This window comes from Ruditapes philippinarum, unplaced genomic scaffold (assembly GCF_026571515.1).
Source record: "Ruditapes philippinarum isolate M1 unplaced genomic scaffold, ASM2657151v2 ctg3624_1_1_1_1, whole genome shotgun sequence".
NCBI lineage: Eukaryota > Metazoa > Mollusca > Bivalvia > Venerida > Veneridae > Ruditapes > Ruditapes philippinarum.
Window position 1 is genome coordinate 88,505 of NW_026859691.1, and position 72,089 is coordinate 160,593.

At 31.8% G+C, this 72,089-nt stretch overlaps 3 protein-coding genes across 3 annotated transcripts; 2 read left to right on the plus strand and 1 right to left on the minus strand.

The window, feature by feature from the left end:
* Positions 1-22,728: 22,728 nt before the first annotated feature.
* Positions 22,729-24,910, minus strand: LOC132757533 (uncharacterized). Its single transcript, XM_060748843.1, has 2 exons — positions 24,761-24,910; positions 22,729-24,477 (listed from the first exon to the last, which is right to left on the minus strand). The coding sequence occupies exon 2, from the start codon at positions 24,457-24,459 to the stop codon at positions 23,740-23,742; it is 720 nt and encodes a 239-aa protein (XP_060604826.1). The 5' UTR covers positions 24,460-24,477; positions 24,761-24,910; the 3' UTR covers positions 22,729-23,739.
* A 12,555-nt stretch (positions 24,911-37,465) lies between these two features.
* On the plus strand, positions 37,466-40,121 carry LOC132757534 (uncharacterized). Its single transcript, XM_060748844.1, has 4 exons — positions 37,466-37,616; positions 37,938-38,186; positions 38,747-38,853; positions 39,413-40,121. The coding sequence occupies exons 2-4, from the start codon at positions 37,991-37,993 to the stop codon at positions 39,848-39,850; spliced, it is 741 nt and encodes a 246-aa protein (XP_060604827.1). The 5' UTR covers positions 37,466-37,616; positions 37,938-37,990; the 3' UTR covers positions 39,851-40,121.
* Positions 40,122-46,213: 6,092 nt separating this feature from the next.
* Positions 46,214-48,261, plus strand: LOC132757535 (uncharacterized). The gene is made up of 2 exons (XM_060748845.1): positions 46,214-46,638; positions 47,622-48,261. The coding sequence occupies exons 1-2, from the start codon at positions 46,272-46,274 to the stop codon at positions 48,161-48,163; spliced, it is 909 nt and encodes a 302-aa protein (XP_060604828.1). The 5' UTR covers positions 46,214-46,271; the 3' UTR covers positions 48,164-48,261.
* The last annotated feature ends 23,828 nt before the right edge of the window (positions 48,262-72,089 follow it).

A 72,089-nucleotide genomic window follows, 5' to 3' on the forward strand; every position in this document is an offset into this window, starting at 1 on the left:
AAAAAAAACATGTAAAATTCGGACAACCAATGTGATTCAAATATATCTATTTATAGTAACGAAAGTTAAATTTAGCAGAAAATAATTTCGTTTAGATATAGATTATCCAATACTGTCTACTATTGCATATTGTTTTCCGTGATTTATTTTGACTTGTTGTCTCTGTTTCTTATCAGCTCAAGTCAAGAAGTACAAAATTAATTTGGTTAAAAAATTTTATTTACTCTGAAACTTTTCCATAGATTTATATATCATAACAACAAATATTTTAAAGTTAAAAGAACAGGTAATGTTCTACACAATACAACTCTCTTAAACCCGAAATCATGATGAAGATAAGATTTTATTTCAGTTAATTTACTCCCAGATCTTCTATCAAAGAGAAAATGATATGTACCATAAAAAATTATTATGAATCTCTAACACTTTCGGCTAAACAACATTATTTGTAAAGGAATATTGTAACATGTAAAACTGTTTTTAAGAACAAATTTTAGTGATGAAATTAAAAATACTAATAATAAGAAATATGATCAAAACAGAAACTTGCATGATTTTGTTATTGTACCTGAATGCTTTAATTGGCATTGAATGTTCATTTCAATAATTTCAGTACATTGACATGTAGATATAATCTAAAATCCCTAAACTTTGCCTTAGTTATATTAATACAAAATAGATATAATTTGAATATGTAAATTCTGTCCCAGTTATAATAATAAGACAATAGTCCATAAGTATATATAGAATGCTTTCAGCGTATCACGCTTTCTATTCAAATGTTGTTTGAAATGTTGATTGTTCTATCACATGGTTAGTAAACATTTTGTATTAATTGTCCTTTAAACAGAACAAAAAAATTTGCATACTGAACTACAGTATTCACTATTCACAGTTATTCTGGTAGATCAAAAGTATTTTTAAGTAAAATTGTACAATATTGTTTTTAAATTTTCCAGACTGAGTATCAAATATTGAAAAACGACTAAAATATAAAGATAAAGGTTATATGATAAAAGAGGGAATGTCTTCTTGGAGGAGAAAGGCTTAACATTTCTTGGTCTGTCCGAAGGCACTCCAGCTTGAGCCTCTTTTATGTTGAAAAGTTGCTGGAACGGTCAATGCCCGGAACTGTGAGAGTACTTTTTACGTTTTTGACTAAATTTGCAAACATATCATCTCTAGGAACCCGCACACTTGGGGCTGGAGACGGTGGTATGGCTTGCTGTTTATACACGTCGAATCAGATTCTTTACAATTATCAAGATTTTGAGTCGGTTCTGGAACCACGTTTATTGCGATCGTGATACGTTTTGCTTGGTTGTTGAGAGTTGCATATTGTGAAAGAAAAACGCTATACAAAGGAATAAACAAATGCCCAAGGCAGCTGCTGGTCCAGCTATTATATTGTTAACGGAAGTTCTTTCTTCCGATAATGCGTCAATGTCAGAAATTTGGGAAATCATCATTATTTAATATTGTGATTATTGTGGCTGTTATCATGATGATTATTATCTTCTATCGGTCTCCTTGATATGAATTATATTGTACTGATATGTTTGAGCGTTCTTTTATCATTGTCGTCATTCACACTAGAGTTGACTTCAATAAAATCCATAGAACGGAATTTTGCTTACGAGAGTCAATATCTTTAGCATCAATATCTCAGGACAACAATATCTGTTTTATTATCCGTCATATATCTATCTGAATTAGGCACTTGTCAAAGAATAAAAATGCACTTTAACGATTAAAGCCATTGTTTTTAAAAATATCACAAATACATTTCATTATTTTTTATCACTTAATATGTTACATAAACAATGAAACTTACAGATTTCTGAATTTTTAAACGTTTATTCTTTTATTCCGCTTCCATTTTTTTAATTTATGTATCTAAAATTCATCAAATTTGTACTGACAAATAATTTATAACTTTTATCACATGAAAATATTTTCAAATGATATTAAATCCTTTCAACAATTAGCCATAAAGATTTATAATCCAAGTTTGTTTATTCCTTTCCTACGACTATTATATCTTGTTTACATACTATAAGAAACGCTTGTGGTCTTTATCTCTCTGAATAAAGAACGAAAGGATGTTTATATTTAACTTTAGTATGTTTCTAAAATCATTATATCGTACCTCTAGCTTCTAAGTAAAATGTGAATTAAACTCGTTCTATGCACCAGCTTTTATAATATATTTATTTCACTGTAATGTTTTTTAAACTGTACGTGCAGTGTATCAGGAATCGAAAGGGCGTAGAATATACAGCTTTGAAATAAGTTTGCTGCTGTATTTGCAAGAAGATTAAGTAGGACTACAAAAAGTTATTCCGACTATATCTAAGCTTGTAGTGTTTAGGGTTATTATTTTTAAACACCCCAATTTATTTTGTGATTAACAAGTAAAAAGAATATGATTTTGTTGTTGTCTAAGGGATATTGATTGACCAGTCAGCAATTTACTTTAATTATCGGGATAAATACTGATGTGTCTTGTAAAACAAAAAGTAAACGGTTATTTTGTATTGTGATATTTTCTATTGTAGCAGACGCAGTAAAACATATTTTACACATTGAGATTATGTCTTACGAATAGATCAAAAAACCAAGGTTAAAGCAAATAACATATGCTGGTATAAATTTTTACTTCATCAAAACCAAATACAATACTTTTTTATCACGTGTATGTTAACCATTTTCTTTCATTTGTACCTCTAATTGCAAGATCAGATGATGATTTATGCACGTTTTTTAACATTGTAACTTCGATAATTCAACACAATATTAGCCAAATATGATACTAACCTGTGAATAATAAATTGGACAAGTTAAGGCCATTAACAAACATAAAACAAAATCAACTTTGTATGTACCCCTGGATAAGCTGGTAAAAAACACATTTGCCGAGTTCGAGAGTATCATAATCTCTATGTAAAAAAGTAATCAATTTACTAATTAAAATAAGGCAGACTACGTTCCCAAAACAATAATTCTAAATGCAAAGATTGAACTGAATAACTTTGAACTTGGTATATTTATGTATAGCCGAAAGGTATTTGTAAAAGCAGCAACTTACTTCTGATATAGATTATCCAAAACTTTCTATCGTTGAACTTTATTCATTTTTTTACTTGTTGTTTCTGTTTCTTATCAGATCATGTCAGGGAGGTGCAAATTTAAGGAAATTAAAAATTACTAAATATACTCGGAAACGGAAACTCTTCCGACAGATTCTGATTCAGGAAAAAAATAATTTTGAAAAGGGTCAAACTACAAATAGTTACAGGGTTTAACAACCTTTGGGTAGTTTTTAAAAACCCTTTCCCAGTTAAAAAAAAGAAGAAAAAATCCCTTATACTTTTTGTTTCGTTTAAACTTGTGTTGAAAATTTATTTTAAACTTATAATATGTAAAAAATTTAAAAATTTCAACCAAAAAAAAACTTACAAAGGTTTGCAACGGTGAAAAAATTTTCAATTCTGGTCTTTTAGAACATTTTTTTGTGAGATTTTCCCCGCCGAAAATTAAATGGGCACGTGTTGAAACGATTTTTCATTTTTTGGGGGTTTAAATTTTTCCAATAAAAATGACAATTTTTTTTTAAAAAATTTTTGAACAGAGGGGGGATCTTTTAAAATTTCCCCACATGTTTATTAATACCCCCGGGGGCCCCACAAACAAATGATACACCCAATTTTTTAAAAAATTTAAGGGCATGTCAGGTCGGAATACCTCAGTGGAGTCCCTTTAAAGATCCCGAAGGACCAGATTTAAAAAAAACAAAAACATTGAGATACTGAAGGAGGCAATTGTTTAGGGCTGACCACACCACTTAATCACTTAACACATGTTGTTGCAAGCATAAACATCGTTAAATGTGAAGACACTTTGACAACAATAGAAATACAATAAAAGACAACGAAATGAGCATTTCAAATTCGTTTTTATTGAGAGATAATCAAAATTGAAATATCTTCATTTAACAATTTGATAACATTGTAATTAATCCTCAACAGAATGATTGCAATTACGTATTAATATTAAGCTATTTGTAAGTATATTTCCTATTTATTTGGATTGTTATTACCATGGTGCAGACAAGATGTTAAATACTGAGGTACGCTTCCTGAACTAATTGTTTTCTAATGGGATAAGTGAGTTTTTTGTCTTACAAACAGTAAATGTCAAACATAAGTATCATAATTAAAGGAAATGTTATCTCATAATTAGGGATGGGGGTGTTAAAGTATGCTAACAGTTCTATTTACAAGACAGTGAATTGTGTTTTGAAGATTCTTCGGTGAATTTCACACATTCTGCTCTGTGCTTTATGCAATAACGTATGTTTTCATTAAACATGTTAAACGCATTTTAAGCTATTATTGGAATAGATTTAACAACATATACGATGAAAATCTTATATTTTATACAATAAACACAATGGTTTACATTTTATACAATAAACACTTGTATCGTATATTTTATAAAATATACACAAGGATTATACATTTTATACAATAAACACTAGTATTATACATTTTATACAATAAACACAAGGACTATACATTTCATACAATAAACACAAGGGTTGTACATTTCATACAATATACACAAGGATTATACATTTATACAATAAATACTTGTATTGTACATTTTATAAAATACACACAAGGATTATACATTTTATACAATAAACACAAGAACTATACAATTTTATATAATAAATACAAAGATTATTCATTTTATACAATAAACTCAAGGATAAAACATTTTATACAATTAACAAAATGATTACACAATAAACAAAGAGACTTATACGTTCTATACAATAAACACAAGAATAATACATTTTATACAATAATCAAAAAGATTTTACATTTAATATTACATGTACATGTATAAGCACAAGGAATCAATGTTTTACAATGAACAAACGGATTATAAACATTTAAATCAATAAACATAAGGATTTTACATATAAACAATAAACACAAGGATAATACGTTTTATACCATAGATACAAGGTTCAACCAAATATAATTTTTAAAAATTATCACGTTCCTTTTATGTTAATAACAAAGATTAAAAGTCGTAGAGTGTCCCTGAATATAATATGAACATTAATTTTTACTATTTTCTATTTCATCCAATTACCAGAAGTGTCGAAAATTAGTTCCAGAGTTAGGAAAAATCAAAGACTTCCTACGTATTTATATTCCATCAGGTTAACCCTATTCCTGGACAACTTTTGATATGAAACATTTTCATCATGTGTTAGATGTTACTCAAGTGTCTGGTAATTTGCTGATGGTTTGTTTAGACAAAGGGATTACATTTTATTTTGATATGAATGAACATTGGCCATGCTTTCACATATTGCAAATAGAATGTGTCCTGGATAAGTCAAATGGGCTGTTTGCATAAAACAATGTAAGCAAATTTAGCCAATTTGAAAAGAAATGTTTAATTTTTTTTTGTATTCATGTCTTAGATTATAGCAATGCTCTTTATATTTACTGCTAAGTACTTTATAAGTTTGTTACTTCTATACAATAGAAAATTTCCTAATTATTTGAGCTTATTCGCAAGATTGTTATAACTGAATGAATTATTATTGTTGTTATACTTAAAAAAACAAGAATAAAGATCAACAAGACAAAGGCAACGTTTACGGGACGCAGCCCATGACGAACCCAAGCAGGGAACCCAGAAGGCACCAAACCAAAACCGGGAGTTAACACATCATAAAATCAACCTTGACAAACATTTTCTATGTATTAGTTTTGACGTATAAAGAAATATATGTCCAAGTATGAGTAAGATAAATTTACTCTTTCTTTTTCAAATACCATATCGCACCAATTTTAGTCGTTTCAGATGAAGTTTTCACATACTGTACAAGCAAATAAAGAGCAATCTGTTCAAGTTTTTTCGGCGATAAATCGGATGTGTTTGCGATAATATTTACGGAACTTGTATGCATTCGTCTTGACTGATCCTATTTATACGGTTAAGTTCAATGCAGCCTGAATTAGAAGTTGTAAGAAAAACAAGTTAGAACTAACATTTTGTTTGCATCAATGCAATTTTTGTGGTGTTTTACATTTGAAAAATTACGTTCCTAATCTCTTTTAATCGAAATATGTTTCATTTTGATATGACAGCTTATCTTTATGATATTTATGCTTATCAGTTTTGACTTATTACTGGTTATGTGGGCGATTTAAGTCAGCGCTAGTTTTACAAGAACTACTTTCCAGCCATGAAAAAGTTATCTATATATCTTGGTTTAGTAGTCTTTAATTGAATCAATTATTGCTAAAATTTAATTCGCACTGGGTTCAACTTAAGCATAATGAAACAAAAATGGGAAAATGAGCTATTAAGAGCATATATCAATGATAAACGTAAAATATACATGCAGCCGGCATGTCTGCATTTGGATTATTGCTCCTAGATACATTCTTATTTATATCTGTTTAACAATTTAATCAATATGAAAGCAAATCAATTAACTTTTTGCTTTGAAGATGCTGATCATTTGATTGCAAGCTTACATTCATGGTATCTGTTTTGATTGTCTGCACTTCTTACAACCAATTTTTTTTAAACATTTGATCCTTTTGATCCTTAAAAGCAAAAAAAAAATCGATCGATTCTGTTTGTGTTAATTATCAAAGGGCAAAATAAATTGTTCAAGCCAACTTATGTTACCCATTTTATATGTTCTTAAACGAGCTCCACTAAGATCCAAAAGTCAAACAACAACAAAAAATGAAAATCTAATATAGATCAACTGGAGCAAAGAATAAAAAGAATTAAATCAAAAACTGATATTTAGATACCGGGGTATTTTCATTTTTAGGTCATTGTGTACAATCGAAAATAATGTTCTGGCTAAAAAAGCGAAATGAGTGTGTGATGTGAAATTTGCAAATATTAAGTAATTGGTAAATACACACTTAAAATGGTCTAAATAAAATCTAGTAAAACATTTCCAACCATTTTCTGTACAAAAAAACTGTAAGAAAAGTCCTGTTTAATACTGAACTATAAAAAAAACTTATTGAAATAAAACATCGCATCAAGTATATTATATTTAGGCAGATGGACCAAAGAATTTGAAAAAAAAGAACCTGCATTAAAAAACTATATGTCTGTCGGTATGTCTAACGAAAATAAATGTAAGGAGGCAATGTAATACAATGTTTGAAACAAGATTCTTTGTCATTTATCAAAAATACATTTTTGAAGCCTAAACCAGTCTAAACCATTAGACTTTCAACATCCATACAAAATGCTTTAAAAGCAATATTTCAGAAACGAAATTGAAGTTACGTGTAAAAGTTTGAAAAAAAAGATTCATAAACTTGTGTGACAACGAAAATCACTTATTGTTCGTAATCTAGATAAATCATATTAAATTTCTTTAATTCTAGCAAATCCATCAGTAATCTTCCGTTTCAAACAAAAAAGTTCGTAATCTGTTTTGAAAAGTGACTAAACATCGTCTGCAATATTCAACAGGATATGATTAATATATCAGAAAGTAATATTACTCTGGCAATTATCTTATCAGTTTCCTAAAATATCCTGTATTAATAGTAACAGCATGAAAATCTTTTACGTCAGTTCTGATTCATTCAGATCAGTTAAGCTAAAGAAAGTGGTTTCTTTATTTTTCTTCTTTTTCGAAATCTACTAGTATGCCAATTCTATTTTTATAAAGATGGCCTATTTCTCAAAGAACTTTCTAAGTCTTTACTTAACCTATAATGGGAACAAAAAAATTTAATGACATTCTATGAAAATATTTATTACGATCAAATAAAAGATGGAAAAAACGTACCTCTGTAAAAAATAAATGGTTTGGTTTTCAAAAGCAGATACATGTAACTATAAAAAACGAGCTCGTAATCCTTAATGTTTCCTTAAATTGTTATGTTATCAAATTCTTAGGTTTTGCAAAGTAAAAAAAAATCATAAAGCTTTATAATTATATATTGAAATATTTTATTACAAAAAATTCTTAAACAATAAAATTACCCATATGTAGTTAACTTTATCTTATGGTCGACTCTTTAAAGAAATGATCAATAGAATGTTTTTGCTATTAAATATTATAACTTGTTCTCGAAACAAATATTTCCAAGACAAAAAATTGTGATTATATTTTGAATAGCGTGCACGTGCCATTCCGTTTTAAGGACATATGGTAACAGATTTCTTTCATGAGTAATTATTTTTAAAAATTAAACAGTGTTTTATAATCCACAGACAGCAGATGTATAGCTATAATTATACATATTAACATTAATAGTTGTACTTTTTCTGTGAGATTTCAGTTTAATAATTCTCGTATTTATATCTAAACATTCTTGACTTCAAACTCATTTAGCAAATAAAAAGATGAAATTTCCTGCATAATTCATACATGAAACAGACATACCGGATATAAATAGAAACATCGCTTATTTATTTACACTTAGCAAATCCAAACGTTAATTTTTTTGTAAAAAGTTGGGTAAGTTGAATAAGTAGATTTGATTTTATCATTATAGGTTAACTTCCCCTAGATAGTATGTATACTATAATAATTCATTTTATCAAAACTAAGATACTTGTTACCTTGTTTTTCTGCCCTTTATTAATTTCCTCTAGTACTATTTTTTACAATCATATACTAGTAACTGTAGCCTGGCAACAAAGATCATGTTCGTGTATTACTTTAGACAGACAGGTTGACAAAAGATTTTTTCTCTTAAGTATCTAATGCTAACATTTGTTAAGAAAATGATATGTAAATGAACATATTTACTAATATCATTTTATGTTCTTTTAGGAAACAGTGATTTGAATGAAATTACACTAGAAGCATCATTTGTTTTATTAGATGTGGCATTAGTTTATTATTAAAATTAAACATTTTAAAATTTTTAAAACTTTACTAGTGTATTTTGATAATGAATAAATTTTATAAACATTTTAAAGTGTTTTTTTAACTATACTAGTGTATATGTTTTTAAATGTGGCATAAATTCTATGAACAATTTTAAGTGTTTAAAACTTTTTTTAAACATCTCTGATATTATGAATTTTATTTCTTCGCTGCATGGTTCGTTAATCTAGAAATTTATCAATTATCACTACTATATATTTGACAGCTGAAATTGCAAACTTTAATATGAGGGGGGAGGTAGATAAATTAGATTAATATAAAATTCTGTAGAATTCGTCACGTAAAGTCATATCTGACCATAGACACCTGTAAATGGACGTATCCATGTATCAGAGTAAAAAAGATTTTTTTATTTTGAGTTGTTAATTTTTTGCTGTTTTTTTTTCAGGATTGCCATTTTGTGGTTGAGTGGTTGCTTTTACGGGTTGAGGCATTACAATTGAAGCCACCGTGCGTGAGTAAGAAGCGACTAAATGGGTTTGCATCACTGAAATATATGCGTCTGTTTGCTCCAGAAGGTAAGGTGGTTTTTACCCCTTGTGCTGCAGTAAGTTCGTTACACCCGAGGTAAGCCAATATCGTCTTTTCTGTTTCGGCGCTATATGACATCAATTGTGTTGTTGTAAAACAAAACAAGCTTTCAAAATCATTAAGTCCAGCACATTACTGTTAAAGATTGAATACCTATAAATCCGGTGCCGGGGGGTGGGCTTTCGATATAGACATGTATTCGTTTTATTATCTCTCATAAAAAGACTCAATCAAACCGAGCCTGCAATTTTCATATAATTTTGTTGTTCCACTGCTTCCGAGGGAAAATCCCTTTTACAGATATTTTATAGCTAGATATACTATACGTTAGTATAGTAGGCCTTTTGTATGAATTGACGATAACGGTTTGGACTCATCTGGGTTAGAAAAGCATCGATTCCAGCAGAAATGTGTTACTATTTATTACGATGCAAGATTGTTCTCTATTCCCCAAGTCATGAAAAAAATATGGATTCAGCGAGATGTAAAGTTGTATTTTATCATGTATTCAAAATCCTATATCACAATAATTGTATTTACAGGTCAATTGTGCCTCAGAAATGATCTTATTGTTATTTCTCACAAGTTTTTTTAATTTGATGTACTTTCATAGGTATCCAAAACGTTACTCGGTGGCCAATTACCTGAACCATCTTGTTCAAGGGTTGCTTTTTGGCAGTAAGTACAGTTATAGTGAATAAATATTTTGTATGGAAGTCAAATTACTTCTTTGTTTACATTTTATGACAAATTATTTCACATTCATTGCTACTTAATTCAGATAACAAGCCTGGAACGCCTGGACTGTCTTATGTGTAGAATGACTGATATACATGGTTAAATGTCATTCTATTGTCTCCGAGATACAATATGCTGGGTCAAAATCCCAATATACTGGGTGGAAATCTAAATGCGCTCAGTTATTGAAGTGCTATGTTGTGTGCTGATACATTTTATTCAGTCAAGTCAATGTATTGTCTGGTGCATTAGTCGTTCTGTTCAGTTCTTAAAACAAACAGGCATGTGGTAACACAATTATGTTGAGTTAAAAAGATATGTTGTAGGGTGTGACAGTTATTATGTTCGGTTTAAATAGCTCTTTTCATCATGTTCAACCGTTGAGTGGTACTATCATTTCGTTTGGCTGCGGCAGTGTATTATTGGGTGATACTTTTATTATTTTCAGTTGCAATGACATGCTGCTGGGTGCTTAATTCCTTCTGTTCAGTCGTGAAATAGAACTGTTGAATAGTACTATCATTATGTTCAGTTCAGATGATATACTGTTCGGTGCAGAGGTCATTCTGTTCAGTTCAGATGATGAACTGTTCGGTGCAGAGGTCATTATGTTCAGTAGAGAACACAAAATATTGTGTGATACCGTTATTATGTTCAGTTCAGATGATATCCTGTTTGGTGCAGATGTCATTATGTTCAGTAGTGAACACAAACTGTTGTGTGATACCATCATTATGTTCAGTTCAGGTGATATACTGTTCGGTGCAGAAGTCATTATGTTCAGTAGTGAACACAAACTGTTGTGTGATACCGTCATTATGTTCAGTTCAGATGATATCCTGTTTGGTGCAGAGGTCATTATGTTCAGTAGAGAACACAAAATATTGTGTGATACCGTTATTATGTTCAGTTCAGGTGATATACTGCAGAGCTCCAGATAATTTTCTTGGCCAAGGGGTTTTTACCCCTCAAAATTTAGAGTGAGGGGTAAAATGCAAATTCTGAAAAACTTAAGGGGTAAAATCTGTCAAAAAAGCATTTTGCATTTTTTATAAACAAATTAAACTTATTGTTGTGTTTGTTTGTTTATTTTCTTTTTTTAGAAAAACCTTTACAAATTAAATACTGATTCAATGTGAAACAATACAAAACATACCCTGTAAAGTAAGACTTTCAGAGTATACAGGAACTCAAGTTTAGGATACACAGCAAGATTATCAGGACTTCCATTTTCAAAATTTGGAAGTCAAAGACTTCAAAATCTCTGATATTGGAGGTCACATTATATGGGTAAAGAAGGAAAGTATTGATTTTTGGAAGTCACAGGCCAATTGAAGGAGTATAAGACTCCCAAACTTCCACTAGTGGAAGCCTCAAGTTATTCTATTTTCTAGGAGTCAATATTTTTCTTTCTTTATTTTTGTTGGCAAGTACCTTATCATGTACTCCAGTTTGAACAATTATAGTTGAAATTAGAATTAAAGAAACATAAACAAGATTTTTTATCTTTCCTTAAAAAAATTATTGGTCTGAGAGAAAATTGTCCGCAACTGTAGACTGGGTACGAAAATATTGAGTACAAAAACTGCAGGTGAATAACATGTTATTTGTTCCAAACAACTAAAGTTAAATAAATTAAAATATATTTTTGTTTATATTGAGGCATAAGTATGTCAATAGATGCCTAAACAAACTTAATACTGTGTTAACTCCTACGATGATTATCTGGCACATTTCATCAATAATTTCACAGGTTGGTAGATCTACGGGAGTTACCTCCCTTCTGTGTTTCCTGCTACTTTCGTTTTTAACATGCGTTGTTGACAACAGAATTTTTAGTTTTCAATGCAATTAAATGGAAATATATTGTATTTTATGCTCAAAACATTTTCTTTCTACATATCAAATGTTTACACTTCTATTCTTTTACGCATAAATTTTGATATACGAGCGTATTTTCATTTTGTTGTGCGTAACTGTGACGCACGAATTTTGAAAGTGATGCGTATTTTAGATTTTCTATGCGTATTTTACGCTTATACGCACGCTATCTGGAGCTCTGTATAATACTGTTTGGTGCAGAAGTGATTATGTTCAGTTCAGATGATGTACTGTTCGGTGCAGAAGTCATAATGTTCAGTTCAGATGATGTACTGTTCGGTGCAGATGTCATTATGTTCAGTAGTGAACACAAACTGTTGTGTGATACCGTCATTATGTTCAGTTCAGATGATATACTGTTCGGTGCAGAAGCCATTCTGTTCAGTAGTGAACACAAACTGTGGTGTGATACCGTCATTATGTTCAGTTCAGATGATATACTGTTCGGTGCAGAAGTCATTATGTTCAGTAGTGAACACAAACTGTGGTGTGATACCGTCATTATGTTCAGTTCAGATGATATACTGTTCGGTGCAGAAGTCATTATTTTCAGTAGTGAACACAAACTGTGGTGTGATACCGTCATTATGTTCAGTTCAGATGATATACTGTTCGGTGCACAAGTCATTTGACAATGCGCTGAGTGGTCATACAATTATGTTGGGTTCATTCGGATATCTTCGCGTCAAACAAGATGGCGGGCGGGAGCAACTAATTTCCAGAGGTCACGTCGAGGCTCATGACCACTAAATTGCCAAAACAATTTTCTTCCCCGTAAATACCATCGGGAGCTTAAGAACGTTATTTCAATAAATTGGACAGATCGTATGGCATATTTAAAACCCAATGGGTATTTTATCAAGTTAATTTATGACTATACTATACTGTTACAGTCATAATGGGCACAGTATATAAAACTTAAAATATTGGTAAGGGTAGCCTGTTCAAGTCACACATGACCACCGTAAATAAAACTTAAAATATGTGTGTTGGTAACTTTTGAGACTCACACGAAATTTCAAATATGAAACATAATATACAAGTAAGGCAAACCTATTTGAGTCACACATGGCCACAGTTTATGGAACGTTAAATATAAGTATGGAAACCCCATTTGTGACACACATGACCACAGTAAATGGAACATTATATATAAGAAAGGGTAGCCTAATAAAGTCAAATAAGGCCAAAGTATAAAGAAAATTCTATATAAGTAAGTGAAACCTAATTGAGTCACACATGGCCACAAGATATTAGACATAATGTTTAACTCAGGGAAATGTATTTGAGTCTAATTTTATTAGGCTACCCTTACTTATCTTACTTATATATAATGTTCCATATACTTAAGTCATGTGTGACTCAAATAGATTTCCCTTACTTAAACATAATGTTCCATATATTTTGGCCTAGTGTGACTCAATTAGGTTTCCCTTACTTATATAGAATGTTCTTCATAATGGGGGTATGTGTGACTTTATTGCGCTACCCTTACTTATATTTAATGTTCCATATACTGTGGCCATGTGTGACTCAAATAGGTTTCCCTTACTTAAATATTATGTTCCATTTATTGTGGTTATGTGTGACTTTTAAATGGGTTACCAACACATATATTTTAAGTTGCATATGCTGTGGCCATATGTGACTTTAATAGGCTACCCTTACTTATATGCTCCATATACTGTGGCCATGTGTGACTCAAATAGGGTTCCCTTACTTATATATGATGTTTTATATTTTAAATTTCGTTCGCTGTGTCCATTTGTGACTCTTATAGGTTACCAAACAGATACATTTTAAGTTTTATTTACGGTGGTCATGTGTGACTTTAACAGGCTACCCTTACCCATATCTTAAGTTTTATATACTGTACCCATTATGACTGTAACAGTATAGTATAGTCATGAATTAAATAAATAAAATACCCATTGGGTATTCAAAAGTCCAATTTATGAAAATAACGTTCTTAAGCCCCCGATGATATTTACAGGGAAGAAAATTGTTTTGGCAATTTAGTGGTCATTAGCCTCGACGTGACCTATGGAAATTAGTCGCTCCCACCTTGTTGCCCGAAAATATCCGAATGAACCCAACATAATTGTGGTATCACACAACAGTTTGTGTTCACTATTGAACATAATGACCTCTGCACCGAACAGTATATCATCTGAACTGAACATAATGATAGTACCAAAAAACAACTGAACATAACGACCTTTGCACCGAACAATACATTGACTTGACTGAAGAAGATGATATCAGCACACAAGATAATGATAGTACCATTTAAGATAATGATTGTATCATTTAACAATTCTATTTCACGACTGAACAGAAGGAATAAAGCACCCAACAGCATGTCATTGCAACTGAAAATAATAAAAGTATCACCCAATAATACACTGCCTAAGCCAAACAAAATGATAGTACCACTCAACTGTTTATTTTCATGGTTGAACATGATGAGAAGAGCACCAAACAGCATATTATTATAACCGAACATAATAACTGCAACACCCTACAACATATCTTTTTAACTCAACATAATTGTGTTACTACATGCCTGTTTGTTTTAAGAACTGAACATAACGACTTATGCACCCGACAATACATTGACTTGACTGAATAAAATACAGTCAGCACACAACATAGCACTTCAATATCTGAGCACATTAGGATTTCCACCCAGCATTTTGTATCTCGGACTCAACAGAAAGATATTTAACCAGGTATATCATTCATTCTTAACATAAGACAGTCCAGGCGTTCCATATCTAATATTCTATTAAACCATTATTTAAACATTATAAAATTTATTATTGCAATTTCTTAAGAAGTAATTATTTATTCATTTTCGAGGCAAAATGTGCCTTTAATTCCAAAATCAAAAAGAAGCATTAGACGGTTAGATTATATAGTTATATATATGGCCAATGATTGAAAATTTGGAAACTGTAATAGGAGACCAACAAAAAATAGGTGGTTTAAGAATTTTTTATTTATTTATTTATTTTTTTTATTATTATTTTTTTTTTTGGGGGGGGGGGGGGGTAATTTGGCTTATAAGACAAGCATGCTTGATGATCGATCGAAAAATGATTTCGCTTTGCGTAGAAACTTTGACTCATTTTCGGACACCTTTTCATAGAAATAGAAAATTTATAAATAGGTTTATTTTAACAAGAATACTTTCATCTGTTCAAGTGTTCAATCAGAGCTACGAATCTGGTAGCAATCATTCGTTTATTAGTATGTTTCTGGCATGTTCTTCCCGGGAAAAGTCGGATGTAGCATATTAAAATTTTTGGAAACTATGGATTTTCACTGATTTAAGTGTGCCATAAATTGACAAGTGCTGATTTTAGAATTTATTTCTAAAATTCATTTTTAATTATTATGAATTTTGTTAAATCTATTATATTAGAGCAAAAACATGTGAAAAAAAGTGTTGATAAGGATCTTTTTTTTGTTTCAAATAAAGATGACAAAGATTGCATCAGCAGCGCAGTTAAAGAAAGTGCTTTTTTGAGAAATTATGTTCAAGTTACTCTTCAAATAGTTTTCGATTGAGAGGAGGGCATGACTTAAGTATTTATCAATCGGTATTGTAATTAAATGTCAGTTTTATTTAAGATGATCTTTATTCTCTTTATTTCAACTGAAAATTGGAATATTAAAACTTAATCAAACAAGATTGTAAAATATTTACAAATATAAATATTTATTGACGTCAGCATTTCAAAGTGTACGTCATGGTTCAAGGATGAGATGTAATACATGCCATTTTTATGCAGTTATATTTTGTATTACAATGATTTGCTTCTGTAAAGCTACTGAATCATTACAAAATGAAATGGATATACAACCAGACTTGGTTTCTTCTCATAAACACAGCTTGGAGAACATAACCATCAACGACAACAAAACACGGGTTGAGTCCTTGGCTACTTTTCTACGTATTCCAAATGTGCATAATGATGATGATAATGATGATAAATCAATCAGTAATCATTCAGTGCATTATTTTCGTAGTAACTTTCAACACAAACTTTCGGAGCAAAATACTTCCGGTGCACAGGTGACACCGCCCGCATATGAGAAACCAAAAAGGAAACTGCCCATTGCAATGATCATTGCAGGACCGACAGCGGCTGTAAGTGTATTCGTTTTCCTGTGTGTGGCTTATTATTTTCACAATGCTCAACTTAACAGAAAAGCTAAACGTCTGTCAGTGACGTTAACTGTGCATCAAGATGTGATTTCCATAAATTCTAACTGTAGTTCAACAGGCATGATTCCGCCATCTCAAAGATATGTACATACAGCACGATTTTCTCGGGATAGTGACATACTTGGCCCCCGAAGAAAAAGTATGGTTTCAATACATACATTGTCGATTCCACCTAGTGCCATTGGGAAGAGAAGCTCAAACTGGAGTGCAGTAGCGGATCAAGAGCTCTTGAGCATATCTATGCCTAGAAGACATTCCACATTTATTCTTTACATTTTATTTTCAGATTTTATATTTTATATATAACAAGAATCCTAAAAAAGAAGTGTTTCTCTCTTCACATGCCAGTCTGAAATTAGATTGATAATCAGTTCCTTTGTACAATTTAGTTGTTTAAACCAAATACCATTTTTACGTTATTTACAAACGGTCTATGTGCAAGAATAGTTCGTTTGTTACCTTAATTCATACATGCATTGAACGATTAATAAAATATCGCCATGTTATGACATTTCAAAATTTAGATTAATGGATCAAATTTATATTTTTACTTAGAATGCACGACAATCTGATACATCCTTTAAATATTTTGTGCGAATTTGAACACTTATCCAATTTACGACACGTTTGATTTCAATCTTCCAAATCTTTGTGGAAGTATTCGATTCTGTATTCTATTGATGTGTTAAAAATATTTTAACAATATGCGATTTGATCTTGCTACTTGATTCGATGCCACGACCACACCTCATGTGACCAAAACTTGGGGCCATGAAAATACTAAAATCATTCTGGAAACAATTAATTTATAATAATCTACTTTACAAAGTTTTCAGCCTCCAAACGAGGTTGAAAGCCTTGTGGAGTATATATCTAAATATTGTCGCTTTTTTTCTTATTTTTATTTTTTTTAGCTGTTAGAATTTTGTTTCGTACATTATGCACACTGATTATGAAAAACATCTTCTTAAGTGTTAAAAATCAAATTGGAAGGTTGGAAGGGAAAAATAAACTCGGTTTTGTGACGGCCAAATTTTGCTTGTGGTTACTAATCAGGGGAAGTTAACGTTACTGTTGCAGGGAGTTTGTTTTTCTAACATTATACTTTACATCAAGTTTATCAGGTTTGCAAAATATTCTCTTTGTTTTTCAAATAATTAACCGTTTTATTTGATTAAATGATTCATTTTTTTAATGGGACATATCACATTGTGTGCTGCGTTTAATATGTGAACTGACAAAACTTCTTTCTTAGTTTTTAAAGAAAAGGAAAATGAAAGGATTGTCTGTGATTGAAGATTTCGTACGCAATTTAATGTTTCAGGACACATAATGACTTATTAAATAGATGTGAATGACCGCCAATCATTTTGGTTCATTGATATTTTGTTATCTGTATTTGTTGATATATGAATGTAATATCAAATTGTGATTATTTCACAATTTTGACTATCATTAAAATTGTGAAATCGGTAAATGTCCGTCCGTTTAGATCATTGGGCGAGCTGAAATTGAGCTCGGACACTGAGTGTAATATTTTATTTGAAAATTGATCCTGATCAGGATCCATGCTGTTCACTATCAGTTTCTCTACTTGTAATAGAGTTGGTAAGCGAACAGCATGGATCCTGATCGGACTGCGCGGATGCGCAGGCTGGTCTGGATCCATGCTGGTCGCAAACGCACTATGTTGGTTTTGTCGTGACGCGGCTCAATATTAATTTCTCCGCAAGAGACCGACTACTAAACCCACAAGATTTCTGAATCAGAGCTGAAAGACAAATTAAAATATTACATTTATATATCCCATTTAAAAAAAATGAATCATTTAATCAAATAAAACGGTTAATTATATGAAAACAAAGAGAATATTTTGCAAACTGGTCTGGATCCATGCTGGTCGCAAACCCATTATGTTGGTTTTGTCATGACGCGGCTCATATGATAATTTCTGGATAGTTAACCAGGAAAGTTGGTTGTGTGGATCGACCAAAAGGATGTTAAAATCGGCGAAAAAAGCAATAGAAAAAGAAACAAGCAAGTACAATAATGAGACGTAAAGTAATAACATAGTATGTTTTACTGGTAATCTAAAGTACATGCTGATATAACATAAAACAAGGAAGATAAATCTGCATTGCATATACACTACCTGTAGCATACGCTGTGGAGTTATCTCTCTTATCAACAAAGAAAACGGCTCTTGTAATTTGTTTAAGATAGCAATAAATCTATATTTTTGTGTCTTTTTACCTCTGTGTATGAATGAGACTTAAAACTAAAGTATATAAAAGCTTAGGGATATAATTAACTGTAAGATGTATTTCCAAATCTAGTAATAAAACATAAAAACCAATTTCAGTGATATATTCGCTACTACTCCTAATTGACTAAGGCGAAGCAATAATAAAACAGTTTTACTTGATAAGTAGAATTCCTCATAAAACTCTCAATGTTCTACAAAAGAGTCACGGCTGGTACTGCAATCTTATATCATCAGTTTTCAAGGTATGGAAACCTACTAATAAACTAAATACCCTAGTTTAGTTTAGAGCAGAAAGTTTCTAGATTCAGGCTAATTTTCCTGAAATTTTTGAAAATTTATTAAAAAAGTATAATATTTTGAAATAACCAAAAGAAAGCAATTTACACATTATCAATGACAATTGCAGCCCACGTAAATTACCAAAAAGAAGTAAAAATATGCAAACATAGCCTTAACGCAGTAGAAATGTATTTATTAATACTGAAAAATCAGTCATAAATCGTACATAACATGTAAATTATTACTTAAATCTTGATTTTGTTTACTTTACCTAAAATGTTATAAAATGCATATTTCTCAAGTTTGATTTTATTGAAATACTTTGGTTCATCTGGAGGTATGCTGCCTTAAACATATTCATTTTTACTCGATTGTAATAAAATAGCTTAGAGCTTTTTAAAACCATTCACGAGTGTGTCTCCTGGAGCTTACCAGTACTGGTGTCATATTAGGAAAATCGGATTGTGAACCAACTCAAGCTCGAACCCACAATCCGTGGTTTAGAGGCAGACACTTTAATATTATGTCACCGCTCTCATTGAAAACATGCTAGTCGACCGGGATCAAAAGTTAAGTACGTTCATCATTAGGGCCTGCAGTACTTTGATTTAGCAGTCAATGTCTTAAATACGAAAGACCGGTGGCAGCATTTCAACTTCTTGAATTATCGGGATCATCTTCACGAATTCACAATTTCAATTTAATGAATTCACTATTTCAACATAAGGGATAACAGAACTCACGATTTCAACTTCATGAATTCCCGATTTCAACTTCACGAATTCCACTTAGCGAATTCACGTCTAGAATCTCACGGTTTCAGCTTCGAGAATTCACGATTTTAAAATCACGAATTCATGAAATTGAAATCGTGATGTTCCAAACGTAAATTCATGAAGTCATTGAATTCGTGAAGTTGAAATCGTGAATTCCGTTTGTTAAAAACTTGAGTTAGCTGTTCGTCTTCAGATGAGTTGACATTTTTTTCCAACATTTTTTAGCAAAATCAAATTGAGAAAAAATACTTAGACTTTTAGAAAAGGAGATAAAAGTAATAAGTTCCATGTTATGTGCGATCTATTGCCGATTTAACAGTATTATTCACCTTAATTCCTACTGCATTACTAACGCAGTAAGGGCTATTTTTGTGTATTTTGACCTTTTTGATAATGTCAATGGGTTGTAAGCGCTGTTTGCAATGGGAATGTTAATATCTACTTTTAAATACATTTTCGAAATTTTCAAACATGAATCTGGAGTAGTGCTTTAAGTTAAAGTTATTTAAACATCTTTTGACTCCGCTGATGGTCATGACCCGGGAGAGGCACAAACTCTAGGTAAAGGGGCAGACTGTTACAACCGGACAACCCATCATGATTCAGCATTCAATTTATACAGGGGCGTTGAAGGCAAAAGGGATGAACCATACGCTGTCAACTTTCTCAGTATCTCATTGTGAGGTTGCGCAACTGTTGTCAGAATTTGAAATTTTAATGGCGCGAAACCGCCATTTAAATGGTAAATATGACCTCTCGAAATGACATAGATCAGTAATTAATATAATGAAAATAACTGAGTAATCATATAACTCATACTAGAGGCGGAAGAAGGCTATATACGTTTTAATGAGAAATTCAAAATGATTTACTGCTTAAATTGTGGTTAGATATTTTTTATTCTGAATTTTATTATGCTCCTATCGGCACAGAAAACTCATTTTCATGTAGCTTCCGACATATGCAGAATATGCTAAATATTGCAGCAAATTCAAGTTTTTTTGGTCAGAAATGCATCAATTTATTGTAATTAATTTAACTAAACTAAAGTAAAAGTTAAATTTTTAAAAACGAACTGTTTATTATGTTGTCTGCTATGTGCCATGTTGTATTTTCGTGGGACACGAAAATTCGACAAAGTGGTTATTGTTTAAGTACCGTCGTGTTTTTGCCTTATGCCCTGCGCAGCTTCATTCGCCAATAACATGCATCGATTTCAAAAGTGATGACTGACATTTATGAATAAATTTCCCCATCATGAAGTCGGTGTATAAAAAAACAACGTCGTCAGCAAGAAAAATTATCATCATCATCTTTAACACCATCAAAACCATAACAATCATTACCTCCATCGTATATAACATCAAAATCGTTAAACTCTTGATCACGTCTATAAACATCAAAATCATTAGTAGCTTCATCAAAATCATTAGCAACATCATCAAAATCATTAGCAGCATCATCAAAATCATTAGCAGCATCATCAAAATCATTAGCAGCATCATCAAAATCATTAGCAGCATCATCAAAATACTGATTATGATGTTGACGATGTACTGATGATTATAACCATGATGATGATGATGATGATGATGATGATGATGATGATGATTGATATGATGTAAATGATGTAATGATGATGTTGATGATGAAGATAATGATGTGCCGCTGCTGCTGCTGCTATTGCTGCTAGTGTTGTTGTTGTTGTTCTTTTTGTTGATCATCATCATCGTCATCATCATGATATAAATAATGTTGCTTTTTTGTTTTTGTCTTTTTTTCCCTTTTTTTAACACAGCGTATGTGAATTATATGGGGAAAAACGTGTGCAATGAATACCAATTGCACGCATATACAATTTACTTTGTAAAAATGGTGAATCTTGTCATATACAGCACCTTTCTGTTGACAGCTTTATTCGTTTCAATTGTGGACAAGTGTCGATAGAAAAAGCTCTCCGGCAAGGCCTTTTCGTTGAGAGCTTTATTCGGCGTTAAAGTGGGCGGCAGAAACCAGAATCAAAATAAATAATGATGTATTCATGGACGTATGAACTGACTTCCGGGATAGCTTGCTTGGATATCGACCTCGAATTCCTTAATCATTAGTTAGTTAACAAGGCAGCTTCTGAAATGCCTTTGGATCTTTTTGACCCCGCACATGTTTGAATTAATGCACGAAAAAACTTATGGGTCTCGCAACACAAGTACAAAATGGAAAGTCGGCATTAACAGTGTCGATTGCACTTTAAAAACGTTTTAGAAATTATTCGAAACGTAAAATGATTTGTAAAACTCGGCTTTGGAAATGGAACAGCATTAAATGCTATGGTAACTAATGTCATTTGTTGATATTCTATAAGTCCTAGATATACATTAATCTTCAAGGTCTTGTTCATTTTTATTTAGATAAAATCGGAATGGGGTATACCATGTACTACATGCCATTACCAATATAAAAAAACGTCTTTGACCATGTATTTAAATTACTGTGTGCTAGTGGCAAGTGCGCTGCTAGTAAACGCTTAAACATTTTCCCCAAATCTTTACGGTTATTATGGTCCATGAACACATTTTACGTAATAGATTATTTGAATATTTCAAATAATTCAAGAGAGGTATGTTAATCATCTTTATCCACATTTAATAAAAGATGGAACATGTGTTTTCTTTCTGTGGAAAAGTCCAATGTGTTGTATAATGTTGTATAAATAGCTCTTGAACATGTAAGATGCTAATCGCTTCAAGAAATAGCGCAGAACGAGAAATAATTTGTATAATAGAAATTAAAGTGTAAAAATTGTTTATTTTGACCTCCAAACAAGATATTAAATCACTATAACTGTATTACTTGCTATAGCGCAAAATAATAGAATAAGACTGAGATGTATACACAATAAACAACTTTTTGAAGTTTATTAGGTCGCCAAAAATAAAAAGCTTTTGGAGGGTCAATATTATAATAACATTTTGAGGCTTAATGGGCCTTTAAAATGTTATCTCGGTATTCTACTTCAAAACATATAGATGAATAAACAAACCAACAAATAAGATTTGCTTAGATCATTTATTTGCAATAGAGTGAAAATAGAATAAGGCAATACAATCAATGCTTTTGGTCGCCTATGGGAAAGATTATATAAGCCTACTATTAAGTAATTAGAATAATATACTACTAAGTACGACAGCAAAAGATATAAAAAAAAAGAATGAATCACAGCACTACCACACCTATTATATATTCTATCATTCTTATATTATTCCAAACATTCCTGTACTTTTCGGCCGTATACAATTTGTCTTCATCTTGATTTCCGGTAAATTACTGGGCTATTTGTCATCTTTACCCAATACGGAAACGTTTCCACGACCGATAATCTCTTGTAAAGATACTTCTTGTTTAGAATAAGCAGCATAACGACAATTTATTGAATTTTTATCTATTTAATTGTACCTTAAAGGTAATTTCACCTTTCCATGTATTTCAGATGTTTAAATTCTAAATTTGTTTCCACATAACAGTTACATTTTTCATCTGAATTGAGTAATTATTTGTTTGTTAGATACATGTCATGGTCACTTTACACTACAATACCATTTGGTTTGGGTGAAAGAGAAAGGAATGCACTTTTTTTAGATACAATTTTCCATGTGAAAATGATATGTGTTTATTGTTTGGTTACGGGAAATACTTTAGTATCAAAGTATGCGCTTATTTCGGTATTTTCTTGTATTCAAAACATATTTTCAAGATTCTACAATATTTTTTTTAATTAAGTCACACAGGAAGAAACGAAAAGAATTTGTTATTGTAAGGATAAATATATATAGGGCTTCCATTCACATTTGTTCTGGGGTGTTCTTGCATTTCTCCCACATTGTGTATTTCTTGTAACCCGTATAGCATCCGCTGACACTCCTTTTCGGCTTACATGGGTCCCAGGGCTCGCAGCATCTACCCCAGTTTTTATTGTGATCTACGTAACACCAATAGTAACTTGCCTTTCCAATCTCCTGGTGCATCCCACAGGGTACTGATTCCACGCACTTCCTACCTTTCGTATCTATAGATCCAGCGTCGCCACAATATTGCCATTTTGAACCAGACTTACACCACATGTAGTTGTAACCATGGAAATCGCATGTATCTGTACAGCAATAGTCCCAGTGGTCCTGGGCGTCGGTGTAGCACCATTTGTATGAGTAACCATGATAACCGCATGTAGTATCTTGTCGGCATCGCGTATTACCTGCAGTAAAGCTGTTGAACTCCAAACTGTGCATAGAATACCTTCAGTGCGGATATCCATGCAAAACTCATTGAAATCTGGTTCATTGTAGTCTAAAAGCTCTGATAAATCAGAGAATTGCCCTGGAAAGTCCAATGGTTGATGAGGATTCAGTGGTTGAGACATGGGCTTTCCTTTACACCTAGCGGTACATTGATTGATCTGTCTCTTCACGTTGTCCTTCATCGTACAGTTACTTGCACCGCCCCGTTCGACGTTCATCCATGAAGTGATCCATTGTTCCGTGCAGTCAGAATCGTCTGCTTCTGGGCATGTCTTAATAAAGTCGTTGATCATCGCAGCATTCATTGAAAGTTTCGCAGATTCCTTGCAAGAGCAGCATAAGTCTTTATCTATACAACGAAGCATGCAGCCTTGGAACGTTTGCCCAGGATTATTTTCGACACGTAAAACATCGTCGTCTTGCTCTTTGCGGTAACCATGGGTAACCGTACAAAGAACAACTACCACAAAGATGTGTGCAAATCGTGGCATGTTGAACTGAAACCAAGCCTGCAAAAAATGAAACATTTCTGATAGTATACACATGAATATTGATAAAGATTTACTGTTCAAATTACAAAACTTAATCAATTCATTTATTATTTATTAATTTATTTATTAATTTATTTACGATAATCAAACAAATAATCAAATCTTGAGCTGAACAGTTTCTTTCTAATCAGACGTGTTTTGCATATTCAAATTATAAATAACATGCACTTTTTAAGAATTAAATTAATGAAAAAAATTCCAACTTAATGTAAAATGCTTAACTGTCAAATGAAATACATACCACCGTTACCAAAGCAATGTAACTGTGACTTTTTCTTTGCCGTATCAATATAATATATACGCTGACTACTGTATCCGCCTAGATTGGCCGTGTGCCCGAACTTCTTGATGAAAAGAGATAAACTGTTATCTCTTAGCTAGAATTTTAAAATCTCAAGTTGTCATGAAGGCTACTAATATTTTATTGTTTTAACGGCACAATTTGTCTTAGAAATGAATATGTTTTCTTCCTCAGATGGGGAAAGCAAGTGTTTTATAATTTTAATTATGCTTTTCAAAATTATTTAAAGCATCTGAGATGCTTATCATTGGTAGAAAGTAGCTCAGAATGTGAACTTAATTTGTAATAACGGTAGCAAATGTAAACAAAGTCCTACTTTTACCAAAGAGCAGAAGAACAAAAATATTATATTTTTCAGTTTGAGTAGTTGCTAAGGGTTTTGATGTGTTTTGTTGGTGGTGGTGTTGTTGTTGTTGTTTTGTTGTTGTTGTTTTTAACCGTAACCGGCCAACCTGAAAACAAGGAACTTTAGAGATGGTTTTTAAGTGGTTTCCAACTTTCTTATTAGTATGTAATATTTCCCTTCTCAAATACATGTAAAATACCACGGACACAATATAAACAATACACCGATTAGAAGCAGTGTAACGGTTGTAGCATATGGTACAATTTGAAATCCATCATTCGGGGACATGACCCGAATTTTAACAATCCGTCTGTCCCCGGATTGCTGGGACAATGGGAATGATTCGATTTGCGCCAGAATACCAGGTGAGGTGATATATCATACTCGTTGTTACCTCAACAGACTGTAGAGTGGTGACTTTGCGAAAAGTTACAAAATTCACAGGTCCAAGTCCTCGCTAGTCATGGAATTGTGATTGAAATTTTTGCAAATAACCGGGATGTAACATCGTCAAGATTACACCATATGTTTCTTATAATTGTTCACTGAACCCGGATCTTGCAATTATACAATTAGATTTCGAATATTAATAAACCGATGTACATCCGTGTTTGAGTATTTATTAATAATTTTATTTATTTATTTTTATTTTATTTATTTAAAATTGTTATTTGTTTATTTATTTTAATTTTATTTATTTATTTATATATTTATTTTAATTCATTTTAATTATATTTATTTTTCATTTATTTATTTTAATTAATTAATTTATTCATTCATTTGAATTAATTTTAACTAATTAATAAATTAACTAACTAACGAACTCACTAACATACGTGTTCTTTCTTTCTATTTTTCCTTCCTTTCATTCTTTCCTTCCTTTCATTCTTTCTTTCTTTCTTTTTTGATACTTTTTTTCTTTCTTTCTATGGTATAAATTAACTTCTTATCACATAGTATATTTACATTTCCAAACATTAATGCTAGCTATATATTTTACCAGCAACTGAACGAATAACTTGACAGAAACCTTCCTATGACTTCCCTTACACTGACCTTAAACCTCAGAAGTGATAAAATGAAACATCGACAAGGGAAATAGAAACAAAAACTGTCGTACTGGTAACTTGCTTAAAATGGAAATAATTCTTAGACTAATCTGTCTGGTAAAAGGTTATCGGGTGACGTACAGTATATAGTTAAGTTTAATATTTCAGGAAAGTTCACCATTGTGGCTAAGGAATGGCTTTTAAAGGCCAGGCATCAAAAATGTAGCCATCGTTTAAATCCCTGTAGGGTTTTTAAAAAAGGAAAATTTAAGGGGGGTTTAAAAATTTAATTTGGCATCACCTTAGCCCAAAAGGGGGGTTTTGGACGCTGATTTTGGGTTTTTAGTTTTGTAACAAAAAAGGGTTAAAACCATTACCTTCTTTCCGTTTCGGGAAAAATATGACAAAAATTTCGTGTTGGTGCGCCGAAAATTTCCAAAACCCAAACCAAAAAAAAAAGGCAGAAAAGTAGCATTTTTTATTAAAAGTATGCAATATTCCCGGGCTTAATGAAAGCCCCTAAACATAAAAAAAAGGGGTTTTTTTAAAAATTTAAACCCCGGGGAAAATTTTTTTTAAAAATTTAAACCCTTTTATAAAAAGGGTTTGAAAAGAAAAAACCCACCAAAACGATTGAATAAACAGTCGCAATGGACATGGCAACAATAACAGTTTTGTTAACAAACATTCAAAAAAAATAAACGATTACTCAGACAATAAAACCCATGCAGCCTTTATAACACAAGATAATTAATTATCTAAGATTCTGGATTTTTTGATAGCGGTTTCCCTTTTTCCGGGCCAATTTGGAAAATTTTTGGGGGAAAAACCTCTTTTTTAATGGGAACACCAAAAAAACGGCGCGGGGGAACTTTGGTTTTGGCGAAGGGGTTTGGTGTTTGGAAAAACCTATTTATTTTGCATTTTTTAAAAATGAACCCTTTCTTTAATGGGGTTTTAAATTTTAAAAATATATGCGTTTTATTTTTAGTTTAAAACAGTAAAAAACTCATTTTTAAAACTTTATTTTAATTTTTTTTTGTCATTCATCCAAAACAAAAGCTATTTTTAAAATTTAAACCCAAATTTGCTTTTTTTTCCCAAAAGTTTTTTAATTTTACGGGCGGGTTTTTTTTAAAAGGGACAAGATTTAAAAATCATTTTTTGTTGTGTTGTTCTTTGTGGGTTTTCCCCTTTGCTTACCGAAAAGTTTAAAGACGACGTTTTACGGGGTTCAAAAATAATCCGGGGCCCAAACTTTCCCGGGGGCGGGATTGTTTTCGTTGTATAGCAAAGACTTATGTGCTTTTTGAAAGGGAATCTGCAAAATTTTTAAATTAAATTTTCCCGGTTTGACAACGACTTTTTTTAAGACATGCCCAGAAGCAGACTTTTGAACTGCTTTGAACAAGGGTTTCACCCCATGGATGAACGCAAAAGGGGGCGGTGCAAGAAACTGAAACGAGGGAAGGCCCAACGTAAGGGGAAAAGATAAAATCAATTTTCCGCTAGGTGTAGGGGAAAACCCCAATGTCAAACCTTTTAAACCTTTCATAACCTTTTGGAAACCTTTTCCAGGGCAATTCTCTGTTTTATCAGAGTTTTTAGACTACAAAGAACAGTTTTCAATTTTTTGCAGGGATACCGGGGGGAAGGGCCTACCCCCTTTCCACACAGCTTTACTGCTGGTAATACACGATGCCGACAAGATACTACATGCGGTTATCATGGTCACTCATACAAATGGTGCTACACCGACCATCAGGACCACTGGGACTATTGCTGCACGAGTTCATGCGGTTTCCGTAATGGTGAAAACTACATGTCGTGTCAGTCTGGTTCAAAATGGCAATACTGTGGCAATGCTGGATCTAGAGATACGAAAGGTAGGAAGTGCTTGGAATCAGTTCCGTGTGGGATGCATACGGAGATCGGAAAGGTAAATTACTATTGGTGTTACGTAGATCACAATAAAACCCGGGGTAGATGCTGCGCGCCCTGGAACTAATGTAAGCCGAAATTGACGGTCAGCGGATGCTATACGGGAAACCAGAAAAACACAGTGTGGGAGAAATGCAAGAACACTCCGGAACAAATGTGAATGGAGCCCTTTCATATATCCTTACAATAACAAATTCTTTTCGTTTCTCCCTGTGTGACTTAATGTAAAAAAATACTGTAGAAGCTCGAAAAAAAGTTTGAATACGAGAGAATACCGAAAAAAGCGCATTCTTTGATACTCAAGTATTTCCCGTAACCAAATAATAAACGCATACCATTTTCAAATGGTAAATTTGTATCTTAAAATAAGCGCATACCTTTCTCTTTCACCCAAACCAAATGGTATTGTTGTTTATCAATCAAGAAAAAAGTGATCAAGACATGTATCTAACAAACACTTAATTACTCAATTAAGATGAAAAATGTAACGTAAAAGTTGGAAAAAAAAATTTTAAATTTGAAAAAACTTAAATACAAAAAGGGGAACTTTCCCCTTTAAGGGGACAATTTTAAAAAAAAGGGCAATAAATTGTCCCTTAAAGCGCTTATTTTTAAACAAAAAAGTATCTTTTCAAGAGATCATTGATTCCCGGGGCAAATTTTTGATTTTTCAGAGCTTTTAGACTACAAAGAACCCAAAATTTTCCCAAATTTAGTTTTGCCAAAGGTAGCACTTGGGAAGGGATTTAATGCCCCCAGGTTGGAGTTTCAACCCGTTTAAAAGGGAGGTAAAACCATGGTTTGGGCATTGTACAACATGCCGGGAAAATCACGGAAAAATTTCCAAATGGGGGGACGCCAAAACACTGGGATTTCTGTTTCAGATAAAACATTTTCCCCCCCGGTTTTAACTACATGTGGGTTAAATCTTTGGGTTAAAAAGGCAATTTTGGCGCCGGGGTTTTAGTACAAAGGTAGGGGAAATGCCTGGAAATCATAACCCGGGGTTTCCCCCAGGAGATCGGAAAAAAAAACTATTGGTTCCCCCTGGGTAAAAATAAATTGGGGCGGCTGCGACCCGGACAGATTTAAAGAAAGGGGACCCCTGGAATTTCTACCCCGAAATACACCCAATTTGGGAGAAAGCAAGGGCAGTCCAGAATAAATGTGAATGGAATCGTTTTATCATTTTCTTCTATGGTATAATCTTGTTTTTAGTTACTTCTGTTTGTTTTTTGTGGTTTTTTTTGTGGGGAACGGGGTAACAAAAAAACTTATCAAATTAAATGCCAGAATGACATCGTTATTTATAATTTTTATTTTGATGATCATAATTATCATTTAAAGTGAAAATAAGGTATTTTTTCTTCAAAGCTCATGCCTGTAGGCGTTCTTATATCAATCCATGTTCGTATTATTACTGTATAATATTTATGTGGTATCGGTCTTTTATGGTATTGACAAGAAATTGGTGGGCCACATACTAAAGGAACAATTAAATAAATAATCATTGCTGCTAAACAGTAAATAATTCTATCAAATACAAAGAAAAAAAATATTAGAATTTGGCCGCAATGTTAACTTACTGAAAAGTATGGAAAGCCGTAACGGCTGGTTTTAAATTAGATGACTGAGGGAATGCAAGGTTTGTGGAAAATACCCTCTTTTTAACACAGTGTAATAGAACAAATAACGGTCCGGTGAATTATTGTGCACTTTATTCCAAAAAAATACAGGAATATGAGGAATAACATATGTGTGAAAGTATAATTATATATTCATATTTGATCTGGTAGTGCTGATAATGTTTCTACATTGTATTTGTTTTCATATCTTTTGCTTTCGTAATAGGTTTTACCTTGCCTTTTATAGCATGCGTTATATAATCTTTCTCGTAAACAAAAACACGACCACGGAAATATGAGGCGCAAAGGCACTGCAAGCTTTGTACTCATCATTATTTTCACTCTAATGAAAATAAAAATGTTCAAGTCGTTCTTCTTGTTTGTTTAGTTTATTCATTCATGACGCCGTGAATAGAGTTGCGATGAATAAAAACTTTGATATATGCCTCCCTGGATTATTTGTTCACTTAAAGGATCCGCTGAGGTCAAAAAAGCCTTAAAAAAGGTATTTTGAAATTTATAACTTAGATCAATGAAGGACTTGAAATGGTAAATATCTGCAATAGACAATAAGCACAAATGCTCAGGAATTCAATTGGATGTTGAAATTTTTGCGTCGGGTTCTTAGCCCGATCATTTTGAGACGTTGCAGCACTTTCATTTTGGGCCATTTTGCCCAATACAAATGATGATTCTTGGAAAACGGGATGATGGAATTATCTGAAATTTTGGACACAAATTATAAGTCCAGACTTTTTATGAAATGGTTATATATTTTAAGTCCCGTGATGTGAAAAAAACTCAGTGAAAAACCTTTTAAAAGCAGATTATACCACTCTTTTAAAAGTGGTTTTAGTAATATAATATGCTTAAAGACATGCGCAAAGTTTAAGTGGTTACATGTAATTAACAATTCTTATCGTGGTTTTATTTACACTGGCACACACAAAAGAGCTTTTAACGAGAGTTTTAATATGACAAAGGTAGTGCAATGGAAAAGTCTCATATTTTTGAATACATGTGTGTTGTTTACATTTAATAATGTTTTAAGACGGAACTGTTCCCTGCACCGTACACATGATTAAATCTATTTTTCATTCCAAAATAACTGGTGACTAAATGTACCAAGCGCACTATTAAGTGTTAAATACCCTTCTGCCGATCCACCACCCCACCCTAGATTCTCCTCCCCATACATTATTTAAAAATAATTGGTCGACAAGTAGATACAAAGAGCTCCCGGAAGCTAAATGTGTTGCTTACTGACGTGAAGAAATTCAATGCCACTTCTAAATTTCGAGGGAATATCAGTCGAAGTCAGTGACCTTGACAATAATGAATTTAAAAATCAAAATACAAAAATAGAGCAACAAACAGAATAGAACCTTGTCAAACTGCACAACTCTATATTGGTGACAAAAGCTAATCATTTCTGGTTCCAGCAGGGTAATGGTTCAGGCAAGCTGCACGAGGTATTTTTACTTTTCATTAAACTATTTGCAATTGACTGCTAACAATTATTCATTTATCAATAGTTCAAATATATGTACGTCCAAGTGAAGGAAATATTCAATTTTTTATGTTTAGACAATAGACTCTGCCTTTGACCTTAACAAGATTTTGCTGAAGTGGTCCAATTAAATTGAAAAATCATCCTTATGACTTTGAAACTCCAATGTCCAAACGGAACACAGTACACGGTAACAGCTCTTTATTTCTGAATTCTACGCCAGTGCATGCTACTCTTTATTATTCAAACGTTTGAGTTTTTTGTGGGAGTTAAGACTCAAACGTCTGGATGATACAGACTAAATCTACGCTAGAACGCCAGCTAAAAAAGTATGTAATGTATATCTTCCTTAGTTGTTGAGGAAGTCAAACTGTTTCACATGTGTACATCTTTCACAAGTTTCATGAATTGTGTTCATAACTTTATACAAATATATCACCGACCATCTATCAAACTAGCAATTTCTCGTTTCTAATTCAAAATCAAGCTAACATATACATTATTTAGGATGAGATGAGTAAAACAAATCCTTTAAAAATGTTAATTTATTGTTATAGCGCACATGCATCATGGTCTGTTGTTTATATTTATTTGGTTATATAAACGCTTATAATAAAACCAGGTGTTTTCGTTTGAAAATAATAATGATAAAAATCCTGCATAGAGTTTATATTTCGATACATCACTTGTGACCTGGTAAAGTGCAAAGTCATTTAAAGGTCGACGACATATAATCATTAGTTAATTCATCTTGTAGACATGATGTATGACGCTTTAAAGGAAAATGCAGTACATTGACGTAAGACAATTGCGCAAGAAGGTGTTGTTCAGTACTATGTTTCAATTGTTTTTCACTTTGAAACTTGTTACACTTCTATAATTTACATTTTAGATATGTTAAATTTCAGCGAGCAAATAAAAATGAAAGACATTAATTCGAAAGACCTGTGAGGACATTCACACTTCTTGATTTATCGGGTTTCACAATTTCAACTTCATATGAATTCGCGAGTTCAACTTCATGAATACACGAAGATGAAATCGTGAATTCATAAAGTTAAATGTCCCCACCGGTCTTTATATATTTAGGCTTAGTTTTTTGTAATTTTGCTAATGGCACAGGGATGGTGACCCTACGTGACTTCTTAAAAAATTTCAAGGCGGAACATTTTAAATATAGCCATAATTTCGGCTGTTTAAATATTGAGCAAGAAAGCACCTCTTGTGAAATCATCAATTATAAACTGATGCAGTCAATTACAATTTTCCGAATAATTTATTTGGGGAAATTTTATTGAAATGAATTGTATGACTTCACACAAGGTCGGTCGATGCGCTTTATTTTAAAAATCCATTTATTATTTCATAAAATATACATAAAAAATTTATAAAATTCCAATGCGCACATTGTCAAATTGTCACGTGGGTTCGTCATTAAGGAAATCCAGCCATCGATTATTGTATGCACTACGATAAAATATATACTAAATATACATACAACAAGGTTAGCTTTTAAAAAAGCTTGTAGCGACTCGCTTCGTAATTTCTTTCAAGGGGTGTGTTTAAATGTAAAAATGACAGTTCTGTTAGCTGAAGAGACTTCAGCGAACATCAAAATAAAAGTGACATATAAAGTAATGGAAGCCAGTTCTCTCAGTTTAACAAAGAGGAATATGAGTATATATGAAGATGCATGTAAACAGATAGAATGAAGTCCCTATGTCTATGCACATTTACTATATGGCCTGTTGACCTTGACCAGAAAAAAAATTAGATAAGTAGAATTCATAAAGATGTCTCTTTATACGAAGTTAAGTTGTAATATGTTATTTAGTATTGGAATGAGTGACAAACACAAGTCCTAAAGTAAACACAAGTTGTCAATCAATTCAGCCAGAAAAGCCGGGATCCTATTAAAAAATAGGATCCCAGGAATTGGCCAGTTCAAGAATATTGTTTTCAGAAAAGCTGGGATCGTATTAAAACATATAGGGATCCCGGGATTTGACCAATTTAAGAATATAGTCTTTGATTTTTCCTATTAAATAGGCGTATAATTATAAGTATTGTGATTTTGTTAATAAATAGCTCTAAATATAGCTATATCCTAAGTTAAATTAATTTAACTTTCATTACATACAATAAAAAGAAACTCAGTGAAAAACCTTTTAAAAGCAGATTATACCACTCTTTTAAAAGTGGTTTTAGTAATATAATATGCTTAAAGACATGCGCAAAGTTTAAGTGGTTACATGTAACATTAACAATTCTTATCGTGGTTTTATTTACACTGGCACACACAAAAGAGCTTTTAACGAGAGTTTTAATATGACAAAGGTAGTGCAATGGAAAGTCTCATATTTTTGAATACATGTGTGTTGTTTACATTTAATAATGTTTTAAGACGGAACTGTTCCCTGCACCGTACACATGATTAAATCTATTTTTCATTCCAAAATAACTGGTGACTAAATGTACCAAGCGCACTATTAAGTGTTAAATACCCTTCTGCCGATCCACCACCCCACCCTAGATTCTCCTCCCCATACATTATTTAAAAATAATTGGTCGACAAGTAGATACAAAGAGCTCCCGGAAGCTAAATGTGTTGCTTACTGACGTGAAGAAATTCAATGCCACTTCTAAATTTCGAGGGAATATCAGTCGAAGTCAGTGACCTTGACAATAATGAATTTAAAAATCAAAATACAAAAATAGAGCAACAAACAGAATAGAACCTTGTCAAACTGCACAACTCTATATTGGTGACAAAAGCTAATCATTTCTGGTTCCAGCAGGGTAATGGTTCAGGCAAGCTGCACGAGGTATTTTTACTTTTCATTAAACTATTTGCAATTGACTGCTAACAATTATTCATTTATCAATAGTTCAAATATATGTACGTCCAAGTGAAGGAAATATTCAATTTTTTATGTTTAGACAATAGACTCTGCCTTTGACCTTAACAAGATTTTGCTGAAGTGGTCCAATTAAATTGAAAAATCATCCTTATGACTTTGAAACTCCAATGTCCAAACGGAACACAGTACACGGTAACAGCTCTTTATTTCTGAATTCTACGCCAGTGCATGCTACTCTTTATTATTCAAACGTTTGAGTTTTTTGTGGGAGTTAAGACTCAAACGTCTGGATGATACAGACTAAATCTACGCTAGAACGCCAGCTAAAAAGTATGTAATGTATATCTTCCTTAGTTGTTGAGGAAGTCAAACTGTTTCACATGTGTACATCTTTCACAAGTTTCATGAATTGTGTTCATAACTTTATACCAATATATCACCGACCATCTATCAAACTAGCAATTTCTCGTTTCTAATTCAAAATCAAGCTAACATATACATTATTTAGGATGAGATGAGTAAAACAAATCCTTTAAAAATGTTAATTTATTGTTATAGCGCACATGCATCATGGTCTGTTGTTTATATTTATTTGGTTATATAAACGCTTATAATAAAACCAGGTGTTTTCGTTTGAAAATAATAATGATAAAAATCCTGCATAGAGTTTATATTTCGATACATCACTTGTGACCTGGTAAAGTGCAAAGTCATTTAAAGGTCGACGACATATAATCATTAGTTAATTCATCTTGTAGACATGATGTATGACGCTTTAAAGGAAAATGCAGTACATTGACGTAAGACAATTGCGCAAGAAGGTGTTGTTCAGTACTATGTTTCAATTGTTTTTCACTTTGAACTTGTTACACTTCTATAATTTACATTTTAGATATGTTAAATTTCAGCGAGCAAATAAAAATGAAAGACATTAATTCGAAAGACCTGTGAGGACATTCACACTTCTTGATTTATCGGGTTTCACAATTTCAACTTCATATGAATTCGCGAGTTCAACTTCATGAATACACGAAGATGAAATCGTGAATTCATAAAGTTGAAATGTCCCCACCGGTCTTTTATATATTTAGGCTTAGTTTTTTATAATTTTGCTAATGACACAGGGATGGTGACCCCACGTGACTTCTTGACAAATTTCCCGGCGGAACATGCTAAATATAGCCATGATTTCGGCTGTTTTAATATTGAGCAAGAAAGCACTTTGTGTGAAGTCATCAATTCTAAACTTATGCAGTCAATTACAATTTTCCGAATAATTTATTGGGGAAGTTTTATTGAAATGAATTGTATGACTTCATACAAGGTCGGTCGATGCGCTTTATTTTAAAAATCCATTTATTATTTCATAAAATATACATAAAAATTTATAAAATTTCAATCCGCACATTGTCAAAGTGCCACGTGGATTCGTCATTAAGGAAATCCAGCCATTGATTATTGTATGCACTACGATTAAATATATACTAAATATACATACAACAAGGTTAGCTTTTAAAAAAGCTTGTAGCGACTCGCTTCGTAATTTCTTTCAAGGGGTGTGTTTAAATGTAAAAATGACAGTTCTGTTAGCTGAAGAGACTTCAGCGAACATCAAAATAAAAGTGACATATAAAGTAATGGAAGCCAGTTCTCTCAGTTTAACAAAGAGGAATATGAGTATATATGAAGATGCATGTAAACAGATAGAATGAAGTCCCTATGTCTATGCACATTTACTATATGGCCTGTTGACCTTGACCAGAAAAAAAATTAGATAAGTAGAATTCATAAAGATGTCTCTTTATACGAAGTTAAGTTGTAATATGTTATTTAGTATTGGAATGAGTGACAGACACAAGTCCTAAAGTAAACACAAGTTGTCAATCAATTCAGCCAGAAAAGCCGGGATCCTATTAAAAAATAGGATCCCAGGAATTGGCCAGTTCAAGAATATTGTTTTCAGAAAAGCTGGGATCGTATTAAAACATATAGGGATCCCGGGATTTGACCAATTTAAGAATATAGTCTTTGATTTTTCCTATTAAATAGGCGTATAATTATAAGTATTGTGATTTTGTTAATAAATAGCTCTAAATATAGCTATATCCTAAGTTAAATTAATTTAACTTTCATTACATACAATAAAAAGAAACTTAACGTTTAATGGCCTTTCATTACGACAATAATCAACACAAATATAGTTTATTAGTTTTTTCCTCTATATCTTATACGATCCCGGATCCCGGGCGTCCCGGATCCCGGCCAGTAAATACATACACTAAATACCGGAAAGAATGAAATGACCGGAAAAAAGGAAAAAGAAAAAAATGCACAAAACCAGATGTCGTTTATGTTAATTAACCAAACGAAAACTTACTACAGAGAAAACAGGACTGGTGAAATCGCTAAATCAAAAGTCAGTGTAAATATGATTTATTGAAAAGTATCCATGAAAACAAACATTTTAATCATCATTATATCTTTGCGCTCAAAACAATACTTGCTGCTTTTTTAAAAATGGCGTGAAAATTGAAGGTTTTTTGACGCTATGTAAGATCAAATTTGATTGGCTAAATAATTTTGGATCCTAGCCCTTATAGATAAATTTTGTAGAAAGCTGGAAGCCAAGCTTCGATTAAATTTTTGGATGAATTCGGAGTTTTAGGTTGTTTCTCAGTAAAATCCTAACGTAATACCGGCTCGCCATGGCGAGCCGGCAATATACATAAATGAGATCCATCACTCTAAAGATGTCTTTATAAACACTGAAAATAATATATGACGACTTTCCAAGTTTACAGGTAGAAAAGACAAAATATGCCACTCCGTACACGACTGCACCTAGAACCACCGACGTTCCGAAAACTAGATTGAAGGCTTCTTAACAGGAAAAAATCTAAGTGTCTGGCTGGATTCGAACCCAGAGCGGTAAAGGCCAAGTCGTTTTAAGTGTACGACCTTACAGATGTGTTGTTCTATTCTATGGAGAATACATTGAAATTTCAATTTTGAAGTCTTTCCTGTCTATCATAATTTATCAATAAATTTAATTATCATGACGTATTTCACACGTTCAAGGTTATTAAATCTCAGGAATTTGTGGTCAGCGTCAAATTATTGAAATATTGACAGATTTTTCTCGTTAAATTAAATTTTACTACAACCTTGTGGTTCAAAATAAAAGTTATGACTCAATTTTGTCAAGCAAATGTACAAAGTATCGGGGACTTAACGGAAGTGATCACATAATTTTCAAAATTTAATTGATTTACCTGCGTTTTGATTTGATTTAATTGATTTGTAAACAAGACGTATTGATGAACATGGCGTTGAGTAATCTCAGGAAGTATGTTTGTAAATTGGTCACAATAATAATTATTGTGGACCAGGGAGTGATTTTTACCTATATAAATACTAGAAAATAATGATAAATTAACATAACCAAGTGACCATAGCTGAAACAGGTAAGAAGATATTTATTCACGAACTTCTTTCGTATCATGTTTTATAAATATATAACTTGCTGATAAATAAGAAGATATCGTTAAATGTAATTATATTTGGTGAATTAAATCTTGATTTCACTGTGAATACATTGATTTAGAAATGAACAAAAATGATACATACTTTTAAAATTATATACATCTGAAATTTGTGTACGTTGGGTGAAATATATGAATGTTTTATTTATTTATTCATTTAATTATTTATTTATTTATTTGTTCTCTATTTTTCATATCCGAAGTGACAGTTTTGTTTTTAATCGCTTTTCATTTAAATTTCAGATCTTACAACCGAGAAATAGACCCTTTTTGGACAGACAACATAAAACAAAAAAATGAAATGCTTATTTGTGTTCACAATTTGTGCTCTGGTAGGTGCCAGCGTGAGAGCTCATTTACACGGTGATAGAATTCGAATGCAACATCAACAATTGGGTCCTTTTGGACAACCGTTTGGACCTCACCATAATATGTTAGTTGGACACCAGCAGATGAATGATCCATTCTTTACAAACCCTGGCATGTTGGGAGGTGAGTGTTGAAAACTGAAGGCAATTCGCTTCATTTGTGGTGTAAAGCGCCAGCCAGCGAAAACTTTATGCTTATTTTACTTTTTAAAAAATTGATAATAAGTAACAAACATACATTTTTGTAGAGAGAAAACGTATAAACAAAATTAAAGAGCCGGATTTTGCAGACGCAAATTAATCGGATAAAATGATTTTGTATTTACATGTATCATCACTTAATAGCTTAATTGGATATAATACCTTAACTTAAACGTGTTAAAATTAAGTTTCCATAGTTTTTGTTATTAAACGGGCTTTTGGAATTTGGCTTTATGTTAGTATCTTTCTGTTAATGTATTTAAATTTTCCGTAATGCTCGTAATTATACTAACTTTTAACTGAGGGGACTTTGGAAAGCGGGTTGTACCTGTAAATATATATAAATGTCGCACATTAAGTTTGAATGAAAGGATTCAATTGTCCAGAAATTGTGCACAAAAAAAATATTCATTTTCATTCATTGAATATTTACAAATTATAATGTATTGATATACATGTATGTACGTATCTTTTTATTAACAGGTGGAATTATTACACAAGGAGGTTTTCCTAATTTCGGTCAATGGCCAAACACGTTCAACAACCAACACGCATGGAATAACGGCTTCCCAGGTGTTTCACCTTTGGAAGTAAGTTAATAAGACTTATTTTCCTTTCTATTCAAATTACATTGGAATTATAGTAGACTCTCTAAGTAAATTTCATTCTTAATTGCTTTAAATACTTCTAAGATTTCGCATGTTTTTGTTAGGTTTTTTTCTACACTGTGCAATTGTCAAGGTCTATAATTTATTTTGTTCTGTTCACATGTATGTATTCACACAATACCTATTTTGTTTATTTAAAATCATTTTTCATAGGCTTGAAATCTTCCAATTTTAATACATGTACAATAAAATTAAGGCGTGTGACAGGTTTATGACAGTCGTTTTCATGACAGAAATTTAATAATACTTAAAGGTGACCTTAATATACTATACGTTCAATTTGGGACAATTTCCCGGTTTACAATTTATTTTTTAAGCGAGTAACAAAAAATGCAATATAAATGGTGAAGCCAGTTAAATGGTTTACTAATATTAAAATAGCAAAGAAATGAGCTTTTTTATTTTTTGTTATGTACATAGTAATAAATAGGAAAACATACAGTATATACCTTATGACAAAACGTTGTTTTATTAATTGCAGAATAATGGTTTTAACAGCAATGTTATGTCAAGCACAGATCCATGGGAACAGTACAGACGGTTCAACACTGGTGTTCATCAGAGTTTGTCCGGTGGTAGACTGGCACCGACAGGGAATACATTCTCCTCAACAAACCAGGTCATACCTGGCACCGGCAGCAACTACCCATGGAATACATTTGCAACGCAGAATATCTTCGGCACAAATGTACCATCTATCCCTAACAACCAGGGATTTGTTAATCCTCAGTTTCAATCAAATGTTAACCAATTCCAGAATCAAGGTTTTCTTTCTCAAGGATTTCCAAATAACAATCGGCTCCAGAACCAAGGATTTTTGTCTCAAGGATTTCCAAATAATAATCAGTTCCAGAATCAGGGTTCCCTTACTCAAGGACTTCCAAATGGACTTCAACTATCTAATGGTGCCTTCAAATAAACGTTTTAACTAATTATGTTTAACTATAGCTGCACGATTTTTATCGTCATGAAGTTTATATTAACAGACGAAAATAGTATTTTATAGCGTAATTTTGTGAGTGTTTTAAAATGCCGAACGACAGATTTTATGTATTTTTTCAACCTTTTAATGTTACATGCTACACTTTTATATCCGTTATTTTCACTTCATTTTATGTTTCACTTGTTTATTCTTTATTTATTATTTTTGATTATTTATACTCTTTGTTTTATAATAAAATTTCAGTTTACATTTATATTCTTTTTTCGTTTCTTTAATTTTTCTTAAAATGATGAATTGGAAAAAGCTAAGCATTAACAACTCATGTTTCTGCATCAGTTTACAGTGGGACGATATCTAATAAACAATTTTTTCGGCGGATTTCTAAATCAAACATTTGAGTAGCGACGTAGCCGAGTGTTAAACGCGCCAGACTAGTACATGTAATCTAAGGGTTGCCGGCCGCGTGGAATCAAACCCCGTCAGGGGCAAGTCGTTGTTTCCTTGAGCAAGAAAATGTACACTCATTACTCAGTACTGATTGCCTGAAGGAACGGATTCGAGAATTTGTTTTAAGAGCAAGCTTATAGCTTCAAACACAATCGAACTAAATAAAATTAGTTAAAACTAACTTCTACATTTAAATAAGTATTTAACTTACCCAGCTGACTTTAATCATGAAAGTTTAAATGAGCTTTGTGGTTCTGCAATTTTCACATTTTTCACCGCCGATCCTGATTAAAGTAACGAGGTATTAGGTGCCTTCCTACCACCGGCTTTTCACTGCTGAAAATTTGCAATTAACATTGGCTCACTGACGCAGTAACATCAAAATCGGCATTATTCTGACCATTTTACTTTGATGTTCCCCAGTACTTCCGGGTTAATTGAGTTAAAGGGTTAACACGGTACACATGTACTAGAAATTGCTAATATCTATGATGTCAAGCATTTTTTTTTCGTTCACTCGAAATTAAAATCATAGTTAATATTTACGCTTAAAAATTCGATTACAAAGGTTGGTTTGTTTTAAACTTTTCCTGACGTTCGTTTGAAATCTTTATTACAATGTTGATAACCATTCTTACATCATAGAAAAAAAGTGACATAACAAAATTGTCGCATCAATAACCCAGGTGTCTCAGATACAATTAAAATATGAAGTGTTCACACCATTAATATTATTTATAGCCGTTATAACATTTATACAGTTTATGTTTCTTAGAAAGGTGCTAATATATATTATATAGGTAATAAATCACGGCGAAACTTTATTAACTTTGATAGAATTTAATATTCTTCTCCTCTAGTCAACCAACTCTTATTTGCTATGGCAGCAATTATAGCAAAAGCTCTGAAGCAAATGCGTGACAGTAAGCCGAGCTTCGGGTGGTGTTAAATGGACTCAATTGAGGCCTAAAGGCCATAAACTTTAAATTGTTTACGAACATCAGCTGAGGTACCTAAAACAGAAAAATATGCAAAAGATGTTAAAAAAATATACTCCAAGATCAATTGAATTCATGTTTTTGTGCAATTTTGGCCCGATCTGAGTGAAAGCGTTGCAACAAGTTTCAATGTTGGGTCATTTTTTCACAATTAAAATAATCTTATAATTAATTAATTGATTATTCTGGAAAAAACTGAAAGATGAATGGCTATTGGTCTACACACAAATAAAATGTGGATCATTAATTCCGGGAAATAATTTGAAGTCTATCATGTCAAAAAAAAACACACATTAGTGGGGTTTATTTAAGTCGTTCACAATCATAGTCAAAAGTAAATCATTTACAGCCAAAGTTGGTTTTAGCTTTTCATGTCATCAAGTAATTGATTGATATATTCTATATAACTTTTCGAATACTGGTGCTCGAATTTCTAAAATACGAATTCCTTACATAGATCAGCTGGGGCACTTAATATAGAAAGCTATACAAAAGATTATTAAGAAATATACTCAGAAATAGATGCAAGGCTTTTCAACTTTTGAACAATTTGAATAATTATTTTGGAAAAATAAAAAATGTACTGGAAAGTTATTAACCCTAAAGTAAAGGCGTCAGAAACAAATGCAAGTCTAGATGACTTCTTTGATTTTTTCCAAGAATTGAATTCTGATGATCTTGAAAATGGAAATGATTGTCCTGTCTTTGTCGAAAACAATGATATTTTAAATGAAGAAATTAACTCGAAAATTACTGAAGCTGAAATCCGTAAAGCTATTAAAACCCTTAAAAATAATAAAGCTCCAGGTATTGACAATATAATAAATGAACAGATAGTATCATCATCCAATACCATGATTTCATTATATTGTAAATTGTTTAATGTTATTTTTGACACTGGGTTAATTCCAGAATCATGGACTATTGGTGTAATAAAACCAATTTATAAAAATAAAGGTAATCCTTCTCTACCTGAAAATTACAGGCCTATTTCACTTTTGAGCTGTTTTGGCAAACTTTTTACATGCATTTTGAATAACAGATTAAATATATATGCAGAAAAGGCAAAACTTATAAAAACATCTCAGGCAGGTTTCAGAAAATCTTACTCAACTAGTGATAACTTATTTATACTCAAAAGCCTAATAGATATAGTGCAGTCTAATAGTAAGAAACTTTATTGCTGTTTTATAGATTTTAAACAAGCGTTTGACTCTGTTTGGAGAAACGGTCTATGGTATAAATTACGAAAAGAAAAAATTAATGGAAAATGTTTTAGTGTTATCTATAACTTGTATAGTAATATTAAGTCAAAAGTAGTAACAAGTGAAGGTTCTACTAACTTTTTTGATTGTAATGTTGGTGTTAGACAGGGCGAAAATTTGTCCCCGTTTTTATTTAGTATATTTTTAAATGACTTGGAAGACTATTTATGTGATAAAAATGTTAATGGATTTTGTAGAAATTGGAAGGTAGAAAATTTGCAAATGTACTTGAAAATATTTGTTCTTTTGTATGCAGATGATACTGTAATTTTTGCAGAAACTGAAAAAGATTTACAAAATGCATTAAATACTTTCAAAACATATTGTGATCAATGGAAATTAAAAATAAATGTTGATAAAACAAAAGTACTTATATTTAGTAAAGGTAACATAAGACGAAACTTGAAATTTTATATTGGCAATAACCAAGTAGAAATTATTAAAGAATACAAGTACCTTGGCATTTATTTTACTAAAAGTGGGTCGTTTATTTCAACGAAGAAATACATAGCAGACCAAGGAAATAAAGCATTGTTTTCACTTTTGAAAAAAATTAAACATTTAAATTTACCATACGAATTACAGATTGATCTTTTTGATAAACTGGTAAAGCCAGTTTTACTTTATGGATGTGAAATCTGGGGGTTTGGAAATGTTGATATCATTGAAAAAGTTCAATTAAAGTTTTACAAATATATTTTTAAACTTAAGAAATCAACACCTTCATACATGGTATATGGTGAACTTGGAATTTTTCCAGTTCGTATTGATATATACCAAAGAGTTATATCCTTTTGGACGAAACTAATAAATTGTTCGAGCGAAAATACCGACAAACTATCTGGTAAGGTTTACAGCATGTTATATGAAATGAATAATTTAAACAATGTTAAGTCCCAATGGATCGAAAATGTTAGAAATTTGTTATGTTCTTCAGGTTTTTCTGGAGTATGGTACTGTCAGAGTTTTTTAAATGAGAAATGGCTGATTGGGTCAATTTGCCGAAAGTTAAAAGATAATTTTATACAGAAATGGCGCTCTGATATACAATTAACATCAAACACGAATATTTACAAAGGTATTAAAACTGAGTTTGGTAGAAGTGCTTATATTAAGATTTTGTCATCTAGACGAAGCTTATCAATTATGCGTTTTTTTACTAGAAATCATAGGCTACCTGTGGAAACAGGAAGATGGCAGGGTATACCTTCTTCTGAAAGAAAATGTTCCTTTTGTAATGATGATGTAGGTGACGAATTTCATTATTTGTTCAAATGTCAAAAGTTTTTTGAGGAAAGAAAAAAGTATTTAAAACGGTATTTTTATGTTAATCCCAATTTTTTCAAATTAGAAGAATTGTTTAGTAGTGAAAATAAAAGTTTACTGAATAAACTTAGTATTTTTATCGAAATTATATCTAAAAATTTGTAACACTGATATGCCTGGATTGCTTGTTTACTTGAAACATATATTTATTTGCTATATGTATGTTTATTTGTAATGTTACATGTATGATTTGGATATGTTTGTCATTCTCTATTTACATAGCACTTGTTAATATATCGCCATTATTCACTGTAATTATTATAAAACGATGCTTATGTTGTTTACTTGATGTAAACCTAAGATGGAAATAAAAGTTTGAAAGAAAGTACTACTCTAGATAATATTGCTAAATAACAAATTTATTTATTTTAATTATTTATATGATTACTCTTTTCTGTATTATTCTAACCAAATATGTGCATATTTTTTATTGCAAGTACATTATGTGTGGAAAGGAATTTACATAAGTCACATTTGACTTGTTTTCCAATCCACGAAATATATCAGTGTGTTTATATATGCTTACTGTACATATATATGTTGTAAATAGTAAAAGCGAATAATTTGGAAAGTTTGCATGAAAGTCAATGGACTAGACTCAAATGAAACATTCATCTTGAAAAAGTATTTGATAGTTTATTATTCGATAGTGGCGGTGTGGCCGAGTGATTAACGCGTCGGGGAAGTAATTTAAGGATTGTTGACCGCGTGGGTTCAAAACCCTGTCAGAGGCAAGCTGCTATTTCCTTGTGCAAAAACTTCACATTCATGGCTTAGCACTGGTTGGTTCAAGGAACGGATTCGAGAGTGTTTCAATAAGCTTATAGCTTCCAACACGATCGAACTAAAATAAATTTGTATAAACTGAAAATTATTTTCAATCTCGTTATGTCAAAACTCTTTAGTGTCTCTTTCAACACCTTTAAACACCTTTCCCATTGATGACTTGAACCATAATCTTAAATCGTCAAAATCCTCACTCTGTTGCGTCTGTGTGATTTTCATGCACAAATGATATTACATTTTGTGACCAAAGTTTCATGATGCAACTCTGATACAATTTTTTTAATTATTATCATAAACTTTATAAAACAATCAATTCTAAAATAAGCTAATCTTTTACTTGAATATGAAAATATCAATGAGCTAAGCAATAAATGCAAACCACACAACATATTGTTTCTTTCATCCTTTCTGTTCCTCCATTGGAATGTCTTTTTACTAGATGACTTTGTAAAATATACTCAGTATTGTTTCTTTCATAAAAATGTACATTAGAAAATAAAAACTTCATGCATAATTCATTCACGTTTTTAACATAATTATGTCACTGAACTAAATAATATTGAAAGCTAAGAAGGTTAAAGTTTCTTACATTCCCTGTTAATTAGTTGATTTTTTAATTAACCAAAGTATGAACTGTGTCAGTGTGTTGGTGACCTTTAAATACATCACAAACGAAAAAAGGCATATTTATTACTCCAAATTTTGGCAATTTAATTAAATATTCATGTATAAATAGTAACAGAAAATGTCCTATGTTTCAGTTCTAGGCTTGATGACGAAACGGTAAGTTTGAATTTTTTTGCAATAATTTGATATATGAAAGTGTGAAAAGATCAGCTTTTTAGGTGTAGAACATTAGTTTTGTAGATCCAAAAAAGCAATAATTTCTTATAACTGTGTTCACTATAACCGTATATTTCTATATTGAATTAAGAATGACATTTAATTCGGGTCAAAAATAGTTGTTCTTTATAACCGGAAATTCGATATAACCGTGTTGTTTAAGTGTCTAGGTTAAGATGTGTAGATGTTTAGAGATATTTTGATGAACTAAAAGATACTTTACATTTCTTGCGCGCAGAAATGAATAAGGTGCCCAATATGACAGACCGTTAAAGCACAATCTGATTTTACTTAACTGTCTCCAGGGAGATATGATTATATTTAAAAAAAACTATTGTAACAATTTTCTATATCTGGCTCTTTTTAGTTTAGTTTGTTATATATTTATCAATCAAATGATATAGAGAGTTTTAAAAAACTTTCATCATCAAATATTTCGTTGCATAATCATACATTGTAACCCTCGATAAAGTCTTCACGCGTAATCGGCTGTCTTAATGTTGTCGTTCTTGTACACTTTTTATAATTCTTTTCATTTAAAAGACAATTTTTAAGTCTTAAGTTGTACATTTGTTTATAAAAATGCTTATAATTGATTTTATTATGAAATAAATATAAACAAGTTTATTACTAGTTATGTATGAAACGGCTTTTCAAAGTGGAGTGAAGAAAATCAGCATAGACCACGCTTTTTGAACAACGTTTGTTTCTTTCTACTTCCAGCAGTGCGCCATGAAGTTAGAACTCAGCATTTTCGCTGTCCTGATAGCCATTTCTGCGGCGCATTATCCGTCACGTGGTCACTCATTGTCACTATGGGGCGGCGGATATCGCGGTATGCGGGGCGGCTATGGATTCAGAGGTTTCGGTGGAGGACTGTTTATGGGAGGCGGATACAATATCTATAATCGCTATGGTTATGACAACGATTATTTTGATAATTATCACGATAATTTTGATGGATTTTATGGTGGTTTCGGCAGATTTGATAATTTTGGTGATTTCTATGACAGTGACTGGGACAATTTTGATGACGACTACGGTCGGTATATGTCATTCTATGACCCATATCGTCCAATGTATGGAGGTTACCGACGAGGTAGGAACATATTTATTATTATAATTATTAGCGTTGTTGTTTTTGCTAGTGCTATCATTATCGTCATTATTATCATCATTGCCGTCGCCTTCATTGTTATTATTATTATTATTATTATTATTATTATTATTTTTATTATCATAAATTATAATTATTATCACAATTGTTATTATAATCAATTATTATTATTATTATTATTATTATTATCATCATCATCATCATCATCATCATCATCATCATTATTATTATTATCATTGTTATTATTATTATCATTGTTATAATTATTATTATCATTATTATTATTATTATTATTATTATTATTATTATTATTATTATTATTATTATTATCATCATCATCATCATTATTACATACGTCATAATTGTTATCATCATAATCATTTTTGTTAAAATGCGGTAAACAAGATCAACAAGGAAACCTCATTATTACATTGAGTTATTCCTAGCGCTAAATGATCTCATTTTATTAGAGTTTACAACATACAGTCTTTGGTCGTGTCATAAATTTAGAAGAAGAAAAAATTGGTCATGCCATGAATTTACATCTAAAAACAAAACAAAACAAAAAATAAAAAAAAACAAGCGTCGTTAATACAACTAAAGTGAAGTCAGACATAATGAGAATAAAAAAAATGCAAAATTTGATACATTACAAAAATAAAACAACAAACATAAGAAATATGAGTAATAAATTTCAAAAACATAAGTATAAGTATTGTTTGAAAAGAGAAAACACAATGTCTTGTATTTCATTATAATTGTTATTATAAGAATAAGAGGAAGGTGATAAAAAGGTAAGTTCTGCGCTACCATGTCTATCGTCTGGAACCCTACCTACATTTACTAGTAGAGTACGGGGAAGGAACTACCAGACTACCATCCATGTATATGGTAATCTAAAATGAAATAAGTCTCTAACCCAAATATGTGTTGCTTACATTTACAAGCATTAAATTTAACTTCAGGCTCATGGGGATGGCGGAGACCTGTATACAGACCAAAAATACCAGCACCTAAATGGAAGTCACCGTACAAATGGAGACCGCCAATTAGGAAACCGAAATGGCGACCGCCAATAAGAATACCGAAATGGCGTCCACCAATAAAGGCACCACCAAAGTGGCGTCCACCAATAAAGGCACCACCAAAATGGCGTCCTCCGATCAAGAGACCAAAATGGCGTCCACCAATTAAGACACCACCAAAATGGCGCCCTCCGATCAAGAAACCAAAATGGCGGCCTCCGATCAAGACACCAAAATGGCGTCCACCAATTAAGACACCAAAATGGCGTCCACCAATTAAGACGCCAAAATTTCCCCCACCTTTCAAGGCACCAAAATGGCGACCACCAATTAAGAAACCAAAATTTCCCCCACCTATAAAGGCACCAAAGTTTCCACCACCTTTCAAAGCACCAAAATGGAGACCTCCAATCAAGTCGCCGAAATTTAGACCACCACTTAAATTGCCAAAATGGAGGAGACCCTATCCAAAGAAATACTAGATACAATTTTGAATATTTCAAAGACATTTCTAAATTCCATCTTCCTGATATAAATTACAAAAGGAGTGTATATTTTTTAAAATGTAAAATTTGAAAAACTAAACAAAATAAAGATGGCAACTAGCAACCAAAATGTCTTGCTAGATGCTACGTATGAAATGTTATATTGTATAATTACGAAGCACCAGTCATCGTATTAAGTATTTAAATGAGCCGTGTCACGACAAAACCAACATAGTGCGTTTGCGACTAGCATGGATCCAGACCAGCCCGCGCAGTCTGATCAGGATCCATGCTGTTCTCTACTTGTAATAGGGTTGGTAAGCGAACAGCATGGATCCTGATCAGGCTGCGCGGATGCGCAGGCTTGTCTGGATCCATGCTGGTCGCAAACGCACTATGTTGGTTTTGTCGTGACGCGGCTCAAATCATCTTTGATCAATTATTTTAGTTTACTCTCTTCATTTCATTTGTGCAAAATATGTTTTAATATTTGTATTTATGAATAAAATGTTCATTATTTCATCATTATACCACTGCATTTCACATATTTTGCATTGTTGTTTATGTGGCAATGTAATGTTGTCTTATTTTTTTAAACAGATACAATGTACATGAACGTTACAACATGGCTTGGAATAAATAGCACTTGTTATTGCTTTCTGATTAAATTTAGCAATTCATTTTTAGGCAGAAGTTCTGCTTGTATGTTACATACTATTGTATTTGAGAATTTAAAACTTGGGTAGATATAAAACATTATAAAAAGCAGCTTTTGAAACATGATTGAATAAAATTAATAAGAAATTATTATGAAAACGACGCCATATAATATCCATTGCGCAACTGTAACGTAACAAATCGTATTTAGCAATTTGGCTAACAAATCAAACAAAATGAATAACTTTGTAAGGGTAGAAAGAGAGTTTGGTTCGTGATTGTTTTTTTTTTAAAAATATGGTGAACATGTATAATAATAGAATTTTATAAGCCATCGAGCTTAAAAATACATCCCAGCCAATATTGCATAAATGTGTGTTTCGACGAGTACCACTCTAATGTTGCTATATATCGTAAGATCGAATGCCAGTAAATACATTGTACAGAAAACTGGGTAAAAGAAAACATGTCTATGTTAACAAAACATACTCCAACAGTTAACAACGTGATAGTTGACTGACTATGACATTATGACACGATGTTTTCTGATAATGTATATTGTATACCATTCCAAATTAACAAAACTATGATTCGGGTTGATGTTAATTAAACAACATTTAAAAAAAGTATATGAATTTAATTTTAAGAAATTTTATCAAAAAATAGAAAACTCGCCATTTAACATATTTAAGCTTTCTTGTCAAGTGTTGTCAAAAAATATGTATTAGTGCATTGATCCGAAATGAGAGGTCTGTAATACAATAAATAACGTGTTAACATTATTAGATACAAACCATGAAAACAATTGTTAATGGACGTTGTTAATATGAAATATACATGACACGATGTTACATTTCTTTATATAACAAATAATAAATTGTTCTAAAACCAAACATTGTTATTCATGAAGTAAATGTCCATACTAAATCAGCATTTCTTTTCAAAACATATTCCTATAATAATATCCAAAATGATACATTTCGCTTGTTTTGATCAAAATTTGAAGTACGTATGGAAAAAACGCCCATTAAGGACCAGTCCACTTTTAAACAGATGGGTTCACTGTCATATTTTTGCCCTGAAAACTATCAATTTATCGCGGAGTATTTTACATAAAATGAACTGTTTTATCGGGGATAATATCTGATTAAAGGAAAACTTATTGTTATATTGTATTAATAATCAAGAGCCGTCCATGAAAATATGTGATCTGGTCTCAAATATATCTTGAAATCAAATGACCATCCATTTTAAAATACGGTTTTATGTTTAATAGAGTCTTTAAAAAGTGTGTACTTTTTGTCTAGGCCATACTCTAAAAGTTAACAGTTGTCGAAATTGAGAGAATATCTTTTAAATCACTATTACTTTAAACATATTTATCAAAGCTCGATTGTGAAACTATCTTCTGCGACTGATATTATTAACTTTCGAGTCCGCTTCAAAAGACCAATAATTACTGGTGCCATGTGAGAGAAAAAAAAATTGTAAACTGTTATGATAAACAGGACTGATATACAGTCCTACGCTCTCAGAAAATTTGGAATTCAGTCTGGGTTTTGAGAAAATTTTACAAGAAGATTATCACATCATTCCGGGTACCCTCCAATAAATTTCCAGGATATCTGAAAATAACAGCAAACTTTTCTATAAAAATATTACTTGTAAAAAATGGAGTAATATTTTCTTTGACCATATATAAAAGTCACGTGGGTTGACTACATAGCAGAGGTGTTAAAATATAATTGTATTACACCCTTTGTTAGCCATTGGAATAGTATTTAATGTATAAAGGATTTTCAAAAATGGTTATTATTCAGAGCGGGCGCTGTGGTGCAGTGGTAACACTGTCTGCCTACAAATCAAGGGATCGTGAGTTCGATCCCCCGCTACTCCACTTCAACGAACAAATGACTACAAGACTGACAAAACAAGGACATAGACACAGAATGACGGCAACGATAGAAACAAGAGAAGACCTTAACGAAACAGGAAACAAGTACCGAAAGTACAAGACCGAAGACAACGACCGATAACAGAAAGAAGAACGGAGGCAGGGACCAATAAAAAAGATCTGTCAACAAGCGAACAGAGACGTCGACCGATAACAGAAAAAACAGAGACAGGGACCGATAACAGAAGAACTGACAACCAGACAACGGAGACAAGGAACGATAACAGAATAACATAGACGAGGACTGATGACAGAAGAATGGAGACGGGGATCAATAACAGAGACATGGGAACCGATGAAAGAAGAACGGAGAAGAACGAAGACGAGAAGCGATAACAGAAAAACGAAGACGACGACCGATATCAGAAAAACAGAGACGAGAACCGATAACAGAACATCTAACAACAAAAAGAACTGCGACAAGGACCAATAACAGAAGAATGAAAGTCACGACTAATAACAGAAGAACTGACAGCAGACAATTGCGACGAGAACCGATAACATAAGAACTGACAACAAGCGAACAGAGACATCGACCGATAACAGAAAAACAGGGATAGGGACCGATAACAGAAGAACTGACAACAAGACAACGGAGATGAGGATTGATAACAGAAATATAGACGATGACCGTTAACAAAATAACATAGACGAGGACTGATGACAGAAAAATGTAGACGGGTCTCGATAACAGAGACGAGAACCGATGACAGAAGAATTAACAACAAGAAAACGGAGACCAGGACTGATTACAGAAGAAAAGAGACGAGAACCGATGACAGAAGAACGGAGAAGAACGAAGACGAGTAATTATAACAGAACAGGACAGGAACAGGACAGGAACCGATAACCGAAGCACTGACAACAAGACAACGGAGATGAGGATTGATAACATAAAAATAGAGACGAGGACCAATAACAGAATAATATAGACGAGGACTGATGACAGAAGAATGAAGACGGGGATCGATAACAGAGACGGGAACCGATGACAGAAGAAATGACAACAAGAAAACAGAGGTCAGGACTGATTACAGAACGGATGACAGAAGAACGGAGAAGAACAGAGACGAGAACCGATAACAGAACATCTAACAACAAAAGAACTGAGACCAGGACCGATTACAGGAGAACGAAGATCACGACAAGCGAACTGCAATGAGAACTAATAACAGAAGAACGGAGACGACGACCAATAACAGAAGAACTGACAGCAGAGAAATGCGACGAGAACCGATAACAGAATAACGTAGGCGACGACCGATAACAGAAAAATGAACACCAAAACCCAAGAGTACTCAGAGAAAGGTGCTTTTGATTAATGTATATTTTGCATGCACCCATTTTTACCTCCTCATTTTAACCCACGCTGTGCAAATATAAGTAGGCATCTGAGAAGCCACTCTATATGCTTGCATAGACTGCCATATAAAATACATGAAAGCTCTATATCTAGCAGATAGGGCAGGAAAGAGTGTAGTTCGCTGCGTAAATGCCTTAAAATTTTCAGTATTATCTTTAATATTACTTGTATTATTATTATATTGGCCAATAGAAAAATATTGGATTGTTTTGGGTTTTTTTTATTCTGTTTTGGTGTCTAATTTGTTTTTATTTAAACATGCTTTGTGACAAATTTCAGGCTTTTTCTTTCCTTAAAAGTTTTATTTGATATATCATCCATTTATAATAAAGAAATTTGGCGGCCATTTTAGTGATCATTTTAAATGGCCATTTCAATAGTCAAGATTATCGGATTCAGCATACCTTAAATAGGTAAAATACACCAAGATACCACTTGTACTACAAAATACCCCTAGCATCTCATAGGGAGCAAATTCTCAAAATCAGTCTTGTCTATGAGAATATAAGTCTAAAATGCTCATTTATGAAAACTTATTTATTAGAAATAGATTTTAATTCCTTTCGATAAATATGCATGTCATATGTTATAGACCATCAAATATTTGACATTCAAACATCATATTTTTGGCTTAACAATGAACCGTTATACCGAATATTGTGATGCAGGCTTCGGACGGAAGTTTGATTAAAAATACGATCGCTTATATTTCACGCACTGTTACCCTGTAAATGTACGAACACTTTTATTATTATTGCTTGATATAGACCTAAATAGTGTTATAAAAGTTAACCTTTCATACGTATGTAAATTAAAAGTGTTATTAAAAATTTATAGAGTCTTTAACATTTAGAAAATAAACAGCAGCTTTTAGTGTTAATATGTCTTTCATAATAATCAGTGTAAGCAGTGCATGTTGACCGTTTTGCAATATATCGCAATCTGGGTAGACTGTATAGTTGCCCCCATTTCACAATTCCATCCCAACCCAAAGCCCACCCTATCCTAATACACTCGCACAAGTAAAAAGAATGAAAAAGTCACGAGGTCATGTAAAAACAGTCAGTTAAATCATTCGGTGCAAAATTTGCCTTTACATTTACATTTTCAAAAAAAAACAGTATTGCCTTTTCTCATGGATTTTGTATTTTAATAGTTCATGCCAAAAACAGTTAACATTCCAATGAGATAAAAATCTAAAAAAAAAACATTAACTATGAACAAAAATATATTTATGAATCACCGGTTCAGTTAATATGAATCTTGTTCATTCAAACTAATAAAATAGTAAAGTAGAGATCGACAGGAAAATCAATCCATTCTCATGCAATACTAAACAAATACACAAATACGTATTAACCAAAAACAGTATGCCCCCTCAAAATATAACAAACAATACGTGTTACATTAATCGAGAGAGGAGACGGGGAAGGGGGAAAGGGTACAAACCTAAGATTTTAATACAAGTTCAATACATATAACAAGGGAAGAAACAAAATACGAAGACGTCTGGTTGGAAAGAGTACCAATGCCGCTACTCTTGGTAAATTGAACCGGTTACTTAAAGTATTAAAAAAAATAAGGAAAGATTATCTGAAAAACTATACACTTATAAAAGTTATGAATACATAAGGTACAATGAATGCTCACTGAAAAATGCATTCAAATGATAATGTATGGGTGCTATTGCGATAAGAACCCTCTAAAAAGGCCTACCACCGTGGGTTGTGTGATCTTTTTTGCATTCCATGAGGCTATCACCGTTGGTTTTCTTGCGATAAGAAACCTTAGAAAGCCCTATCACCGTGGGTTGTGTGATCTTTTTTGCATTCCATGAGGCTATCACCGTTGGTTTTCTTGCGACAAGAAACCTTAGAAAGCCCTATCACCGTGGGTTGTGTGATCTTTTTTGCATTCCATGAGGCTATCACCGTTGGTTTTCTTGCGATAAGGACCATCTAAAAGCCTATCACTGTTGATTGTTTTAGTTTTAATGTATGTCGTGAGGCTATCACCATGGGTTTTCTTGCAGTATGAACCCTTTAAAAAGTTAGCCATTTGATTTTTTCACAAGATGTTTAATGGAGCTAAGCAAGAAGACACAGTACCTAAGACTTAGAAAATCGTTACAGTCTTCTAGTCCCCTACTTATTATAAAAACTACTAACGAGGTCCATCAGATGCAAACAGAATCTGTTTTTTAATCTTGGTTATAATAGCTTGTAGCAAAATCTATCATTATTTTATGAAAGAAATTAAATTCTTTGTCTTCTTGTAAAAAATGATTCGACTGATTCAGCTGGAACATACGATCCGTCTGATTATGGTCTGCACTTTTCGCTTTTCAGTCCTAGCATATATTGACATTTTCCTTAAAAAATGGATTAATGGTTTTGTTCTGAATAAAGAGATTGAGAAATCTAATGAAGATGACCATAACTCTAGCGTGATAAAGGTAAAAATTAGCATTTGCAAACTTAGTCTATAGAATATCAATAAACAGCATTCTCTACAAAATACAAGTTTTACTTACTCGTATATTATCTTATACAGAAATAGAATTTTAAATGATATTAAAACCCTGGTTGAATTAGAAAGGATGCTTGGAAAAAATACTTACTCGGAACCGTGTAAATAATTGCCCCCATCAAATACATAATTGCTTTACTTATTTCCTTTAAGTAATGTTCTGTTTAACATCCAAATGAAGTCTTCTACTTAATATGTTTGTGCATCCTAAAATTCTATTTTTTATATAAAAAGAACCATTTAAAACAAGCATTAAGAAAGTTACATTAATATAAATGTTTAAGGATGTTAATAACCGACTTTCTCCATAGATATCAGATTTTCAACATTTATTATTTATTAACTTTAACAGGTTAACCTTCTTTGAATAAAGCTAGAACATTGAAAGAAAAGCAGTAACTTGTAACCGTGTATGTATATTGCGGTTGTTTGGTTGACAAGTAATGTCCCCTTATATATGTAATATCTATGTTTATATCTACTTTAATTAGACAATATTTCAAAAGTGTTTGGCGTATCATGTATGCATAGATGTGGAGGATGAATTCTGTCAGAAAAATCAACTCGCTAAATAGTAAAATAAAGCAACATGATAATTGTATATTTCCTTTCACATTGTGTATACCTCACCTTTGTTTGATGGTCATGCTGAAAGGTTAAACAAAATAAACTAATTAAAAATATAAGATTATAAAATAAGAATATTTTCATATATATTGCAAATAATATACAGTAAATTTTTATTTTAATCGAATACGTTTTGATATTTTATTATTCATGATTATTTTTTATAAGTTTTCTAAATCATAACCACAGAGAATTTATGTCACTGACATTGTTTTGTTTTGTTGATCATACATGAGAAAAAATTTAGTGATTGTCGCTAATTTTTATGTGTTGATGTGCAGGTAACTTTGTTACAGTTATTTGCATTTCATTGTTGTAAGCTGTATACTAGAATCAATCATACTTGCAATTCATTACTTTTTTCATGTTTTCTCGTGCGAATAAATCGAAAGAAGTGCGAAACAAAAGGCAATACTTCGACACGTATTTAAGTTATTTTGTGATTTTGTTTAATGCATTTATATTTTAATGCATTTAGTGTTGTAAAAAAGTAACAGCACTGAGGAAACTTGCAAATATGAAGCCATACATATACAGTCGTATTTCAACACGTGATAGGAAGAATAAATTCAAATCATAAATGTAAAAATATATATTAAAGTCTTTATTTCTAAGAACTCAATTATCATGACATAATCAAATATTAAATGACACTGTAAATTTTATCATGTCATGGAAATCAGGAAAATTGAATACATGTAAGAAGCTGTCTTTATCCACTTGCTTTAACGACAAGCATAACCATTTGCTTACGCACGGCACCATATGAGCCGCGTCACGACAAAACCAACATAGTGCGTTTGCGACCAGCATGGATCCAGACCAGCCATCAGGATCCATGCTGTTCGCTTATCAACTCTATTACAAGTAGAGAAACTGATAGCGAACAGCATGGATCCTAATCAGACTGCGCGGATGCGCAGGCTGGTCCATGCTGGTCGCAAACCCATTATGTTGGTTTTGTCATGGCGCGGCTCATGCGGTCCATGCGACCATTGAAAACCAAGATCAGTCGGCACACTCATGCTATCTAATCATGGTCTACTATGTCAGTACATATTTTGAAATTTTTCCTTTTGTCTAGATAATAAGATAGACTACTCTATTTAAGAAATTTAGCAGGTTAAGGGATAATTTATTAATTTATCTTGTATAGAAATGTTAAACTTTTTAAACTAAAATAAACACAATTTAATGTGGTTTCGGAAATACATATATTTTCAGTGAGAACAACCTCTGAATAAAGAACACACATATTATAGACAGCAATATTGTCATCGATGACTTCAAATAAGTAAGTATTCTGTGGATGTTACTAAATTCAAACTTTCACTATTTCATGTTTAACTGTTGAATCCTGCTTAAGCCGGTGCTAGGGAGCTCGGACGGTAACTTGAACTTTCCAGTACCGATTAATTAAGATAAGGCTCAATCAAACCGAGCCTGCAACATTTTCAGTTTTGTTGTTTTGGGCTTTCTTTAGGGATTCTGTTTTTATTTATTTTTTTAACCATTCATGTGAATTATTATCTACCTTATGGCAAACATAAACAAATTACTATTGACAGGTCCGTGTTATTTCAAACCACTGATGAAGCTATAAAAACACCAAACATCAATGTATTATGCATATTTTACAAATCTATCAAATACTGTTAACTTTTAAGCCACAATTAATTCATTTTTTTCCTGTTTAACGGGAACTTACGTGATGTTTTTATCATGTCATGGAAATTAAAAATAAACTGGCTTTTACGACAATCATATCGTTTCTTATTTAGTTATTTCTTATATAATAATTTTACATAATTTAAATACATTGTAGTTTTTAGAGGTATCTACTGATATTAAAATATATGATAAAAACTACGTCTAATGAACAAAATACTGCAACTAAACAAGTTTCGAAAATTCACATTTTTTAGCGAAAAAAGAACGCATATACTAGTAATCGTAATATTGTGATTGATGAATGAAATTTAATTTGTATAAAACCATCCCGGTGAATTCACCATCTACCTAATGGCAAACATAAATTACTATAATAAGTCCATAACAAATTAAACAAATTGTTTCAAAACACTCATAGAGCCATAAGAACACCATACACTGAGGACTTATGCAAATTTTATAAATCGATCAAATAGTCGTACAGTCTCGAGAATGATTCACTATTAGTTTTAGCCACAAAAAATTCAATGTTTCCTGTTTAACGTGGACTTACGTGATGTTTTAATTATGTTATGGAAATTAAGAAGAAGAAAAAAAATAAAGAAAAAAAAACTTTGTTCACATGCATTTACGACATACATGTACATATCGTTATTATTTATGGTAATATATTTCAAAATCAACTTTTTTCTGTTTAAGCTTGACTGAAGGGATGCTTTTGATGTAAATAAATAAGAGTAAATACGATTTCAACTAGTACTTGTATATCTATATCAATGCAGGAGGGTTACTTATACATGTATTACGCCATCTCTTTCACACCTATGAGGACCGAGTAAGCAAGGTAATAACTTGTTTTTAATAAACATTATATCATGTTAAACAGAAAAACTCATGAAAATAAACAAATTTATCTGTCAGCTAATATTTTGATAAGTTAGACTTTAAGGTTTTTTTCCTTTCCTTTATTGTTTGAAATACCACATTTGTTACTGTATTCTTATATTAACACTTGCTCTATCGGTATTAATCCAGTACTTCGTAACAAATACCTAAACAAATGGCATTATATGTATAATCATTCTGAGATTAAGGAATGATATGTTTGCCGGTACTGCTTTTATTTCAAATTGTTAATTTTCGCAAACAACTTTAATTAACCTCCAGATATTTTCAGTTATTACATAACCCTCACCTCCTTTCAACGCCCTTGTGGCCTTTCGCAATTTTGGTTCGGTGCCTTCTCGGTTCCCTGCTGGTGTGGCTGGGTTGTGTCTGTGGATGCGTTCTGTGAATGTCGCCTTGCCTTTTGATCTTTGTTCTCATTGTTTTCTTGCATTTATACTATATCTGTTATGCTTTTATACACGAACCTTAATTTCTTTCTAAAACAACCGGAAAAAATCTTAAGTTACATAAATGTACATGAATGCTAGGTTTCTGTTATATCATATATGAACAGAGATTAAGATATTTATGACAAAATATGTATGACTGATGAATTAAATGATACAGTACGTATCGTTCAAAACATGTAATAAATAATCGAAATTATTATGAAACAGAAAATATGTAATTATTATATGGAAAAGCTTACAATTTGCAACAGCGGCATAAATTACCGGAGGATTTTAGGGGGTGCGGTGGCCTACTGAACACCGTTCTTTTGTTCGAATATAACCATTTAAGATGATTAAAGTGTAATAGCTATATGGGTGAAATATGTGTATGATATTAGGCCTTTTCAACCTGTTCTCGATAAAAAAAATCAACACATTCCTGACGAATGTTATTAATGCCATACAAGCAAATATTATGATTTGCGACATGCTACTAAGAATGTTCAATTTCTAACGAATGTGTGCAATAATTTAATTGGAAAGGATGCATTATGTAAATTCTAATTTAGAGTAGTGATAAAGCATGTAGGATTACCTGTACTAACAAGATATATTTAAGCATAAAAAAGCAATTACTGTACCGTTTTGCGGTGACAACTATAAACAAATGCAATAAACAAATGCAAATGTGTACCTTAAACCTTGATAAGATTAGCCGCCGCATAATCTAAATTACGTTTCGTGCAGGAAGCAACTCCGCAGAACAAAAAAACACTTACATGGTATCAATTAAGCCACACAGATTCACTCGAAAGGCACCCAGTAAGGCACCGAACTGACGAATATAAACCATGTCAAACATGTTTAAGAAGATGACAAGAGAGCTACTTTAATGATTATAACATATAGGTCTTTAGAGGTCTTTTTTCTGTGTATGTCGTATGAATTATCGTATCATATCACGTGGCATGCTCTTGTTTGTTATGATGGAAATTTTCGCTTGGTTTGTTGGTTTTTTTTTAATTGTTGTCGTTGTTGTTAATTTGTTGTTGTTGTTGAATTTTGTTGTTGTTGTTTTTGTTGCTGCTGCTTCTGCTGCTGTTGTTGTTGTTGTTGTTGTTGCTGTGTTTATTATCTATGATATTTTTGTAAAAATTTTTAATCAATCTCAGAAAGGTCAAACAGCTCGAAAACAGCACTACAAATTAAAGCATGCGTTCTGTTTGTGTCATCTAGATCCTCTATTGTCGATTCAAATATGATCGAGAATGGGAAATCCTAAATACAAAAGTACATAGGGGTGGCAGGAAAAAGTCAAATACGAAAATGAAGTACAAGGAAAACAGTTGCATTAAATATTATCTGGCCCGTTAGTGTAGTGGTTTGTGTACTTGTTTTGCATGCGGAAGGTCTTAAGTTCAAATCCCATATGGGTTTTGCCTGAATTGTATGTTATGGCGCTGTAACCATGACGTCATCACACTTTTTGTACTTGATTTCGTCGGACATTTGTCATCGCAAATGGTATGATAAGGTGCGTTGTCCATCACCACGACACTGTGTAATGGAAGATTCGGAATTAGCTTCTCATTCAGCCACTTGGTAAAAATCTCCCCATTCATTTCCCCGTGGTAGTCACCTGTTGATGTATTTGCTTTAAAAATAAGTTTGGCACCAGAGACGAACCCAGAGACATACCCAGCATGAACGACAATCAGCCGCTCTCCTTTGTTAAACGGCACATTCACCGTAATTTCGTCCGACTGCCAGCATTACTTCGTAGAGTGTGACGTATTCACGAAAGTCTCGTCCACATACACGATTGGTCTATCATCATCTCGGAGTTTCTTTATCTGGCGAAGGAAACGTATCCTGGAGAGAATCACGTCTTGTCTTTCCATGAGCAGCCTTCTGTTGTTTTCACATCGCTTCCATCTGAATCCCAACTTCTTCAATACCCCTCGCAAATGAGCTTCTCCAGCATCATATCCCATCTTTTGTTGAAGCTCAGCTAGTATTATCTTTGTCGTTGAAAGCCGGTGCTGGACGGTAATAATTTCGTTTACTGTACGTCTTATGACACATAGGTCAAAATCATCCAAAAGTAGCCTTTTACTGCCAGGTGTTGCTTTCTTCTTTCCTTTGTTGGCACGACGTCTGTACACTGCAGGGTAGAAACTGCTGCTCCGTGTAGTTGAAGGCCCTCTTTATCGCCGTCTCTTCCAATGCCATCGATAGATCTTGCACCTTTTCCTCATACTCGCATACCTGAAGAATAAATAACACAAAATTACTTTCGTGAACATCATAGAATAGTAAAATGTAAAAAAGAGACAATCTGACAGAAAGACTTTATACATGTAACGAATAGTAAGATGGAACCTTCAAAACTCTTTCAATAACCGTTTTTGCGTGTTCGCAATAAAACAGATGATTTTCTTTGCACGTCATTATGACATGTATAGCACAAATTCTCAACTGAATTGTAACACACCTGATGTGTGTAATTTATATGCATGGCAAAAAACACGAAATACCCGTGCATTGAAAACAATATATCATCAAAAAAAATGGAAATACTGGGATTTGAACCCGCACAACGGTCTAACACTATACACTACAGCGTCTCAATACAAAAGCTTTGCTCAATAAGTATTACTATACTATTCTTGCACACTTGACTTACCTTTTTTGAAGTGCATCGATCCATACAATATTTACAACGGTTCCGAAATAAATAAACTTCAACAGTAGTGACTATGTCGCTGAATTACAACAAAAACAAACACATTTTCCTTACATTACATGTTTATTTTTGTATCCATATACAAATTTGCTTAAAGAGAACGCATTTCTATAATTATTTCAAAATACGTACGTGTGTGGCTTGCTAATAAAAAGGTTCTTAAATATCAATTTATCAGTATAAATTTATTTTTGAAAGCTGAAGTATTCATCTTAGTTAGATTTATCGCTTATGAATAATTGAAAAGCACGGTGACGGTCAAAGTAGAATTGTTTTGATGTCACTTGTACTTTATTTATTTCCTTTCTCTAAATGTTTTGTTGTTTTAAAAAATCGCATTTGTTTTTTTTTTCATTGTTAAATTAGGATTTTTTTTATAAAACATCTGTTTTAAAGCTTTACAGCACCTGAAAATTTAGTGACAATTACAAATGAAGCAATAATAACAGAACTCTTTTAATTCATTAATAAGTTTTAACATTTAACGAAACATTGAAATGTCATGTATCGAGACATCGTAAATTGACCGGTACAAAAATTTAAGTCACATATATTCCAATCTAATTTTTGTTGTAACTTAGCAACTGGTTGGTTCCTATATTTCCTATGTTGCAGTTGTACTAGGCAATATGTTACAGTTTATAATTATAGGTTAATTAGTGACCTCTATAACACTTTCGTTTTGTTTTGTTTTGTTTATAAGGATTTCATATCAAAAGAACAAACCAAATCTATGAGTATTAAAAGCAAGTCACACAGGACAACCAGAGGGATGAAGGGGCGTCCGTGGTCGAATAGTTCAGATCGTTGACTTCAAACCACTTGCCCATCACCATTGTAGGTTCGAATCCTGCCAGGAACTTTGGATTATTTCGTGCAAGGAAACTTCTCATGTTGTTTACGGATCGTTGGCGTTTCTACTCAGATGCCCGTTTGTGCCTGATATAAAACACGGAAGGACACCCAACCTATACTGAAGTTGGTACAAGACATAAATGCAAAATTAAACCTTAGTCGCCTGCTGATCCAACAAATTTTATCGATGAGACCAGTGCAGACCAAGATCAGCCGGCACTTCCGCTATTTGGCTAATACATATTTTGTCTGTAAAACATATAACTGGTTCTGTCCAGTGTACAAGTCCATTTAAGGTGTTAAGCGTGATCATGATTAAATGATATTATATTTTGCAATAGCAAAATGTTTTGGTCGCTATTGCATACGCATCTTTAGTTACTGTTAACTTTGATTTGTACAAAATGTATTAGTAAACAAGAAAAATATTACATACATTCGTATGTTATATAGGTACGATTGCATACTACCTTTTTGTGAAGACTTTATGTTTGCTGAATTAAAGGTGTAATGTTAAATGAACAAACATGTCATGAGATATTTTATATCTTTAAATATTTTCATGGAATGTAATTAATGTATCACCATATTAAAGTTGCATGCCTTCAGATGAGAAAAATGATTTCAAGGAAATCAAAATATGAAAAGAAAATTCACACTCAATTGACTGCTTTGAAGCATAATCACAAAATAAAATTACAGGGAATTAAAAACCTTTTTAATACACTTAAGGTAGAATTTCATTGTTAATCATAGTCAAAGATTTGAGATTATTTATTCATATTAACATCATTATTGGTTATATATTGATAAAAAAAAAACGAAAGACACAGTTTGTAAATATTTATTACAATAAAATATGAAAAAGGTATACGCGCCGAGGTTAGCTATAATTAAAATTCCCGCGCTAAGTCGCGGTGGTGCTTGGGATAATCACTTGATACTGTAAATGGCAGCCATTTTACGATACGAATCCTCGGACAGTTTATCCTGCCGAAAAGATATGAAAAAATACTTGCAATTCAAAGTTTGCTGGCTACATAAAGATTATCGATTTACTCTTTGCACACTTTTTCTCTGTCTGAGTATAATAATATTGACGTGTTTTCATTGGCTTAAACCATCACGTTACCAATACACATGTAGGTGTGAACTAATTTCGTGTTCATTAAAATTATTCCGTTAATAGACATATAACAATCTTATTTACAAATGAATTGATAAAACAACAATCCCAGAAGCATTTAAGATAATAACAATCATTGGAAAAAAATAAATGCATATAAATTGTAAATTTGTGTATGACAACTCAACCCCCTAAACAAAACATAATAGACTCAACCAAAACAAGCGCCTGCTTCTTCACCTAACTATGTAGTTGCATGACCATGATTAGCAATTTAGCAAACCAAATCTAAGAGATAAACCTATTGTAAAAATAATACTATGACCACAGCAGATTTCGTACAGAAAAGTCACACTGACCTATCTTCTCAGTGTTCAACTACCACTAATGCCATCAAAATGTCCGGAAATAAAGTATGAAAATCCTGTGTGACATTTACTTCAAAATATAATTAAAAGTACATAAATGTTTATGTAAGTCATTGAATTCATCTATGTCAAATCTTATAAGAATATACTAATGATCATATGCCGGAATTTAAGTAAAAACAAATCATCAAACGATATCAAGTATTCACGTATACATTTCATAATTAATGTAAAATGTCCACTTAAATATATTAATTAATTTAAATCGTTTCATTATGCTTTAATTAACTGTATTCGATTCTAGTAGAATTAAAAGTAGACGTTCAATGATTTACGAGGTGATGAAATATTAATACAATTTAAAGTATGATAAATTTTATTTTTGATTTTACTCATCAATAATGATTTACTACCTGAAAAAAGCAAGCTCGCTTTACGGTCTTCTCGGCGCTCATGTATGTTATTTTTCGCATCTGTTATTTATAACCTTAGGTGAAAATATGATTGAACTGGCTAACAATTGCTTTAAAAAATGCTAATTTACGTGTAAAATGCGGCAATAAAAATCTCAGCAACTACGGACGACTATGAATTCATGTAATAAATGAGGTCCTAACGACATGGTTATTCAAAATTTTGTTTTTTATTTCTTTCTTTCGATATCAATCAACTTTGTTATGTCTTAACAATTGCTAAAGAAATATTTCAACAACAATTTATTTAAAAACACCATGGACTAATAACAGGTACTGTTACTCATTTTTATTGAATCTTTTTATCATTTTATCAAGTCTTCTAAACATTTCAATTATTCTCTAAGCTATATAATCGATACATTAAGTAAATTATTTCTGGGCAATTAATTTTCTTTGATGTTAAGTGGAATGAGAAAGTAATGTATTTAAAAGGATTAATCAAACGTCAATCATTTCAAAAGTTTTTTTTTTTGTTGTTTAGATTTCTTAATATCTTTTTTAATCCTCTGAGACAGAATATAACAGAACAGAAAACATATACTTTATTTCTGACTTGGGCTTAACACCCATTGTCATAACATTTATTACAATGCATGCATCAAGAAATCACGTTATTATAAATGCAATCAGTTATAATCCCATATAAAGAAATACATGCAAAACATGATATTATTAATTAAATTAATTGCTACATTATTAATATCATATTAATATGCTTATCTCTTTAATTGTCTAATCTTTCAAATGCTTTAATAGAAATATTGCCAATTTAATAACCAATTTCCTATCCCCGTTTAACAATTGTATGAAAATAACAGTATGGTATCTATAAAAATGTGACAGTTTAAGCATAAAAAAACATGATTTTGTTAAAATATTGTCATATGACTTAACATTATAGAAAATTAAAATGCTTATAAAGAAACAAAACTTTGAAACCCCTTCACAGGTCTTTGCTTTGTAATGAATAGATAATTAGATAAGCTTGTTTTCTTTCTATTTAATGTTTCTATTAGATATTTCGGTTTTATATCTTCATACTCATATCTTTAATATTTGTTTGGCATTAACATGTACAATGTTCATCGCCAATGCGGATATAATAAACAATTGAAAATAGATTACAAAGTTACAATTGTAGATAATATATACATTCCAATAAATGACATTAGTCATATACAATTCACTTAGATTATAAAAACGCAAAGAATTTGCGATTACTTGCGTATGCGTTTATTTATACTAGTCGCAAGAACCAACCAAAATAAGCGACAATATTTATACCTTGCCGGTCCCTTCTTGTCAAGCTGTCATTCTTTGCCATATAAAGACCCTTACTTCGATCTTTAAATATCAATTTTCCAGCTGCGCTTTGAAGGGTCACAACCTCCTTAGTCACTTTATCTCTTTTTTTGAAAAAAGTCTAAAAATGTCACTATCTTTCTAAAAGATAGCAAATGATAAACGTAAAGAATACTAAATCTGAAAGGTTGTCTGTAATAACAATGCATACAACAGGGGTCAGTATTGTGTCCTATATTGTTAGGAGGAAATAAAGATATCTTATCTTACTTGTTACAAATATTGAATATCGCATTTGCTTGGTCAAACATAAACCAATGTGAAATGATAAATCGGGTAACTTGAAATATTATGATTTTCTGTAACCCCTACAAGTAACATATTAATTTGTTGTGTACATAAGAGTCATGTTTATACAAAATCCCAAACATTTGCAAGCTTAAAATTTTGAAAACAGGCTTTTTAAACATAGTTATAATTATTTTATGAGAGTGTGCAAGCATGTTGTCCTTGTCCCTTTTTATGTATTGTGTCTTTTATTACAGTTGCTTGCGGTATTTCAAGTTTCTCTAAGTTTGATTTATTAGAACTGACGTTTAGTGACAAAAGTTTAAGTATTGTTTGACCGAAACTTGCATTTTAGACAAGATGAGTCAATGAACACTAAAAACATCATTTGATTTCATTATCAAATCAATAAACTTTAAATACCGCAAGCAACTGTGTTTGGAAATTGTTTTAAAATGTTTAATATCTATAGTGTAGAATATGTGTATATCAATGAAATAATTTTAAAATTACTTCTTAATTTATAGGTAAGTGAAGTTTCACTTAGAAGTCGATTCGACGTGACATTAAATGTGAAAATTTAAAGTAAATAACGCAGTGTGACATTTTTTAAAATAAAATGAAACTTGCGTCCAAACTGGCACAACTAGTCTATATATTAAAAGTTACAAAGGTTATAAAGAACCTCTAAATGACAATGTTATGAGTACAATGGCTGAATTGAATGAACACAATAAAACCGAAATCAATGAAGTATATTGCCATAATAATTATGCATTCATAACACTCACTAACATAAGTGTACATGTGCAGTTTCTATGTTCAAAATTAACCTTTATTAATTTATACTTTGATTGTAAATAATGGGCTGACATACCAAACAGTATGAACAAACTAAATAAGAAATATTGTCCTCAAACCTGTGTCCTACCCTGTTTTTGTTCGATGCTCTTCTTGGTTTCATCGTTTTTAGCGTGGTACCTTTCCGTTGCTGGTCGTTGTTCTTATTTTGTGTAGTTTCCGTCTTTTGCACGTTTTTGTTCGGTGCCTTGCTTGGTGCTTTTCCGGTTGTCTTTTGTGTTGCTTAATGGCGTTTAGGGCTGCGTAACGGAAATACCACTCTTTCTTTTTGATATTTGTTAATACTCTTAATTCGCTTAAACACCATGGGAATGCATCAAATTGAAATATAAAATCTTATGTTTCCTCAAATGTCAACATGACTTTCATAATTCAATTTGAAATGGCTTGAATTAGATTACAATGTGCCATTGATATTGTTTAAAGTTCAAATTCCAAGAATTTTAGACATATATGTTAAGGCTTTCTTTGCTTATAATGACTTTATATTGTTTTTACAGTCGTCACTTACGTTTTTCAAATTCAGCAATCATGATCATTTTTTCTAAATATTTTGAAAAAAAACAAATAAAACAAAAACGATTTGTTTAAAAATGATATCAACGAAAACGATGATGATAACTTAAAAGAAGTATATAAAAATTTGCAATTCTATAATAAAACATCATCTACCTTTACCCCACCTAGCGGGAGAGACATTTATTTGGATCTTTATATCGAGGCTATAAGTAACGAAATTATACACCCTTCTAAACAAAAACGGTTTCGTCCTAACATATTGAAGCAACAACTCCAGTCTTTTAAAGACCTCTCTCGTGACCCAAATCAAAAAGGCAGACAAATCCAATACATTCGTTATAATGGACAAAACGAATTACATTGACGAAGTGAATCGACAATTGAACGATGAGCGATATTACAAAAAAGTAGAAAAGGAACAACATAATTTGACAAAATTAAAAATAGAAGAATGTGTCAATAAAATACAAGAAAATAATGTAAGCATTACTTAACAATTTGACATGTTCCCGTCAACTATACGTACACCTCAATTTTACATTTTACCGAAAACGAATCAAACATATGATGAGAAACTTCCTCTTGGATACCCTGGTCGTCCCATTGTTTCAGCATGTAGCTCCAGTACTGAGAACATAGCGAAATACCTAGACTTTATTTTAAATCCTTACATGCAAAGTTTGCCTTCTTATAGCAAGGATACCACCGACTTTATAAATAAGACTCGTAATCTTGAATTAAACAAAGACACTTATCTAGTTACCCTTGATGTTTCTTCATTTATACATAATGAAGGTATTGAATCTTGTACATATTTTACAGAAATATAACGGAAAAAATAATATCAAAGCTAATGATATAAGGAAATTGTTAAATTGTTTTACAGACTTTAACGATCAGAGTTGTTTACAAGCCAAGGGCACGACAATGGGTAGCTTTATGGCACCTTCTTATGCCTCATTATTCATAGGTAGACTAGAAGAGCAATTTCTTAACTCTACTTGTGTAAATTCTGATGTCTGGTTACGTTTCCTTGATGAAATTTTCATGATTTAGAATGATTCTTTGGAAATGCTATACTTATTTATAGATTCCTTAAATAGTTTCCATCCGAATATTAAATTCACTTACAATATTTATAAGTGCTCGGTATCTTTTCTTGATGTTTTTGTATCTAAAGACGTAACAGGAAAAATTGTTACCGATATATTTTGCAAACCTACAAATATGCATTTGTATCCTCTCATCCTTTATCATGTAAACGTGGTATCCCGTTTAGTCAAACTAAACGTTATAGAAGTATGATTTCCGATGACGGCACTATTAAGCAGTCTCTAGACACGTTGAATAGATATATTTCTGATAGAAATTATCCTAAATCTATTATTGAGAAAACGTTTTTTAGAATTCAAGGCATGTGCCAAAATGATTCTCTTAGTCCTGTCGTTAAAAGTACTAGTTCAATGATACCTTTTACTGTATGTTTTAATACATCTCTGCCTAATATTGGTGAAATCTTAAATAAATATCGGGATCTATTACTTTTGTCTGATAAGGAAAGCGTTAAAAATATACATACCAAGTTTAAACCTATTTTAGCTTATAGACGTCCTAAAAATATTCGAGATTATCTTATGAGAAGTGCTTTACTCGATCGTACATTGTTTGTCTGGCCAGTGTTTACGAAGTAATTGTTCACATTGTATACATTGTATATGCTTTACACTGTCTTGCCATGTATTATGTATCTGTTTATCCTCATGGACCATTTGGTCCAATGGAATATTGAAATAAACTTATCAACTTAAACTTATGTAACAATATAATTGTTGGTTCACAATACATGTATAATAGCAGCATTACAGGTCGTTCTTTTGATTTACACAATGATGTTAACTGTACTACGCGTAATGTAATTTACCTCATAACATGTAAAGGTTGTAATAAGCAATACGTAGGTCAAACTAATCAAAATGTATCGTGCAGAATGAATAAACATAGATTTGATATAAGAAATTGTAATGTAAATCCAGTTTCACATGTTGCGATCCATTTCGGATCACCCGAAAATATGCGTTCATTGTCAGATTTTTCATTTTTGCTTATAAATCCGGTTATACTGGTTATGTAAAGAATCTTTTTGGATCCGTAAATTAAATACTATGATTCCAAATGGACTAAATAATAAAGTATTGTTTGATTTATAATGTGTTACATGAATAATAATATGTTTGTCTATTATTTTACTTTTATTAACACTGTCTAATAGACATCTGTATCACTATCGATATTTTTAGAATCATTAATGATCAGTAAAAAGGAAGAGCATATTGTTAATGTAAAATAAAGATGATAAAATGATAACATATACTGTATGCCCGTTCCATACTTATAAGATAAAATTGGTATATTTGTTTAAAAATGAATGACATTATATAGACGATACAGTTAAACAGAGAGTATGTTATGCAAATATACTGATAAAAAAGAAATCATGATAAAAATGATAAAAAAGAAATCTCAAACACGTGATAATTGGCAGGTGTTGTTTTCATTGAGCCTGTTCATCAACGTGTGTTACAACATCAACGCAAATTTCCTTTCATGGCGCATAGCATCTTCTTAAGCAGAACTAAACATGCAATAATAGATAAGGGTGATTCATTTAAAATTTTGCCATCTGTTAGTAATGGCACACTGTAACGTTTAAGAATAACTCATCTTTTAGCTTATTGTTATCAAAACTATGTTACAAGCAGCGCGATAGGTTTTATTTTCAAATGTTTTCAAAACTCTATCAGGAAATTTATTAAAAAATATGTCTGAAGATTACATAAAAGAGCTCAAAATATGACAATGAAATGCGTTATTTTTTCCTGAAAACCAATATTGAACAATGCATTTATACCATTAATATCAACCTAACCAAAATACATTTTTAAAACAAAATATACTTGAATAATATCAAATAATAAAAGAAGCAGTGTATAACAGTATCTTTCTTGTTTGGGTTTATATATTAACAAAAAAGAGTCATATTTGATATGAGAAAAGGTAAATAGTTAAACAACCAAAACTTTTTTAAAGCTTATAAAAATTTGCTGTAATAAGACTAAGTTTTATTTACTTTGATAAGCTTAGTATAATTATATTTATTTAAATTCCATCTTGCAGCTTTTATAAATTGCTTTCAAGTCCGCTTTTTTTAACCTTCTAGTACTCGTTTCCTATGGAAAGAATTGGCAGCGACCAAGTAGGTCATTGGGCTCAGAGGCAGATATCTTAGCCAACAGGTCATACTTCAACTGTCATGAAGACAACAAATTCAAACTAGTTTCGAGTATAATATATTCAGTATTTAGATATTTTGTGTTTTTTTCTGGTCCTTTTGGTTCATTCATGTCATTAATTCTAATAGGTTTAATGTTAAGGATTGAATAATTGTTAAGTCGATGTTACAGGGCATGCACAATGTTGCACTTTCCATTATCTCTCAGACTGAATCAAACCCGGTATGAGGCCTTCAACTATTTGTTTTTATTTCCGCTCTAAATGGATATATCCTTTCAAATTTCTTTTCATTTGAAATTATTCAATATGCAACATATAAATCAAATGACACAAGTTCAGTAATGTTTGCATATGCCACAAATATAATTGACTATATAGCATTGAACTGTTTTTCTCCTTAACCAAACGTTTAGGAAAACAATTATTCAATTACAATGGACACATTTTCCATAAGTATTTCAATTATTGATAAAAACAATAGCAATGTATTATTTGGATATTTTTATACAATATTACAGGGGAAAATTGATAAATTTCTTATTCATTAAGTATGAGCATTTGTATGATGAATAATAATATTTTGTTCTAGAACATTTTATTTTTTATCCTATATAAATATACTTTATATCGGATCGTGTATATCAGACTTGTCAAAAATTCCATAAATGTCTTTCGTGGTTTGTTGTCAGACACTTAATACTATCATGTAATTTTTAAATGTTTTACAGAACTTCCACTGTAGACCAATTTACTTTATGGTATTTGACCTTCAGCTATGAACTATCATGAGCTATTTACTATGTTTACAATATGTTTGTGTTGTAATGACGGAGCAAAGATTATTCTTAAATAAATGTACGTACAATAATAACATGAATGATGTGTTTTTAAATTATTTACATGTTGAATATTAACAAGGCTATATATCATCGTTAACTCCTTCCTTTATTGTAAACTAGTATCATTTATTTATGACAATCGTTGTTTTCAAAATAGATACAGGGTTATCAAGTAAAATCGGTTGAAAGACAGTGTGCCTTTCCTTCAAAAGGAATATCATTTGTTTTACATTCATCTTTTTCAAAGAAACACACTTTTGTCTTTATATATTGTTCCTTTATTAATTGATAATTTACTTAAGTTAAATAATAATTCTTGCACCAGAATCATAAAATACATTCATATTTTGTTTACTATCTCTTACTGTATTGCTTATTTTACAACGTTAAGAACAATGTTTAAACACCGTTTGACAGATTTAATTGTTTTTTCTTTCTTTCTTTTTAATTTGATACGCCCAAATACACGTTACATTTAATATATTCTTACAGTGTTGCCCTCATAATGTTCTTGTGACTGATTATAAAAATGTATTTGTCTCGGGTGTTTGTATTGTTCAAATTTTTATATACATGTATATTGTATACACTTGAAACTTGAATAAACTGGACAAGTTCAAATATATCAAACCAAAACATTATTTCATACCGCGGCAAAAATTTTAGATTTTGGCTTAACTTAGTTAAAATAAGGATTTGCTATGACATTTGTTGAGTTTGAATATGAAAACAAGTCTAGTTGATGTGCAATAATGACTTGTTATGGACTTTCAAAAACGAGGCTAAATTTTTAACGATTGAATCTCAAAATAATTTACAAGTTTAAGTGCAAATCTCATGTTGAAAAATATTTGAAGTCCATTGATTACGTATTTTTTAAAGGTGTGAAATAATAAAAGATGTGTATTTTTCTCAGCGATGAAAAAAAAAACATAAGTAAAACATATAAAAATATGTCTTTTGACCCTGATAAAGGAATGTAAAATTTATATTAGTAATAATAAACCATAGTGTTTCTGGTTATTGTCATTACTTAAATATCATAATTATTTTACGGGAAAAAATAGATTTAACTGAAAATGAAAGAAAACATTATAACTCTCCAATATTT

Coding starts and splice junctions, on each gene's coding strand:
- LOC132757533 (XM_060748843.1), bottom strand. CDS start 24,459: ATGCCACGATTTGCACACATCTTTGTGGTAGTTGTTCTTTGTACGGTT.
- LOC132757534 (XM_060748844.1), top strand. CDS start 37,991: ATGAAATGCTTATTTGTGTTCACAATTTGTGCTCTGGTAGGTGCCAGC. Junction 38,187..38,746: donor AAACCCTGGCATGTTGGGAG/GTGAGTGTTGAA, acceptor TTTTATTAACAG/GTGGAATTATTACACAAGGA. Junction 38,854..39,412: donor CAGGTGTTTCACCTTTGGAA/GTAAGTTAATAA, acceptor TATTAATTGCAG/AATAATGGTTTTAACAGCAA.
- LOC132757535 (XM_060748845.1), top strand. CDS start 46,272: ATGAAGTTAGAACTCAGCATTTTCGCTGTCCTGATAGCCATTTCTGCG. Junction 46,639..47,621: donor GTATGGAGGTTACCGACGAG/GTAGGAACATAT, acceptor ATTTAACTTCAG/GCTCATGGGGATGGCGGAGA.